The 64545-nt window shown below is 40.5% G+C and overlaps 2 protein-coding genes across 2 annotated transcripts in view; one reads left to right on the top strand and one right to left on the bottom strand.

The window, feature by feature from the left end:
* IL12B (interleukin 12B) overlaps window positions 1-6852 on the top strand; it is a 10032-nt gene extending 3180 nt beyond the window's left edge. Inside the window, exons 2-6 of the mRNA XM_007171442.2 lie at window positions 666-941; window positions 1518-1635; window positions 3253-3470; window positions 4931-5088; window positions 6721-6852. Of these exons, the coding sequence (XP_007171504.2) occupies window positions 666-941; window positions 1518-1635; window positions 3253-3470; window positions 4931-5088; window positions 6721-6852 (902 nt within the window). The remainder of the gene's footprint in view (window positions 1-665; window positions 942-1517; window positions 1636-3252; window positions 3471-4930; window positions 5089-6720) is intronic.
* A 37129-nt stretch (window positions 6853-43981) lies between these two features.
* UBLCP1 (ubiquitin like domain containing CTD phosphatase 1) lies at window positions 43982-64050 on the bottom strand. The gene is made up of 11 exons (XM_007171443.2): window positions 63810-64050; window positions 60558-60755; window positions 59299-59390; window positions 58807-58892; window positions 58610-58725; window positions 57502-57600; window positions 55169-55206; window positions 54507-54605; window positions 51857-51973; window positions 46630-46757; window positions 43982-45083 (listed from the first exon to the last, which is right to left on the bottom strand). Exons 2-11 carry the CDS (start codon window positions 60709-60711, stop codon window positions 45056-45058), a joined length of 957 nt encoding a protein of 318 aa, XP_007171505.1. The 5' UTR covers window positions 60712-60755; window positions 63810-64050; the 3' UTR covers window positions 43982-45055.
* Window positions 64051-64545: the final 495 nt, after the last annotated feature.

Genomic DNA, 64545 nt, shown 5'->3' with positions numbered 1-64545 from the left:
ATCTCCATTGGTGAGTTTCACGCAGTCGGAAATAAATCCTTCAATCCCCGTGGAAAATTGGAAGGCAGTTTCTCATGCAGTTGTCTGAACTTTGGTGTGTGAATAACAATAACAACCAATGCTGAGTGACAGGTTCTGTGCTAAGTGTTTTACACGCTTTTTTCATTTAATTCTCACAGCCAAACCTACAAGGCAGATACTATTATTATTGTCATTTTACAGACAAGGAAACTGAGGCTCATGGTAATTAAGTACCTTTCTCCAAATTCCCCAGCCAGCTATTGGGGACAGGATCTCAGTCCTGGTCAGTCTTTCTCAACACTTATTCTCTATGAATGTGAACTGTGCTGGGAGTTTCTTACATCCACCAGGCCTTCGGGAAAGAATATTGTGCTGTTCGCATTTTTCAGTATATCAAGGTTTTCCTCATCTGCCAGCTAATTAGAGGTTAATTATTCACGGCAGCCTGGCAGTTAACAGGTCGATGGCAGCTATTAAACTCTTTGCTTCCCTCTTCTACAACCTTGAACTCAAGTGGTGCCCAAAAACCTGAGATCATCTTAGCAAGCATTTGCTGTTATGAGCAAGGTTGTGCTGCTTTAGCCATCCATATACCAGATGATCCAAAAAACACTGTCTGATTCTCCAATCCCTGTGCTCTCCAGTTTATGTTGTAGAATTGGATTGGTATCCTGACTCCCCTGGAGAAATGGTGGTCCTCACCTGCGATACCCCTGAAGAAAACGGCATCACCTGGACCTCAGACCAGAGCAATGAGGTCTTGGGTTCTGGCAAAACCTTGACCATCCAAGTCAAAGAGTTTGGAGATGCTGGGCAGTACACCTGTCACAAAGGAGGCAAGGTTCTGAGCCATTCGCTCCTCCTGCTTCACAAAAAGGAAGATGGAATTTGGTCCACTGATATCTTAAAGGACCAGAAAGGTAATTCCATTCCCTTGGGTAGCATCAATTTTCTCTTTTGTTCCATAAGAGATAAAAAAATTAAAAATTTAAAAGGCAAGACATGATTAGTATAGTTAATGAAGTAATACCAAGTCCCTTACTGAAACCACCCAAAACCTACATTTTCCTTTGTTTTTCCTTTGCCGGACACTTTGGGTTATCAGCCATCAAAATCTCCTATTGAGAGAGTTTCATGGGAAGTCTAGATGCTTTTCCTGAGATTCTTTTTAAATAACAGTGATATTATTGGATGGCTAATGGGAGTTAGTTAATGTGCATAGTGCGTAACTCAGCACTGGGCTGATAGCCTTGAAAAATATTAATACCTCCTTGCGATATGTTGGGTGTGTGGCACACAGAATCAGCATCCTATTGGGACATTCCCAGTCCTCGCTGACTGTCTGCTTGGGGAACAGCAGATTTTCCAAGGAAATAAATGAAAGATCTTCACTCTTGTACCATTTGTTGGCCTGTGATTCATCGCAATAAAAATCTTTGCAATTTTAAAAGAAAGAAAACCCCTAAATATTGAATTCTTGTTCTTTTCAAATCCAGAACCCAAAAATAAGAGCTTTCTAAAATGTGAGGCAAAGAATTATTCCGGACATTTCACCTGCTGGTGGCTGACAGCAATCAGTACTGATTTGAAATTCAGTGTCAAAAGCAGCACAGGGTAAGTGAAACCACTCGGGTTTCTCAGCACTTTGCTAAAACTTTCTCATTAAGAAAATAAGGGCAACCTAGCAATGGCCTATCAGTTAATGATAAGGGAGAAAATAAAGCCAATCCTATATTTTTAACCCCCCATCCACACACACACACCCTTGCCTAAATTAGGGAAAGAACATGGAGATTTAAGCTAATTGCCTGAACAAATGTATGCATTAGAACAGGATATTATTGGGGCCTGGGAAGAGCCTCTGCTGTATTTGAACCCACTCATCCAAATTGTCTGGCGATGCCTCATTAAGGCTCATAGCACCACGGCAGGGGTGGGTGGTGGTGATAAAAGGGGAAATTGAAGCTGTGAAGGACTTGTCGAAATTGCACCTCGAGTTGAAAATAGAAACAAGAGCTCTAGGGCATCGATCTTGCAAGCCCTGAGGCTGACTCCAAAACTCTGTGAGGCCTCTAGAAATTTTCCCAGGGCCACTTCAATTCCTTTCTCTTCTGCTGACACCACCAATCTGAAGTTCACTGTTTGTCCTATGCAGTTGGGCTTACCCCGAGAAACCAATTCCCTTGGTACAGAACCTACATTAACACTCTGTGTGACTTCCTTCCCTCTCATCAAAGTTCCCAAACAGTGTAGGATAACAGAGTAAACCCTAGGTGATCATCCTGACCTGGCCACTATTTAACTGAGTAAATTAACCTTTGGGGACTTACTATTCCATCTTTAAAATGAAAATGCTTGCTAAAGAAATGCTTATACAAGTGCACAGAGACAGATGCAAGAGTTCATTGTGGTGTTCTTGGTGATCAGCAGGGCAAATGTTAAGTAAAGTGTAGTACATTATACCCCAGCTTAATGTGCAGTCCTCAAAATGAATAACCCAATCCATGTGGTCTGTCATGGAGCACTCCCCATAATATGTTCAGAAGGGGGAAAGATGGTTGCAGAATTATGTATACCAAATTTTATATATAATATATATATATATAATTTGATATTATTTCATAAAAATAAAATCTATGTGTGTATATATAAATATGTGTGTATGCATATATATTGATACATGTGGATATATGCTTGCTTTGAATATTCACAGAATAATGTCTGGAGAGATATAACAAGCCAGGAATAGTATTTATATCTAGGGAGTGACATTAGGGTTAAAAAGGGGATTAGGGTTAAAAGAGGCATACACATTTCATTTATACACCATCTTTATCTTTTTAATTTTTTAAAATTGGTATGTATTGATTTTGTCGTTAAAATCCAGAAAATGAGTTAAAAATTTTAATAAGGAGATTTAACCAGGAGCTTTGGATCTAAAAGTTTTCAGATTCATTTAGGCCAGAGGCAAACATTTGTATTGGGTTGGCCAAAAAGTTCATTAGGGTTTTTCCGTAAGATCTTATGGAAAAACCTGAACGAACTTTTAGGCCAACCCAATTATTACCTCTCAAAGCAAAGCTTGTTCTCATGGGGAGGGCAGCTTCTTATCCCCTTGAGAGAAATCAAACCAGTTGGAGAAATTGTGTCCTCAGACAGCTGTCTGGTTACAACAGCTAGGGATGCACCTGCAATCATGTGACACAGGATAATATCTGTCTTTGATTTCAGCTCCTCTGAGCCCCGAGAGGTGACGTGTGGAGCAGCGACGCTCTCAGCAGAGAGGGTCAGAGTGGACCACAGGGAGTATAAGAAGTACACAGTGGAGTGTCAGGAGGGCAGCGCCTGCCCAGCCGCCGAAGAGAGCCTGCCCATTGAGGTCGTGGTGGAAGCTGTTCACAAGCTCAAGTATGAAAACTACACCAGCAGCTTCTTCATCAGGGACATCAGTGAGTTTGCTTGATTATATGTGCTTAATAAGGATAGATGCCGTTCATCATGTTACAATGCCCCATGCACTGGGGTTAGGGGTTTATATGCATTATCTCTTTTATTCTGTACCCTGCCCCGAAAAATAATTATAATGTAGATACAATTGTCTGCATTTTAAGGAAGTGGAAATTAAGTCCTAGCTAGGTTAAACAACTTGCCCCAGATCTCACACGTAGCAATTCAGACCTGGATCTGCCCCTCTAGAAAAAGCAGGCTCTTGGCTACACTTCTATTCTGCTGCTCAGGCACCTTCCATGCTGAATTCAAGAGCAGCCCCTCAAGCATAACATTCATATGCAGAACCAGAGCTTCCCCTACTAACTGCAATTATTCCCAACCAATCTTTCTCTAGCATTTGAAAAAGAGACTTCTTTATTGGAATATAAACCCCTCCAAAATGGATGTCTGTTTTTTTCAGTTGGAAGATGGAGATTTTTGCCATTTGTCATTTCCTTTACCATTTATCCAATGTACATGCATCATGAAATAAAAAGTGATAGAATCACAGAACCTGCTCAAGCATTTGTGGGGAGATTGCCTTTGGTGGAAAGGAGAGGGTGGGGTCTTGTTCACATAGGGTACCAGGGAAGGTCTCTATGAGGAGGTGGCATTTAGCTGAGTCCTAAAGGAAAGAAAATGCCATTGTGTTGAGAAGAGGAAAGAATATTTGTGGAGCATCTGCTAGGAGCCTTGGTCTTTGTGTGGAGAGGTGCTAGATCCAGAGAGCCCAAGCCCATTCCATGGACTCTCTCCCCTCCCCTTCCCCTCCTAGAAAAAGGTACACTACTTGAGGACAGAGTCTTTCTGACACTCACTGTTGTGCTTTCCATGCACTGTCCAGTGGCTGGCACATAATGGGGGCTTTTTATTGAATGAATGAGTGACCGAGCACAGAGACAATTTGGCTGTAACTGCCTCAGGACAGGTCAGTGTCAGATTCCACGAAAGGGCTAAAGAAAGAGCACTAAGTGGAAAATCTCTCATCTGGTCCCCAGCAAGAGGCTCAGCCCAATTCTGAGTCTGGTGCAGAGGGGGATTGATTACAGAGAGGGTGGTCCTTCACTGCAGGCCCAGACGTAAGCATCTTGTTGTCCCTAAGAACTTTCCTCTGAGCACCACACAGAGGTGGTTCCACCACCAGGGCCCCTGTGACTGCACAGGGATGAGAAGGATTCTGAGCCTCTCTCAGGTTCAGCCCTAGAGGAGGCAGCAGTTGGTGAGGGCTGCCTCGTACAGGCACCAGCGTGAACGCCAGCCACAGGGGTGCCTCACATCTGCCAACCAGGCGCTCAGAGAAGTTAAGTAACTATGATATGGACTCAGAGCTGGTCAAAGGCGAAAGTGAGACCAGAAGCCAGAACTACCTTACACCAAAGCTCCATTAGCAAAATAAAGGATGTTTCTCTCTCTTCCACAGTCAAACCAGACCCACCCAAGAACCTGCAGCTGAAGCCATTAAAGAATTCCCGGCATGTGGAGGTCAGCTGGGAGTACCCTGACACCTGGAGCACCCCACATTCCTACTTCTCCCTGACATTTTGTGTTCAGGTCCAGGGCAAGAACAAGAGAGAAAGGGTAAGATGTGATTCAGGTGCCGTCTATTCTGTAGTCAGGTTTATGTAGGCCCACATCAAGGAGATTAATGATGATAATAACAGCGAATGTTTATTTGGCACTTTCTATGTGCCTGAAACTGTGCTAAGGGTTTTCCTTGCATATCTCACTTAATTCTCACAGTAACCCTAGAAAGGCAGGCAGTGTTACTCGTACCACTTCACTAGTGAAGATTTTGAAGCTCAGAGAAGTTAAGTGACTTGCCCAAGGTCACCCAGCTAGAAAGTGGCAGAACCAGGACACAAAAGCCATGCACCTAACACCCTACTGCCACCAGTATGGTTGATCATTATCTTGCTCTCAGAATTGGTCCTGGGCTTCCCTGGTGGCGCAGTTGAGAATCTGCCTGCCAATGCAGGGGACACGGGTTTGAGCCCTGGTCTGGGAAGATCCCACATGCCGCGGAGCAACGAGGCCCATGAGCCACAATTACTGAGCCTGCGCGTCTGGAGCCTGTGCTCCGCAACAAGAGAGGCCGCGATAGTGAGAGGCCCGCGAACCATGATGAAGAGTGGCCCCTGCTTGCCACAACCAGAGAAAGCCCTCACACAGAAACGAAGACCCAACACAGCCAAAAATAAATAAATAAAATTTAAAAAAAAAGAATTGGTCCTGATATAGGAAATCTGGGCTCTACGAGCCTAAAAATGTTTCAAATTGATGAATATAAGGGGTGATAGAACATTCATGCTATATCTCATCCAAAATAGATAATTGCCGGCTGTTCCACATATTGTGAAATTATCTTATTGAACAGAATGTTGGCTAAGACAATGGCTTTCAAACTTTCTTGCCTGAGCATCATAATCCCAAGGTCCTAGAGGCCCTCTTATAGAGCCTGAGACTCCTTGGACGCCAGTTTTAGAAATCACTAAACAAAGGCCTTATTCGGCATAGTGTTTAGCACGTGGTAGAAATTCAGTGATTCAGGTACTCCCTGAGAATTTTTTTGTGGAAGGGAAGGGCTATTCTGGAGTAGATTTTACCTAAAAATTATTTAAAATCTTGATATGTACTTCCCAATATAAGATCTATATTATTAATAGGTAGTATTTATAGAGCACTTTCTACATGGTTAAATACCTTGCTACTTTAACTCTGTGAGGGAGTGAGTATTATTATCCCTCTCTTACAAGTGAGGAACTGAGAAACAGAGAGTCTAAGATATTCTCCTGTGGCCACATAGCTAATAAATAGCAATGCCTGGGCTTGAACACAGATTTTATTCTGATAAAAGGATCAGGATATGGAATTTCAGAATATCCAGGGGACAGCTAGAGCAAATCTGTCTCAGTCCCACCATTGACCTGCGGTGAGTGCACATGGGGCCTTCATGCAAGGCAACTGTGCTAGAAAGATGAAAACTGGACCTAACAATTTCTCCCTCAGGGCTTTGGGCTTATAAAGTAGAAAAGCCGCATCTGTGTTGAGAGCTTCCGTCAGCAGGTGGCACAAGTTCTACACACACCCCTATGAATTGCGAGTGTGGTGCCCTGAGACCAAGGTGTGGCTGTTTTGGGAGACTGTACTTTGCCAAAATATGCCCAGTCCACCTTGTGATTGCATTGCCAAAAATTTCCCTCTCCTTTGCAGAAAGATAAACTCTTCATGGACAAAACCTCAGCCAAGGTCACGTGCCACAAAGATGCCAACGTCCGCGTGCAAGCCCGGGACCGCTACTACAGCTCATCCTGGAGCGAATGGGCATCTGTATCCTGCAGTTAGGTGAGCAAGCCTGCAAAGCCCAGCCCAGACCTGCACACTCAGTGTACCCAGGTGCAGGACAATGGTGGGGGCTGTGTGGGACAGGAAAGAGGGGGTGGGATGCCCAACACGCAGTCACCAGAGGCAGAAACATACATTTGTTCATTAACAGATACTGATTGATGCCCATAGTATTCCAAGCACTATGCTGGGCACAGGGACACTGCAGTAAAGAAAGCAGGCACAGGTCCTGCCCTTCCAGAAGGGTAGGCAGTGGGAGAGAGAAGTAGCCAAGAGTCAGAGCACAGGTGTCCTACAAGCTGTTTCCAGGAATTAGAATCTTATCTGGAGACCACTGGGGGCCACTGAAGGGCTTTAAGCAAGGAAATGACAGGATCAGATATTCTTTTAAGAAAACTCTCGAGACTTCCCTGGCGGTCCAGCAGTTAAGTCTCCGTGCTCCCAATGCAGGGGGTACGGGTTCGATCCCTGGTTGGGGAACTAAGATCCCACAGGCCTCAAGGCACGGCCAAAAAAAAACAACGAAAAGAAAAGAAAACTCTCAAGACAGCCTCTGGTAAGCATGGTATCAGCAAAATCCTAGGCCACATAAGAAAGGGCTGGACCCTTCTGACGAGGAACCCCAAATCCAACTGCCCCAGATAATGTGTTGTGTGAAATAAGAAGGGTTTGCTACTGAATTTCAAATCCACATAGACACTCGCCATTCTTTTTCAGGTTCTAATCTCAGGATGAAACTTTGGAAGAAAAGTGGAAGACATTATGCTAAATTTTTAAAAGATGCAATGGAACAGGACCCTCCCCCTAAAGATATTTTCTACCAATTTGCTTTTTTTTTTTTTTAGGATTATAAAGATGTCTTTGCTGTATTTTTATATTGAAATGTTAAATGCCCATCGAAACAATCAGCTAATTTATTTATACAGTTTCCAGCTAGCAGGTCAAGCTGACTTTTATGTTATTTACATATTTAAGTAATTTATGTATTTATTAATTTATTACTGTTATTTAACATTTGTGTGCCAAGATATATGTTTCATATACTCATGACCTGATTTATAAGGAATGGGCCCTATTATGCAAAATGTGAGTTTATGTGTTATTTATACTGACAACTTTTCAATCGAGGCTGCAAGTGCATCAGTTTTATGGCAACCAGTAAGAACACAGTGTTCTGATGCCAGCGCCATAATATATTTGTGATGGATTAGAACACAAGAGATAGTTAAATAGACATGGAGACACAAACTCTTTGAGGAGGTCCTGGAGAGCAGATATTAGTTCCCGTGTCCATGAAGACTTCCTTGAAGTAGTGGTGATAATTCAGAGCTGTTTGCACCTCTAAGCAAGTTTAGTCTTTGGATGCCTGAAATTAGAAAGAGCTAAAAATGATGATTGGAATTGAAATTCAGCTTCAGCCTTCCTGGCAGCCCCCTTCTATCTGTAAGACGAAGGAGAATGACATGGAGATATCGTAAGTGTCTGGAAAGTAAAAAGATCTTATGATTCAAGAGAGAAGACAAGCGTAGTTATGGCTAAGGACAAAATTGTCAGAATTGCCGGTTGTTCCTTAATAGGCACACAAAGAAGCAGACAGATGCGGAGAAAACAGCCATGAATCTCTTACTTGTCAACATGAGGGAACATGACAAGCAGATATGACTAGAAAGTGCCGAGCCATTAAAATGCTACTTTTAAGTAATGAATGTGCTTTCTGTAAAATGATTCCATTTATTTTCTGTTTACTTATTTATTTTTATATTCTGATGGTGAACTAATAAAAATATAACTCTTCTTTGCAATAATATTTTGGGCTTTCTCAGTTGACTGGGTATCCTGTTCCCACGCTTACCAGGGCTGTGTTATTTTTCCCTTACCATTGAAGGATTGCCCCACCGTGAAGCAATTTCATTTCTGGTTTTGCACAATGGGCCCTTTCCCTTTATAGGAAAGTCAGTGTCTTGCCAAGCTCAGGAAATGTCCCTGTGATCTGACCACGGAGGACTCTGCAAGGGCACTAAACTGCATTATGCCCCTTCAGGGGTTGGATACTCTTGCTTCTGTCACCTTCTAAGCTGGAATCAACTCTACTGGTTTCCAAAACATCATGAAACAAATTTCTCACCTGGTAGAGCCATGGGCAGCCCATCCTATAGGTCCAGCTCCAGTGTTCATGGAGGGTTTGCCATCTGTCTGGCCAACTGCTAGGCCCTGGGGTTGAGGAGTTCCAAAACACCTTGGGTTTGCCACCCCGAAAAAGTGCCCACTCGTGGCAAAGCCTATAAGACTGGGATGAAAAGTTAACTTCAATACCACTAAATGTGAAAATATTCAGTGTATATGGTGCCCTGGGGTAAGAATGAAGAAGGATCAGTAATAACCTGGAGTCACCCAGGAAGACTCGATAGAGAAGGGGAGGTGCCCACTTTGGGCTCAAAGGATGGCCAGGGCCTGCCAGTTCCTCGGAACTGGCAGGCCCTGGCCACGGAAAGAACAAGTGGTGGGATCAGAGAGAATGGTGTCCATTCTCTGCTATCTTCAAAAGCCAAGTGCACACATCTGGCTTCCTTGCAATGGCAAGGTAATTATAATAGGGATGTTTGTTTACATTCCTTATTTTAAGTGTCACCTGGACCCCTTATTGCACTCTACTCCTGGCCTGGAGGTATAGTGTAAAGTTTCTATCATCCTAATCCAACATTCGAAACATAACATCTTGTGTTAATAAACCCACACTTGATAGCACGTGGTTGGTTAATAACAACTATGCATTCTTCTAAGGGCCTTTCATCTAGAGATACCAAAACACTTACTGGGCACTTAATGAACAAAACTAACCAAGAAAAACATAATCACATTTCATAAGCACAGAGACCTGGGGACATTTCCCAAAACTTCCGGCAAGCCTGGGGCACCGCTCAGGTGTCCTGGCTCCACCAAGGCCCAGTGCTTTCCTAACACAGCCTCTTAGCAGTTGATTAATTTCAGTTACATGTAAGCAATGGAGAGTTTTTCTCTTTGAAAAATATTCTCCAGGACAGTCCTTTCTATTGGGAAACTAGCCACTACAAATGCATCAAATGTCCTAGCAAAAGAGCTCAGGACGGGGCACCGGGAGCCTGGGCCCTGGGCCTACCCAGCCCTGCTATGTGACCATGTAACCTTCGGCAGGGCACTGGACACCATCAGTTCTCCCAACTGCCTTCTCCCCTGATGTCCCTCCTCAGCTCAAAGGTTGGGAAGCTAAGTAATCACTTTTCCAGTTGCTCTTGCTGCCCAGCAAGGTCATGAGACCCAGTTCTGGCTCATGAGATATAAGAAAATTCTTCTGGGGGTTTTCCTGTTAAAAGACAGAGCTATGGCTTACATCTCCCTTCCCCTCCTTCTTCCTCTCTTCAGCAGATGAAATTTAAGAAGTCTCAGAAGATGCCTTGCACCCAGGATAGAAGCCATCATGCTAAGACAGGAAAGATAAAAAGACTCTGGGACCCTAGTGATATCATCAAGGAACTGAACCAACCCCTGTAAGTACCTACCCCAGACGTCTTGTTGTGTTAGAAAAGCAGACTCATATTTGTGGTTTTTTAATTGTGGTAAAATACACATAACATAAAATTTACCATTTTAACCATTTTTAGGTGTAGAGCTCAGTGATATTAACTACAGCCACATTGTTGTACAACCATCACTACCATCCATCTCCAGAACTTACTCTTCTTCCCAGACTCTGTACCCATTAAACAACAACTCTCTGTTTTTAAAATAGAAAATGAATAAACTGAAAATTGAATAAAGACATTCTCCTAAACATTCAGATCCTCATCTATGAGAGGCTGTAGGCCAAGTCAGAAAAAGGAGCCAGGCCAGCACAGGAAGGAACTGACATCAGAAAATCTGGTTCTGCCCCTTACAGCTGGCACGACCCTGGGGAAGGCCTGGAGTACTTGATTTCCAATGATGCCAGGTTGGGTCCTGGTGATACCCTACCTGCCTGCAGAGAGGTAGCCACGGTCAGGAAGCCTGCTGCAAGGGCAGCCTGAGTGTCAGGAGGATTCACATGTCTTGGTGTGTGTGTGTTGGGGGGTGGTCTGGGCAAGTAGCTCCCATAGGACAGACACCTTTGCTGTTCCTTCATTCACTCCACAAACATTGTTTATCACTCTGCCCCTGGCACCATCCTCTACTTTCTGGATACAGGGGTGAAAAAGACCTTGCCCTCACATGGTTTCCAAAGGCTTAAGCTTTAAATTCTAAGCACTGGAGGTCACTTCCTGAGGGTTAAGAGCACTATGAAATGAGATCACCGGTTTAATGGGATTGGCACGATTCCTGGTCCACAGTAAGTACCCAGAAAATGGTAGCTATTTCCACTGACTAGCTCTGTGATTTTGAGCAACCCAAGCCCCAGTTTCCTCATGTGTAAAATGGGATAATAACATTTCCTATCTCACAGGGTAGTTGTGAGGATTAAATGGAATAACACTTAGAAAATGCTTAGAAAAATACCTGATCCAGGGCTTCCCTGGTGGCGCAGTGGTTAAGAATCCGCCTGCCAATGCAGGCGACACAGGTTCCAGCCCTGGTCCTGGAAGATCCCACATGCCGTGGAGCAACTAAGCCCGCAAGCCACAACTACTGAAGCCCGCGCGCCTAGAGCCCGTGCTCCGCAACAAGAGAAGCCACGAAAAAGAGAAGCTTGCACACCGCAAGGAAGAGTAGCCCCTGCTCGCTGCAACAAGAGAGAGCCTGAGCACAGCAACGAAGACCCTACAGAGCCAAAAATAAAAACAAATTAATTAATTAACTTTTAAAAAATACCTGATCCATAGAAGTACTCAATAAAAGCTTGGTGTTAATATTCTTACCATACTACTTATCGCCTGAAAGAAGCATAACTCTAGACCCTGTGCTTTTGGGGGCTGGGGAGATGAAGGAGTCATTGTTAGGAGGCCCCGATGTCTCTAAGAACTAGGTTGGGAAGGAGGCAGTATTAATCAGCCAATGGGGAAGAAAGAGACAGCTCAGTCCCTTGAGAGTAAAACACCTCTGCAGTGTAGAATCCCTTTCTTATAAATAAAATTGCCCAAGATGCAATGAACCCAGTTCTTGCCTTCAGGGATTGTACAGTCTAGAGAGAGAGAAAAAGGGGACAAACATGGTAGAATATATTAAAATATAGCCTGGCTGGCATAAGAGCACGTGCACCCTAAATATTTCTTTTTATAAAGGTTTCCAGCTCCTAGGAAGAGGCAGTTATTCCCTTTCACCTTCCTGGATGCAATAATTTGGCGTAAACCTACCAATTCACCTTACCTATAAATCAGATCTTAATCATCTCTTTCCATTTCATTTCAGTACGGCCCCTCTACCAGGACAGAATCTGTGAGCAAAATGTATTTGGACAAGATTACTCCAGAGGCTCATATTATACCAAGGAAATGAATTCCCTCTCTCAAGCTCATAAAATGCAAAAATAAAATCAGCATTCGGGCCAAAGGGGGAGAAGACCAGGTACGCATACTGAAAAGCCTCCTTCTGCAGGAAGCAGAATTGATTCGCATTTTCTTCCACGCAGGCCTGGGTCCCGGGGCCTGCGGTCGTGCTCATGCTCTCACCTGGTGGGTGCCCGTGCAGGATGGGCCGCAGGGCTCTACAGCTGCTCGCTAATCTCCCATCTCCTTTCCTGAGGAGCACAAACCGGCTCTCCCCTGCCCTTCACTCCAGCCCACCTGGCGTCTTCCCTGGCTGCTTGCTAACCTGAGCAACGGGGGCTCCAGGGAACTGAGCATTCTGCCCATGGCCCTGGAGTTTGAGGGAGAGGGAAAGTCAGGGGGACAAATCTTAGACAAACCACAGTGTCCAGTCAGCTCTGTCCTTCCCACACCCACCACCCAACACTCAAACAGGTGGGATGGAGTTAAGATGGCAGCAGGCAGTGCCTGGACATAGGGCAGAGTGGGGGGGGCGGTGTGCATCTGGCCCTGGGCTCAAATCCCCACACCCTACTGACCAGTGATGTGCCCCTAGGCAATTCCTTAATCTCTTCCTGCCTCAGTTTCCTCACCTCTAAAACAAGTATGCTGGCAGTGCCATCACCTCCCAGGGATGCTGTGAGGGCTACCCGAGACCAGGCTCGGAGCACCCAGCACCCAGCAAGTATACAACAAATGTTAGTTGCAGTTGCTGTTTTTCTAAAGTCAGGCCAAAAATAAGCAGTCCTAATGCCACCTCATCTTCCCTCCCCATGGAAATGAGGGCAGGTTTGGGACATGTACACAAGCCTTCCCATTCTAACTCATAAATCTATGTCCTCCCCCCCACCAGTCCTCTCCTGGGTACACTGCCAGTACACAGCAGTGACATTGCCCCCAAATTACAGCACCCAGAGCAACACTGCATTTCAACAAACCATTGCATGGGTTTCCACTCAACCTTGTGGAACATTCTCCAGCAGTGGCTTGCCCTTTTCTCTGAAATCCCTCTTTTTTGCACTTTTGGGGTCCTTAGAGGCTAACCAGACCAGTGGTTCCCTAACTTGTTTGAGCCAGGATCCCTTTGTTCAAACGGAAATCTTAAATGAATTTCCAACATACAAGGGGACTGGGGAGGATGGGTACCAAAGGGGCTTTAATTGTGTCTGCAATGTTCTAATTCCTTACAGGAAGGATATATTAGTAGATTTCCTGCATAATTAAAAATTAATTTTTTTATAAAGTCCTACATGTAAAGCAAACAAAAGCAGAACTGCTCTGACTGAAGCTTCCTACCCACTCCGTCCCACCTCCCTATCCACCATTGAGAGCCCTGGGGTGCCACCTCAACATCCCTAAACTCTGCAGGACACAGTTTGAGAACCTCTAGTTTTATAGGTGAGGAAACTGAAGGCCAGAGAAGGTTGCTGCCTTACCCAAGCACTCAAAGCCTGATTAATGCCAGAGCTCACGCTTGAATTTGGGTCTCCTGACTCCCATTTTGGCAGTTCCTGTTATATTAAGTTATAATTTCCAGAAGAATGGTATTAAAATGACCAGCCTATTGCCAGAGAAGGGCTGCACATTAAAACCTGGGTGCTCCACAAGCACTTTAGTACTAATCAGTTTCTCAAAATAGTCACTGCGCTCCTTGGAACATGGTGTCCAGGACCCAAAGAGGATCCTCTGCTTCACTCCTTGGGAGAGTGGAAGACAAACGGCAAGGGCGTGCACCCTATCAGAAAAGAAAAGTCAGAATTTAGGCTGCCACAGTACTGCTACTAGCCTAGAGCACCTTACTGCTAATAAGAAAAAACGTGTCCTTTCCCCTGGGCAGGCACGGCCCCATGCCAGGATGCTGGCTTACGAAGTGGAGAACAGGCTAGATTTCAGCCCTTATTTGCCCCCTAGACCAGGGACCCTTGTGCAGGACACAGCCTGCCCAACCATACATGGCAGCCCTTGTCATAGTGAGAGTGCTTGGAGTAGAGGAAATTGAAGGAGAGGGAGAGCTTTCACTCATTCATTCATTCAGCCAATAATTGCTAGGTGTTTACTGTGCCAGGTACATAGGTGCAGGAGAGAGTACATGAGCAAGGTGGGCAGGTCGACTAAAAAGTGGCTTGAGCAATAACGAACAATTAGGGCAACCTAAGAAAAAGCCTGGAGGTAAGTTGTGGTGGGACGTAACTCAGTAATTCAATGGTGTCATCAAGAACTCAGACTCCTCTCAACTCTCTTCTCCACTAGCTCCAGTGTGCTGGCTTTTGTCCTCACGTGTGCCCCTCGAGATGGCTTCTGCAGCCCCCAACATCATGTCCTCATAGCACCATGCCTGAAGATCAGAAAGGCCATTCTCCTCTAAGTTTTTTTTTTAATCAGAGAAGACATCTTTCCCAGAGTCCTCCGGCAGATGTGCCCATGCCCTACCTACAAGAGAGGCTGGGAAAGCAAAAACCTGGCATTTTCACCCTCTAAAGTGAGAGGCAGGCTCTGATAGCAGGAAAGTAGCTGAGAGTAGGAAATACTTTTTGGTGAGGCAACCAGCAGTGCCTGCCACTGGAGCAAAAGGGAGGGACACAGAACCTAGATTTGAAGGTGGGCATCTGTGATAGGCAAAATAATGCCCCCCCCCAAAGATGTCCATGCCCTAGTTCTTAGCACCTGTGGCTATGATGAGATTATCCCAAATTATCCAGGTGGAACAAGTGTAATCACATGAGCCCTTGAAAGTCAAAAAGATGGCACTAGAGGGAGAAGTCACAGACTTTTGAAGAATGAGAAGGGTTTGACCTGCCATTGCTGGCTTAAATATGGAGGGGCCACATTTCCAGGAAAGGGGAACCTCACTCCTACAACCACAAGGAACTAAATTCTGCCAAAAACCTGAATGAGTTTGGAAGCAGATTGTTCCCCAGAGCTTCCACAAAGGAATGCAGCCCTGCCTTGTGAGACACTAAGCAGAGAACCCAGCCAAAACTACCTAGACCTGTGACCTTCAGATCTGCAAGATAATAAATGGGTATTACTGCAAGCAGCTAAATATAGGCCATTTGTTGCAGCAGCAATAGAAACTAAAACAAGATTCCAAAGTACCCAGGCTGTGGCTTTAAGTATTAAGAGGAATTGCCAGGTGAAGTGACTAATATGAGCACAAGTCTGGAAGAGGGAAAGACATGTTTGGAAACCCGCAGAAAACTCATTTTAGCTGAAGCAAAGTAGGGGAGGAGGAGAAGGAAAGGAAAAAGATGAAAAATAAGGATAGGGAGATAAGTAGGAACTAAATTAAGTGGGTCCTCAAATATCAAGCTTGGGCTTCATCACGATGACAACAGAAAGTCATTGAAGGGTTTTAGGCAGAGAAGTGATGGGGTCAGATTTCTGTTTTTACCAGTTCACTCAAGTTGGTACATGGAGAACAGATTGGGAGGTGGCAAGAGAGAAGCCAAGAGGACCAGGTAAAGGTCACAGTAGTGGTCCGGGTGAGAGACTGTGACAGTTTGGACTGGGAAAATGCTGGTAAGGGATGGAGATGAGAGGACTACTTTGAAAGAAATGATGGAGAGAAATGACAGGGCCTATGGGTTGGACATGAGTGCTAAGAGAGAGAAGAATCAAGGATGCAAGAATGAAGCCCGTTCATTCATTCGCTCATCAGGTCGTTATTAGTACCTTCCACAGTACATGGTCCAAGACTGAGCTAGACACAGAATGTTGCCTCAGAATAAACAAACAGTCCTTACTTACTGTTTCTGAGAGGTTTCTGACTTGATCAATTTGGTCACTGGTGGTACCATTCACTGAGAGGGGAGGAGGAGGATTGAGTGGGGAAGGAACAAAGATGAGGGAATAAAGATGATGAGTTCCACTTTACATCTGTGGACATATATATGGGACAACCAATTGGAGCATCCAATAAACTTTGGTTATATGGATCTGGAGCCTGTAAGTGAAATTTGGACTGGAGATAGGGAGCTGGGGATCACCAGCATATAATACAAGAAAATTAGCTTCAGTCGTTCAGAAAACAATGCCTATGAGGAGATGGGTTACGAATTGGGAAACGGGGATTTGCTTTCAAAAGCTTTCACCTCCACCTTTTTTGCCTTGGGACCAACCCTGAATGAGAGACTAACTGAAAGCTAGGACTATCTTCTTCGTCAATTTATACCGGCTGAGCCCGGCACCAAGAAGCCCAGGGGTGCTCAACAAAGGTTAATTGAATGAAGGAATGACTCAAGAAGGCAAACAAATGAAACCCAGTGGGCAATTCTCAGATTCTTTGCTCTAAAATAGAGGAAATGTTTGCTCTCCACTTTTTTTTAAGTAGCTCCACTGCCCCAGAGTGCAGTCTCCCATGTATCTGAATGACTGAGTTTAATCCCAAATATTTGCTTAAATTAGTTGCTCACTTTCAAAATGGAATATCTCCTTAATGACTAACACTCCTTTCTTGGGAGAACTCAGACATAGGAAGTTCAGTGTTTCCAAGGAGGCAGACATTTGATTCCACCAGGCTGGGGTGGTTGTGGAGGAATGGGTGGTAAGGAAACAGGGTAGGGTACCCACGTGTGCACTTGACTATTTTTCATCTCTGGAATTTATATATGATGTATAGAGAGAAATTAATCAAAGGTAACCATTTCACATCTCATAAGAAATCTTTGTCATTGGAATCCAGAAGTGTGTGCAGTGGATAGGAACATGCTGGTGTCAGACTATAGAGGTTTTAACCCACCCCGCCATTTGCTAGCTGTGTGACCCAGGGCAAGTTACTTACCCACTCTATGCATCAATCCTCTCAGCTATAAATTGGAAGCAGTAATAACACCTTCTGCAAAGGGATGGGGTGAAGATGAAATGAGATAATGCATGTGAAGAGCTCAACGTTCTAAGTTCTCAAGAAATGCTAACTAGTGTATTAGTTTGTTAGGGCTGATGTAACAAAGTACCACAAACCAGGTGGCTTAAACAACAGAAATTTACTGCCTCACAGTTCTAGAGGCTCGAAGTCCAAGATGAAGCTGTCGGCAAGATTGATTTCTTCTGGGGGCTGCAAGGGAGAATCTGTTCCATGCCTCTCTCCTAGCTTTTGGTGGTTTGCTGGCAATCTTTGGCGTTCCTTGACTTCTGCTACATCACCCCAATCTCTGCCTTAATCTCCACATGGTGTTCTCCCTGTGTGCCTGCCTGTGTCCAAATTTCCCCTTTTTGTAAGGACATATTGGATTAGGGGGACACCCGTCTCCAGTATGACCTCACCTTAATTACATCTGCAGTGACCCTATCTCTAAATAAGGTGACATTCCTGAGAGTATTAGAACTTCAACCTGTGAATTGGAGTGGGGGACAAAATGCAACCCATAACAGATAGTATTACTACTGTTAACATTATTACTATGCTCAGTTCAGATTACCAAGTAAATATACCTATCTTTTTTTTGAGTTTTTATTTTGAATTCATTTCATAGAAAAAAACTGCAAAAATAGTATAAGAGTTGCCTTATAACTATGACCCAGCTTCTCCAAATGTTAGCATCATCCATAATCTTAGTACAAGTATTTAAACCAGGAAATTAACGTTGATTCAAGACTATTAACTAGGAAGATGGCGGAAGAGTAAGACGCGGAGATCACCTTCCTTCCCACAGATACAGTAGAAATACATCTACACGTGGAACTGCTCCTACAGAACACCCACTAAACGCTGGCAGAAAACGTCCGACCTCCAAAAAGGCAAGAAACTCCCCCCGTACTTGGGTAGGGCAAAAGAAAAAAGAAATAACAGAGACAAAAGAATAGGGACGGCACCTGCACCAGTGGGAGGGAGCTGTGAAGGAGGAAAGGTTTCCACGCACTAGGAAGCCCCTTCGCGGGCGGAGACTGCGGGTGGTGGAGGGGGGAAGCTTTGGAGCCACGGAGGAGAGCGCAGCCACAGGGGTGCGGAGGGCAAAGCGGAGAGGTTCCCGCACAGAGGCTCGGCGCCGAGCAGCACTCACCAGCCCGAGAGGCTTGTCTGCTCAGCCGCCGGGGCGGGCGGGGCTGGGAGCTGAGGCTCGGGCTTCGGTCGGATCGCAGGGAGAGGACTGGGGCTGGCGGCGTGAACACAGCCTGAAGGGGTTAGCGCACCACAGCTAGCCGGGAGGGAGTCCGGGGAAAAAGTCTGCAGCTGCCGAAGAGGCAAGAGACTTTTTCTTGCCTCTTTGTTTCCTGGTGCGCGAGGAGAGGGGATTCAGAGCACCCCTAAACGAACTTCAGAGACTGGCGAGCCGCAGCTATCAGCGCGGACCCCACAGCAACAGGGGCGCAGAGGGAAAAACGGAGAGATTCCCGCACAGAGGCTCGGCGCCGAGTAGCACTCAGCAGCCCGAGAGGCTTGTCTGCTCACCCGCCGGGGCGGGCGGGGCTGGGAGCTGAGGCTCGGCTTCGGTTGGATCGCAGGGAGAGGACTGGGGCTGGCAGCGTGAACACAGCCTGAAGGGGTTGGCGCACCACAGCTAGCCGGGAGAGAGACCGGGAAAAGGTCTGCAGCTGCCGAAGAGGCAAGAGACTTTTTCTTGCCTCTTAGTTTCGCTGCGCGCAAGGAGAGGGGATTCAGAGCGCCGCCTAAACGAACTCCAGAGAAGGGTGCGAGCCGCGGCGATCAGCGCGGACCCCAGAGACGGGCGTGAGACGCTGGGGCTGCTGCTGCCGCCTCCAAAAAGCCTGTGTGTGAGCACAGGTCACTCTCCACACCGCCCCTCCCGGTGGCCTGTGCAGCCCGCCACTGCTAGGGCCCCGGGATCCGGGGACAACATCCCCGGGAGAACGCACTGCGCGCCTCAGGCTGGTGCAACGTCACGCCGGCCTCGGCCGCCGCAGGCTCGCCCCGCCTCCTCTGTACCCCTCCCTCCCCGCGGCCTGGGTGAGCCAGAGCCCCCGAAGCAGCTGCTCCTTTAACCCCGTCCTGTCTGGGCGGGGAACAGACGCCCTCAGGCGACCTACACGCAGAGGAGGGTCCAAATCCAAAGCTGAACCCCAGGAGCTGTGCGAACAGGGAAGAGAAGGGGAAATCTCTCCCAGCAGCCTCAGAAGCAGCGGATTAAAACTCCACAAACAACTTGATGTGCCTGCATCTGTTGAACACCTGAATAGACAACGAATCATCCCAAATTCAGGAGGTGGACTTTGGGAGCAGGAGATATTAATTTTTCCCCTTTTCCTTTTTTTTTTTTTTGTGAGTGTATATGTATATGCTTCTGGGTGAGATTTTGTCTGTATAGCTTTGCTTTACAATAGCTTTATTTTACTTCACTATATTATAGCCTCTTTCTTTCTTTCTTTCTATTTTTTCTCCCTTTTACTCTGAGCTGTGTGGACGAAAGGCTCTTGGTGCTCCAGCCAGGCATCAGGGCCGTGCCTCTGAGGTGGGAGAGCCAACTTCAGAACACTGGTCCACAAGAGACCTCCCAGCTCCACGTAATACCAAACGGCAAAAATCTCCCAGAGATCTCCATCTCAACATCAAGACCCAGCTTCACCCAACGACCAGCAAGCTACAGTGCTGGACACCCTATGCCAAACAACTAGCTAGACAGGAACACAACCCCATCCATTAGCAGAGAGGCTGCCTAAAATCATAATAAGGCCACAAACTCCCCAAAATACACCACCAGACGTGGACGTGCCCACCAGAAAGACAAGATCTAGCCTCAGCCACCAGAACTCAGGCACTAGTTCCCTCCACCAGGAAGCCTACACAACCCACTGAACCAACCTTAGCCACTGGGGACAGATACCAAAAACAACGGGAACTACGAACCTGCAGCCTGTGAAAAGGAGACCCCAAACACAGTAAGATAGGCAAAATGAGACGACAGAAAAACACACAGCAGATGAAGGAGCAGGCTCAAAACACACTGGACTTAACAAATGAAGAGGAAATAGGTAGTCTACCTGAAAAAGAATTCAGAATAATGATAGTAAGGATGATCCAAAATCTTGGAAATAGAATAGACAAAATGCAAGAAACATTTAACAAGGATGTAGAAGAACTAAAGAAGAACCAAGCAATGATGAAGAACACAATAAATGAAATTAAAAATACTCTAGATGGGATCAATAGTAGAATAACTGAGGCAGAAGAAAGGATAAGTGACCTGGAAGATAAAATGGTGGAAATAACTACTACAGAGCAGGATAAAGAAAAAAGAATGAAAAGAAGTGAGGACAGTCTCAGGGACCTCTGGGACAACATTAAACGCTCCAACATTCGAATTATAGGGGTACCAGAAGAAGAAGAGAAAAAGAAAGGGACTGAGAAAATTTTTGAAGAGATTATAGTTGAAAACTTCCCTAATATGGGAAAGGAAATAGTTAATCAAGTCCTGGAAGCACAGAGAGTCCCATACAGGATAAACCCAAGGAGGAACACGCCAAGACACATATTAATCAAACTGTCAAAAATTAAATATAAGGAAAACATATTAAAGGCAGCAAGGGAAAAAAAACAAATAACACACAAGGGAATCCCCATAAGGTTAACATCTGATCTCTCAGCAGAAACTCTGCAAGCCAGAAGGGAGTGGCAGGATATACTTAAAGTGATGAAGGAGAAAAACCTACAACCAAGATTACTCTACCCAGCAAGGATCTCATTCAGATTCGATGGAGAAATTAAAACCTTTACAGACAAGCAAAAGCTGAGAGAGTTCAGCACCACCAAACCAGCTTTACAACAAATGCTAAAGGAACTTCTCTAGGCAAGAAACACAAGAGAAGGAAAACACCTACAATAACAAACCCAATACATTTAAGAAAATGGGAATAGGAACATACATATCGATAATTACCTTGAATGTAAATGGATTAAATGCTCCCACCAAAAGACACAGGCTGGCTGAATGGATACAAAAACAAGACCCATATATATGCTGTCTACAAGAGACCCACTTCAGACCTAGGGACACATACAGACTGAAAGTGAGGGGATGGAAAAAGATATTCCATGCAAATGGAAAGCAAAAGAAAGCTGGAGTAGCAATTCTCATATCAGACAAAATAGACTTTAAAATAAAGACTATTACAAGAGACAAAGAAGGACACTATATAATGATCAAGGGATCGATCCAAGAGGAAGGTATAACAATTGTAAATATTTATGCACCCAACATAGGAGCACCTCAATACATAAGGCAAATACTAACAGCCATAAAAGGGGAAATTGACAGCAACACAATCATAGTAGGGGACTTTAACACCCCACTTTCACCAATGGACAGATCATCCAAAATGAAAATAAATAAGGAAACACAAGCTTTAAATGATACATTAAACAATATGGACTTAATTGATATTTATAGGACATTCCACCCAAAAACAACAGGATACACATTTTTCTCAAGTGCTCATGGAACATTCTCCAGGATAGATCATATCTTGGGTCACAAATCAAGCCTTGGTAAATTTAAGAAAATTGAAATCGTATCAAGTATCTTTTCCGACCACAACGCTATGAGACTAGATATCAATTACAGGAAAAGATCTGTAAAAAATACAAACACATGGAGGCTACACAATACATTACTTAATAACGAAGTGATTACTGAAGAAATCAAAGGGGAAATCAAAAAATACCTAGAAACAAATGACAACGGAGACACGACGACCCAAAACCTATGGGATGCAGCAAAAGCAGTGCTAAGAGGGAAGTTTATAGCAATACAAGCCTACCTCAAGAAACAGGAAACATCTCGAATAAACAACCTAACCTTGCACCTAAAGCAATTAGAGAAAGAAGAACAAAAAAACCCCAAAGCCAGCAGAAGGAAAGAAATTATAAAGATCAGGTCAGAAATAAATGAAAAAGAAATGAAGGAAACAATAGCAAAAATCAATGAAACTAAAAGCTGGTTCTTTGAGAAGATAAACAAAATTGATAAACCATTAGCCAGACTCATCAAGAGAAAAAGGGAGAAGACTCAGATCAATAGAATTAGAAATGAAAAAGGAGAAGTAACCACTGACACTGCAGAAATACAAACGATCATGAGAGATTACTACAAGCAACTATATGCCAATAAAATGGACAACCTGGAAGAAATGGACAGATTCTTAGAAATGCACAAACTGCCGAGACTGAACCAGGAAGAAATAGAAAATATGAACAGACCAATCACAAGCACTGAAATTGAAACTGTGATTAAAAACCTTCCAACAAACAAAAGCCCAGGACCAGATGGCTTCACAGGCGAATTCTATCAAACATTTAGAGAAGAGCTAACACCTATCCTTCTCAAACTCTTCCAAAATATTGCAGAGGGAGGAACACTCCCCAACTCATTCTACGAGGCCACCATCACCCTGATACCAAAACCAGACAAAGATGTCACAAAGAAAGAAAACTACAGGCCAATATCACTGATGAACATAGATGCAAAAATCCTCAACAAAATACTAGCAAACAGAATCCAACAGCACATTAAAAGGATCATACACCATGATCAAGTGGGGTTCATCCCAGGAATGCAAGGATTCTTCAATATACGCAAATCAATCAATGTGATACACCATATTAACAAATTGAAGGAGAAAAACCATATGATCATCTCAATAGATGCAGAGAAAGCTTTTGACAAAATTCAACACCCATTTATGATAAAAGCCCTGCAGAAAGTAGGCATAGAGGGAACTTTCCTCAACATAATAAAGGCCATATATGACAAACCCACAGCCAACATTGTCCTCAATGGTGAAAAACTGAAACCATTTCCACTAAGATCAGGAACAAGACAAGGTTGCCCACTCTCACCACTATTATTCAACATAGTTTTGGAAGTGTTAGCCACAGCAATCAGAGAAGACAAAGAAATAAAAGGAATCCAAATCGGAAAAGAAGAAGTAAAGCTGTCACTATTTGCAGATGACATGATACTATACATAGAGAATCCTAAAGATGCTACCAGAAAACTCCTAGAGCTAATCAATGAATTTGGTAAAGTAGCAGGATACAAAATTAATGCACAGAAATCTCTTGCATTTCTATACACTAATGACGAAAAATCTGAAAGTGAAATTAAGAAAACACTCCCATTTACCATTGCAACAAAAAGAATAAAATATCTAGGAATAAACCTACCTAAGGAGACAAAAGACCTGTATGCAGAAAATTATAAGACACTGATGAAAGAAATTAAAGATGATACAAATAGATGGAGAGATATACCATGTTCCTGGATTGGAAGAATCAACATTGTGAAAATGACTCTACTACCCAAAGCAATCTACAGATTCAATGCAATCCCTATCAAACTACCACTGGCATTTTTCACAGAACTAGAACAAAAAATTTCACAATTTGTATGGAAACACAAAAGACCCCGAAGAGCCAAAGCAATCTTGAGAATGAAAAATGGAGCTGGGGGAGTCAGGCTCCCTGACTTCAGACTATATTACAAAGCTTCAGTAATCAAGACAGTTTGGTATTGGCACAAAAACAGAAATATAGATCAATGGAACAGGATAGAAAGCCCAGAGATAAACCCACACACATATGGTCAACTTATCTTTGATAAAGGAGGCAAGCATATACAGTGGAGAAAAGACAGCCTCTTCAATAAGTGGTGCTGGGAAAATTGGACAGGAACATGTAAAAGTATGAAACTAGAACACTCCCTGACACCATGCACAAAAATAAACTCAAAATGGATTAAAGACCTAAGTGTAAGGGCAGACACTATCAAACTCTTAGAGGAAAACATAGGCAGAACACTCTATGACATACATCACAGCAAGATTCTTTTTGACCCAGCTCCCAGAGAAATGGAAATAAGAACACAAATAAACAAATGGGACCTAATGAAACTTAAAAGCTTTTGCACAGCAAAGGAAACCATAAACAAGACCAAAAGACAACCCTCAGAATGGGAGAAAATATTTGCAAATGAAGCAACTGACAAAGGATTAATCTCCAAGATTTACAAGCAGCTCATGCAGCTCAATAACAAAAAAACGAACAACCCAATCCAAAAATGGGCAGAAGATCTAAATAGACATTTCTCCAAAGAAGATATACAGATGGCCTACAGACACATGAAAGAATGCTCAACATCATTAATCATTAGAGAAATGCAAATCAAAACTACAATGAGATATCATCTCACACCGGTCAGAATGGCCATCATCAAAAAATCTAGAAACAATAAATGCTGGAGAGGGTGTGGAGGAAAGGGAACACTCTTGCACTGTTGGTGGGAATGTAAATTGATACAGCCACTATGGAGAACAGTATGGAGGTTCCTTAAAAAACTACAAATAGAACTACCATATGACCCAGCAATCCCACTACTGGGCATATACCCTGAGAAAACCATAGGTCAAAAAGAGTCATGTACCAAAATGTTCATTGCAGCTCTATTTACAATAGCCAGGACATGGAAGCAACCTAAATGTCCATCGACAGATGAATGGATGAAGAAGATGTGGCACATATATACAATGGAATATTACTCAGCCATAAAGAGAAATGAAATGGAGGTATTTGTAATGAGGTGGATGGAGTTAGAGTCTGTCATACAGAGTGAAGTAAGTCAGAAAGAGAAAAACAAATACAGTATGCTAACACATATATATGGAATCTAAGGGAAAAAAAAAAAAAAAGGCCATGAAGAACCTAGTGGCAAGACGGGAATAAAGACACAGACCTACTAGAGAATGGACTTGAGGATATGGGGAGGGGGTGGGGTGAGATGTGACAGGGTAAGAGAGTGTCATGGACATATATACACTACCAAATGTAAAATAGATAACTAGTGGGAAGCAGCCGCATAGCACAGGGAGATCAGCTCGGTGCTTTGTGGCCGCCTAGGGGGGTGGGATGGGGAGGGTGGGAGGGGGGGAGATGCAAGAGGGAAGAGAGATGGGAACGTATTGTATATGTGTAGCTGATTCACTTTGTTGTAGAGCGGAAGCTAACACACTATTGTGGGGCAATTATACTTCAATAAAGATGTTTGAAAAAAAAAAAAAGACTATTAACTAATCCATAGATGTTATTCAAATTTTGCTAATTGTCCCACCGATGTCCTTTTTCTGGCCCAGGATCTAAACCAGGATCCAACATGGCATGTAATTTCAAGTCCCCATCATCACCTCAAATCCAAATTCCTTGGTCTTCCTTAATCATTCATTATCAGTACATTTTTGAAGAGCAGCTATCAGTTATTTTGTAAAATGTCCCTCAGTTTGGGCTTGCCTGATATTTCCTCATGATTAAATGTGGATTCTTGGACTTCCCTGGCAGTCCAGTGGTTAAGACTCCACGCTTCCAATGCAGGGGGCATGGGTTCAATCCCTGCTTGGGGAACTAAGCTCCCACATGTTGTGGGGCATGGCCAAAAAAAAAAAAAATGTGGATTCTGCATTTTTGCCAAGGATCCCACACAGTGATATTGTGCCTTCTCAGTGAATCACATCAGGTGGTCCTCAGAGTTGATGTACCGGATCCTCAGGACTAGTGATGTTAACTTCAATCACCTGGTGTAGGTGGTATCTCCCATGCTTCTCCACTGTGAAGGTTCTGTTTTTCCCTTGAGAATTAATATAGCTATCTTGTGGAGAGATACTTTGAGGCTGTGTTAATATCCTCTTTCTCATAACACTAATTTTAACATACAGTGATGACATCTGCCTGCAACAATAGTTTTGCCTAATGGTGATTTTCTATTTCCATCATTCTTTATACATTAATTTGAATTCTACCATAAAGAAGGCTTTCCCTTCTTCCTATATTCTTTGTAATAAATTTGAGGTTATCAGAGGCCATTGAGTTAACTTCCCAGGATCCTTAGAATCTGATTCTTGGGTCTACCCATTTCTGAGGTATTCACTTGCGTGCCTGCATAAAGAAAAAAAATCTCCTTTATTTTGCATTTCAACCTCATGATTTCAGTTCCCATTAATAAAATCTTTGAAGGAAGAGTGTGCTAAATGCCTTGTCGGGTGAAGAGGATGTTTAAATTATTCAAGAGAACTGCTTTTATACAATTTGGATATACCCATTTACACATAAAAATTAATGCTAATTAGATATAATTTTCATCTATTCATTAAAAGAAATCCCAAAGCATTCCAGAAATCCTTAGTTAGCCTAATGTCATTCTAGGTACTTGAAAACAAAATTGCTTTTCTTAAAAAAAGAAAAATCATGACTTTGTCTTTTATGAAAACATTTATTAGCACCAATGGTGGGGCCTGCTGGCTCCTCTTTCCAAGTACCCACCTCCTTTCCTTCTCCTAATCAATCAGGCATTCATTCAACAACCACACACTGAGAACCTACTGTGTGCCAGCCTCTTCTCTAAGTGCTGGGACTAAAGTGGTGAATAAAAAGACCTGAACCCCTGCCCTACAGAGCTTTCAGTTTCATGGGGGAGATAAACTACAAACAAAATAACAAATCCTGTAAGTGGTAGCTGCTTCAAAGAAACATAAAGCCGAGAGGGAAGAGAGAATAACAGGGGCAAGGGAACCTCTATTCAGATGGTGTCAACGAACAAGATGACCTCTCAGATGAGGTAGAGGAGGTTAAGACTTGACAGAGACTGAAAGAAGTGAGGGAGAAGCCCGGGGTTGGGGGATGGAGAACATTGTAGGAAAAGGAGCAGCAAGTGCCCCAGGTCTCAGTTCTGTCTTAGGAGCCATGATTGGGCTGCATTTGCTAGTGGAAGTGGTTGTTGTGTGTCCATCCCCAAACTGGTCCATTTTTGCTATATGTAAAACAGTCTTCTTCTGCTAAGTCTTAAGCTTTTTGTGCCTTCCAATTTACCCCCCACTTAATTTTTTTAACATGTAGTTTTGAGTATCTTTCCTCATCTGGAAGAATACTTTATATAACTAGATAGATAGATATTAATATATACAGATACACACACACATAGAGAGAGGTCCTTTTTTTGTTGATTGACAACCGACAGCTCTTAAGCCTTGCCTCTCCCTCTTACCTCTGCCCCACACGCACATCTGGGCAAGCTGGTAAGAGAGCCTGAGTGCTCCCTCCTTTGGTACAACATCGGAACCAAATTTTGAGTGAAGGTTCACAGAGTGCACGCGCACACATGCGCACACACAGCCCTGAACTGATCAATATTACAGGCACTGACCACACGTGGCTACTGAGCACTTGGAATGTGGTGAGATGTACTATACATGCAAAATACGCACTAGGCTTCAAATATGGTATGAAAGAATGTAAAATATCCCATTAATAATTTTAATGGTGATCATCTGTTGATATGATATTTTGTATATATTAAGTTAAAGTACTATTTAAATTCATTTCACCTGTTTCTTTTAACCTTTTTTAATGTGGTACTAGAAATTTTAAGATTACAAGCACAGCTCATATTTGTAGTTCATCTTCTCTTTTTGTTGGACAGCACTAATATATACTAAAGTGATAACAGTGGGTATATCTTTTTTTTAAAAATATCCTTCTTTCAACTTCTCTGTATTTTTCGAACATGTATTTAAAAATTAAAAGACACTTTCATGCAGTTGTTATCAGTGGAGTTAGTGGGGGCCGCTTAGAGGCTTGGAGGAGGAGTGATTGCCCTGCTCAAAAAGTCCAGAAAGTAAAAATATTTTCCAATCAGCCATAATCCAAAACTGAAGTCCATCCTCTGTCCACACAAGCTCTGTGAGGGACAGGCAGCCTCTCTGTAAGCTTTGGAGGACGTGACTTTCTAATGGTGATTCTAGAGTCTGCAAATGCATTGATGTGCCCTGGCCTATAAGCCCTGGGTCCTTAGAGGCAGAACCTGCTAGCGCTAATGCGCTGCTGTCATAGGAAATGTGAGGCATGGCTGTCCCACTTCCCTGTGCGCATCCCTGGCGTGGCCATTTGTGCTTGATCCAGTCCATGGTCAACTCCATACAAGCCTTCAGTATTCAGATCCTTGTTCACAAACCATGAGGACCAAGCTTGGGATGCTGTCTAGGCACAGACCATCCTGCTTTGCAAGGTAATGTTTTGGAACAAACTGTGCAGACTTAATCATGCAAAAATGTTATTGTATTGAAGAGGTCAGAATTCAAAACATGCTTGCCTGGCCCAGCAACTGAATATATTGCTACCAACTCTCACCCCAGCCACTTGTACTTAGACAGGCTGCTCTTTCTACCAGAAGAATGGATAATAAGAGAAGATGGAGCAGGGGAAAAAAGTGTAACCAAGCAGGACCCTATGGGGCCTTCCCCCATATCCTCTGCTTTAGCTCTTCTGTGAAGTACCTAGATAACAGTATCTAATGCACATTTGAAATCGCTAGGTGGCATTTAGGGGGCTCAAAGAAGCTCCGGTCCTTTATGTCTCAGTGCAGAAAGAATTCAGTGAGAGGCAAAGTGATAGATAAGAAGTGATTTATTAGAATAGGACGCTTTTGGGCTCTCCTGGTGATGCAGTGGTTAAGAATCCGCCTGCCAATGCAGGGGACACGGGTTCAAGCCCCGGTCCGGGAAGATCCCACATGCCGTGGAACAACTAAGCCCGTGTGCCACAACTACTAAGCCTGAGCTCTAGAGCCCGTGAGCCACAACTACTGAGCCCACACACCACAACTACTGAAGCCCACATGCCTAGAGCCCATGCTCTGCAACAAGAGAAGCCACTGCAATGAGAAGCCTGCGCACCGCAACGAAGAGTAGCCCCCGCTTGCCACAACTAGAGAAAGCCTGCACGCAGCAAAGAAGACCCAACTCAGCCAAAAACATAAATAAATAGAATAGGACACCTTTTACAAGTGGGAGGGTGAGAGGGTGCCGTGCCCTGAGAACTTAGTGGGCTACAGTTTTATAATCAAAGGAAAAGTAGGGAGAAGGCCACCTTCTTCCTAATTCTTGAGTAGATGTCACGCTTCCATCATCAGCTCCTCCTCCACGTCAGGCAGGGGAGTTTTCTTTTCCTTACGTGGTCAAGCTGGGACTGTCATGGCACAATTGAAATAAGCAAAAAGGCAACAACATACGTTAAAAATGGCAAGTCATCTCAGGTTTTGTATACTGTCACCTTTTCCTTATATTTTTTTCTGGTGTGCGCAGAGGAGCATGTCCTAGGAATCGTTAACTTACTAGCTCACTGGGCAGGATGTGGGTCTCATGCCACCATTGTTTTATTCTTTTGGGGCATGTCTCATGCTTCTGTTGCTAAGCAAGACTGCTTGGTTTTGTGGTTAAGCTTTTTTCAGTAATCATTAATTTACAGGGGTCTCCCATACTTTTTTCTTTAATTACAATCCCTTAGTGGGATTAACTATTTAATCACCTACTTTTTCCCTTTACTCCGTCCCTATCATATTCACTGAGTTGTTTTACAGATGTTAAAACCCCACCAAATGAAAGAAATTAACTACTTGATGACCATGAACACGTAGCCCCCAGACCTACTGGAGCCTAAGGATTGATAATGTTAACCCCTGTGACACCACCCTGTTACCTCACCATCAACCAGTCAGAGAATTGTGTACAAGCTGATCGCATACCCTGGGACACCCCTCCTTCACCCTGCCTTTAAAAATGCTTTGCTGAAACCCATTGAGGAGTTTAGATCACTAGCTGCCCTGGACTCCTTGCTTGGCACCCTGCAATAACCACAGCACTTTCCTTCACACAACCTGGTGTCAGTAGATTGGCTTTACTGAGCAAGCAAGCGGACCTAAATTTGGTTCAGTAATAAAACAAAATGGATTTAACTGGATCATGACATGAAAACTGCAAATGTTGTATCACTTTTCAGAAAAATTCACTACCTGCCTTCAAATGCTTTTGCTTTGTATATTTTCTGTACATACATAAATTCTGAAAATTAAATCTGAGTAATTTCAATTTTGTAAATTTTGAAACTGAAACCGAGCAGGACCCTGTGGGACCCTCCCAGGTACAAATCCTTTCTGTGTCCTCCATTTCTCGTTTGTAGGAAATAGGCTTCATTCAGCCTCCTAGACTTTCCCTTAGTTCCAAAAAGCAGATTCAAACAGTTGCTAATCGGGAAAGTGAGGGAATGCAGAAACAAAGGAGGTGCAATCAAGAAACAGTAATGCAGCTGTTAAAGCAGGGTCCTGGTTCCTCCTCAAGGGATATACATAAGAATATCTTTAAATTCTTCTGCAGGAACTAAGGCCTCCACCCTGGTGGAAGATGGTAACTATACATGCTGAGACTCCAGACTGGTTGAAACCAGAAAGCTGATGATTGACAATCCTGGAACACCCCCTATTACCTCACCAGCAACCAATCAGAACACAGTTACACACCCTCCAGCCCTCACCCCAAATTTTGCCTATAAAATCTTCTCCCTGAGGGCTTCCCTGGTGGTGCAGTGGTTAAGAGTCCGCCTGCCAATGCAGGGGACACGGGTTCGAGCCCTGGTCCGGGAAGATCCCACATGCCGTGGAGTGGCTGGGCCCGTGCGCCACAACTACTGAGCCTGTGCTCTGGAGCCCGTGAGCCGCAACTACTGAGACCATGTGCCACAACTACGGAAGCCCGTGTGCCTGGAGTGTGTGCTCCGCAACAACAGAGGCCACTGCAATGAGAGGCCCGTGCACCGCAACGAAGAGTAGCCCCTGCTCGCCGCAACTAGAGAAAGCCCGCGCGCAGCAACAAAGACCCAACGCAGCCAATAAGTAAATAAATAAATAAATAAATTCTTTAAAAAAAAAAAATCTTCTCCCTGAAAACCATTGGGGAGTTCGGGTTTTTTGAGTGTGAGCCACTGGTTCTCCTTGCTTTGCCCTGCAATAAACCTTTTGTAACAGGGAAGAGCAAATTCTGACTCCGTGTTGGTTCTGTTTCTTTTACTTTAACCTTTGCTTTTCGTTGCTTTTTATTATAATCACTGTCTATAGCCATAAGCATACATAATGGCCTGCCACAGGGAACCCTGCCCCTCTGCCTGACTGTTAAACTAAAAGGCCTTTGTTCAGCTCACAGAGAGACATTCTGACCCTGCCCACCTGTGAATGGCTGCAGAAAAGAAGAAATTAATACATCCCCTCCCCAATGAGGGCCAAGTGAGGAGATATTTTGCAAGATAAATGGCCTTCTTACTTTACTTCCTCACCTCCTCCCCCTCTCTGTTCTATAAAAGAAACGGGCATCCAGACCCCAATAAGATGGTTTTTTGGGTACACTAGTCTACCATCTTCTCGGTCTGCCAGCTTTCTGAATAAAGTCGCTATGCCTTGCCTCAACACCTCGTCTCCGGATTTATTGGTCTGTCGTGTGGTGACCAGAGTGAACTTGGACTCAGTAACACTTTCTCTGCCCCAAACTCTGGCATTTCAGTTTGTTTGGCCTCACTGTGTGTCAGGCACACAAACTAGTGTTCGGTAATAAAACTTCATTGGTAAGAGAAATACTGAGTACTGGCCCCCAAAAGGCTAATATATACCAATAAGGAATTTGTGAGTTTACATTCAGCCCTAGATCTACAAAAAAGAAAACATTTCACTTTTAAATAATGAAAAAGTTATACAAATACATAGAAACAAACTCTCATATTAGGCTTCACTTTTCTAACTCTATAAACTGAAGCTACTACAATTTAAATATCAAGGTTTTTTTTTTAACAGCTATAAGGACTATAATTTATACACTATGTAACTGACCACTTAAAGCATACAATTCAATGGCTTTTAGCATATTCACAGAGTTATGCATCCATCACCATAATCAATTTTAGAATATTTCCAATACTCCAGAAAGAAACCCAGCACCGCTTAGCCATCAGCCCCAATCCCATTTCTCTCCTCCCCTGGCAGCCCTAGGCAACTACTAATCTACTTTCTGCCTCTGTGGGTTTGCTTATTCTATTTCATATAAATGGAATTATATGATAAGCAGTTTTTGTGACTTCCTTCTTTTCCTTAGCATAATGTTTTCAAGGCTCAAACATGTTATAGCATGTATCAGTATGGATTCTTTTTATTGCATTGCACTGATATGTCACATTATGTTTATCTATTCATCAGCTGATGGACATTTGGGTTGTTTCCACTTTTTGGCTATTTATGAGTAATGCTGCTATGAATATTCATGTACCTAATTTTAAACTTAAGTAATTCTTGCTTTAGGGCTTGGATGCATCCAAGGAAAGTGAGTATAAAACAAAATTTGCTTTATCAGTGATTGCCACTCATAAATCATCTTTTCCCAAGGAAAACATTCCCTAACAGCCTGATTTGAAGGCATCAAGAAAGTCCCTCTGAAAACTGTTTGATCCTTTAACAGATTCAAATACACACATATTTATTGCATGGCTACCGGAAGCAACATACCGTTTATGATGGATTGATAAATTTGAAATATTAAACATCCCCCCCACCACCACCCCGGTATTTCTTTGCACTTCTTGCTCTTCTCCCTCATTCAGCCATTCATTGCCTTGGGGAATGGATATCTCAGAGAAGAGCAGAGAACAAAGTAATTGGCTTTGGGCTTTTGAATCTCAAAAGCCATGCAACAAACTTGGGAACATAGGTGATGAATTAGATCAAAGCTTCCTCCCAAGAAGATTAGGTTCTTTGGAATTGAGGAAGAGGGAGTGTATGAGGAAAAATGAGCCCAGGAGGGGAACATGGAGAACTCCATGAAGGTTCTTGAGATCAGAGAGCAAAGTGAATGCATGCCTCAGGTAGTGCCCACTAGGGGTACCATGATCTCAGAGAAGAAATGTCCATGTGGTGTGCCTAGGCAGAGAGAACCTAGACAGCCTCCCAGAGTCTTCCCTTGGCTCAGCTTCCTCTTCTGTGAAGGGAGAAGGCTGACATTATGAAGTCTGCTGAGAGTGGCTCTGGGGTAGCACAGGGTTTTAGCTTCACAAAGTGATTCAAGGCTGAGGAAACGCAGGAATTCTGTGCATTCAGCAGAAATACGGAGCATAACAAGGAACATCCCTGGACCTGACTTGGAACAAGGGTTGAGGTAGCAATGACCCATGTGGACCAGTGACCAAGGTCCAGAGTAGATTTCAGAGACTTTAGCAGATACCAGTGTGGCTAAGTGACAACCAAAGACCAGACCCCTCCCCATCTTAATCCCATGCCCCAGGAATGTTGTCAAAATCCTTATTCCCTGGGTCACAAGATTTTATCCCTTTTCTGGAGATGGCCTATCTGTTTTCACTGGCCCCTCCAAATCTGGCTACCTTCCTGTCCTTGCATCTGACCTCACCTTGAGAGGGGAAGGAAGGGAGAAGGGTGCAACCATTAAAAGAACGACAGAGCTATTAAGAAAAACAGGATACAACAAAAACTGGTTAGAACCAACTAGGCCCAAGACGGCAGAAGATGTGACTTCCAGTAGACTTTGAGCCTCATTATATTCTCATTGTAATACATTAGCATGCTAAATGACACACCCACCAGAGTCATGACAGTTCTGAGGCTGACCATAAAAGGCCAAAAAGTGGGCAGTGGCCCAATTCCTGGAAATCCCTACCCCTTCCCTCAAATAATTAGGATATTCCTCTCTCTCGTTAGCATATGAAATTAACCAGCTCATAAAAACTAACAACCCCATATCCCAGGGCTGCTCTCGCTTTCTGAGACAGACCACATTCTGCCTATGGAATGTGTATCTCTCTAAATAAACTTACTTCCACTTTGCTTTGGCGTGCTCTTGAATTCTTTCCTGGGCAAAGCCAAGGACCCTCACATGGCACCCATTCTAGGGACTCACCCAAGACAAGGGACATGACCATTCTCTCGCTCCCCCTTGTCCTGCAACGTACTCACCCTCCTCCCTACTATATTAGGTCCTCCTATAACACACACCCCATACTTGGAATTATTTGTTTAATGCCTGTAATCTTTCATTGACTATGAGGACCATGAGGGAAGGTAGCATATCTGTCTTATTTACTCAGCACTTAGCACAATGTCCGATATGATACATAATAAGCTGTCAATTAATGGTTGAATAACTTTTTCCTACAGGAACACACAAATGTACAGAATATACATAGAAGGCTGTTGATTGCAGCACTGTTGGTAATAATATAGATTCAAATTAAATGTCCATCAATAGGGAAGGAGTTAAGTAAATTAGAGTAATTAGACTTCCTCTGTAATATGGAATAATTTGCCTAAGCAAAAATAATCAGAAAGAAAAAAAAAACCTTAAAGTTTATTTTAAAGTCAAGTTAGATATTATTCCTGAATTTTGTACTGCCTTAGATAATCAATGCCATCACCATCCTCCCCATATCACATAGACAACTGACTTGACGCTCTCCTTTGAAAAACACAAGTTCAAAACTTGAAATTCTGTATACTCTCATGAGTTCTTACAACGGTCCCCATGATTGAGGAAGATTGTAAGCATTTGTCAGGATAGCCATTGGTTATCACCAGTGATTGTCACCATCATCATCACTGACATTTACTGAATGCTTACTATGTGTCAGGCACCCATGCAAAAACTTGCTATATGTTATCTTATTTTGAATCTACATAACCACCCTTATTTTTATACCAACTTTACAGATTAGGCTCAGGGACTGTGGCAGAGAGACCATAAAATAACTCAATGATTCTACCTCCTGGTGTTCACACATTTGTGTAATCTCCTCCCCTGAGTGTGGGAGGGACCTGTCACTTGGCTCTAACAGAACATGGCAAATGTGGTGGGGTGTCACTGCCGTGATTACCTCATGTCACATAAGACAAATCTGTTTTAGCAGGCTGCACTCAGAGACTCTCCCTGCAGGTTTGATGAGGTAAGCAGCCATATGGGAGAAGCTCATGTGGCAAAGAATTTCGGGAAGCCTCTAGAACCTGAGGGCAGTTGACAAGCACCAAAAAGTGGGGGACTTCAGTCATATATTCAGTCATACAGCCTCAAGGAAATGAATTCTGACAACAACCTGAATGAATTTGGAAGCAGATTCTTCCCCAGTACAGCTTCCAAATAAAATCCAGCCTGTCAGATACCTTGTGGCAGCTTCGTGAGACACCGAACAGAGAGGATTCAACTAAGCCACGCTCAGGCTCCTAACATCATGAGGGACTAAACGTGTGTGGTTTTAAGCCACTAAGTTTACAGTAATTTGTTATGCAGCAATAGGAAATAAATACAGAGAGGTTACGTTTCTTACCTTAGACCCCACATAAGTTGTGGGACTGGATATCCTACCTGGGTCTGTCGACTCCCCTGTTCGTCAGGGCCAAGCCCTGCCCCGCTGCATCTACGTGGTGCTTTCAAGATTGTTTCAGATCCAAGAATGGGGATCATCAGAAAATCTACAAACAACAAATGCTAGAGAGGGTGTGGAGAAAAGGGAACCCTCTTGCACTGTTGGTGGGAATGTAAATTGATACAGCCACTATGGAGAACAGTATGGAGGTTCCTGAGAAAACTAAACATAGAACTACCATACATACGACCCATAAACCCCACAACTGGGCATATACCCTGAGAAAACCATAATTCAAAAAGAGTCATGTACCATAATGTTAATTGCAGCTCTATTTACAATAGCCAGGACATGGAAGCAACCTAAGTGTCCAGTGACAGATGAATGGATAAAGAAGATGTAGCACATATATACAATGGAATATTACTCAGCCATAAAAAGAAACGAAATTGAGTTATTTGTAGTAAGGTGGATAGACCTAGAGTCTGTCATACAGAGTGAAGTAAGTAAGAAAGAGAAAAATAAATACCATATGCTAACACATATATATGGAATTAAAAAAAAAAAAGGTTCTGAAGAACCTAGGGGCAGGACAGGAATAAAGACGCAGACGAAGAGAATGGACTTGAGGACACGGGGAGGGGGAAGGGTAAGCTGGGATGAAGTGATAGAGTGGCATGGACATATATACACTACCAAATGTAAAATAGATAGCTAGTGGGAAGTAGCCGCATAGCACAGGGAGATCAGCTCAGTGCTTTGTGACCACCTAGAGGGGTGGGATAGGGAGGGCGGGAGGGAGACGCCAGAGGGAGGGGATATGGGGATATATGTATACGTATAGCTGATTCACTTTGTTATACAGCAGAAACTAACACAACATTGTAAAGCAATTATACTCCAATAAAGATGTTAAAAAAAGTTGTATCACCTTTGGACATCATCTAGAAGTCATTCTTCTTCACCATTTGAATAAAGGTCACCTTTGTCTTCCATGAGAAAAAAAAAATGTAATCTTTAAAAAAAATAAATAAATAAAATATATAACCAACAAGGGGGAAAAAAAAGTTGTTTCAGATCCAAGCCTGCACTCCAAAACATGACTCAGCTGAGTTCCTCTAATCACTCAGACCAAAGGACCTTCCTTGTCTTGGATCACCTAGCAGACCTCACTACCTTCTCATGCAGGCTACAGCTGCGTGATGGAGCAATGATAATACGGGCCCATCTTGGGCCCTGTTTGATAAGTGTCAGTGATTAGTAGCCCTGGAAGGACTTCCTAGAGATGTGGGCTCCCATGCACATTCCCTTGGCCCCACAGTGGGGCTGGATGTGGGGATGCTTAGTTACTCAGTGAACTGGACGGCAGCAGGCATATTGTAGCACTTTGCTTTTGATGATTTGCTGCTCAGTGGCATTAGTATGATACCTATCAGTGTCCTGTTAATCAGAACAATCATCTAGTCTTGAGCTCCCAGAATTCCCTAAGAATATCAACTTATGAGAAAGGATTCTGGCATTTAGATATGGTACTGTGCACTTCTATTATTGTCTGGTGAAAGCATTTGTAAACTACATGAATCAGTTTACTACTACACTAAACAATGTACCTAAGAAACAAATGAAACTCTCTCTCGTATATCATGAGCCATAAAACTATAGCAGTTCAACCATCCAACATCACATCAGTAACTAGGACTTACAAATTTCTTCTTTACAATAAGCTTTCATGAAAATATTTTCCTTATATCAATATATCCTCCTATAAAGGTAGATGGAAAAAATCAATATGCAGGGATGCAAAAAGAAAAGGGAAATAATACATATCTTGTATTGTCATGAGTCTCGTTACAGCTGGAAGCATTTAAAGAAGCAAATGTTTAAAATAATGACATTATGTAAGTGCATAGTTTATGGCTTGTTTACACATTCATTAGTTTAACTCACATTTGTCATATATCCACCAAGTTCAGATGCCTACTATGTACCTGGAAAGAATTCAAAAGAAAAAGAAATATGGTCTCTGCTTCCAGAGGCTTTCTAACTATATGGATCTGAAAATAACCACATGGGCTAATTCAAGCACAGAGAGCCACTGAGGCATATCTTGCCATTCTTGTACATGTATTTCACCAGTACACATGAACATAGAGAAAAGCTTGGAAGTACATCACAGTGTTAATCGTGGCTGTTTAGGTGGTGAGATTTTATGTAATCTTTAAAAATTATATTTATTTCCTAAATAAAACAGCCCTTAAAAATAAAAATAATCATGCATAGCTATTAAAGATCTTTTAAACTACTAGGTCTAGGGAATTCCCTGGTGGTCCAGTGGTTAGGACTCAGCGCTTTCACTGCCGTGGCCCGGGTTCAATCCCTGGTCCGGGAACTAAGATCCAACAAGCCTCGAGGCCAAAAAAAAAAAAAACATTAACCACTAGGTCTAACGTTAACTAAACAAATCCTCCAAAATAATGATGCATATCCATTCCTCTCTGAGCAAAGAACCATTTAAGGGAAAAGAAAGAATATTAACAGTCTCATATTCTTTTTAAAAAAAAAAATGTCTTGGGAATTCCCTGGAGGTCCAGTGGTTAGGACTTCACACTCTCACTGCCAAGGGAGAAAAAAACAAAAAAAAAAAGACCAAAAAAATGTCTTTTAAAGTTGAGTGATATATACAATAGTGCTTAAGTGTTCCTTCATTAATCCCCTCAGTAGAGGGAAATAAGTTCTGGCTTATTTTCTCTGTTTTTGCTTTGACTAAAACTTCAAAAACATTATAGAAGTGCATGTTCTGAAAGATCTGATCGTAACGCAACACCTCTGAATCAGTTTGCAGGAGATGAGCCCCCAGAAGGCTGGAGGAAGGGGTTCCAGGGATTGGGAGTTAAGGAAATATCTGGCAGAAGTCAGCCACAGATTTAGGGCACACACTGTAACTCCATTAGATACTGGGAAGAAGTGGCAGTATATTGAGCACGAAAGCAAAATACTCTGTAAATGATTTTCTTGGCTGCCTGTGTATGAAATGGCTAGAAGGGGATGTTCTCGCTGCGACTCCCCAGAGAAACAGAAGGGGCCTCTGATCTATCTTGCTGAGCACTCTCCCGACACTGTCACAGGCCACTCACACTCATGCTGGACACTCCATCCTGGGTCCACTTCTGGACAGCACAGAGGGCTTTTTCACTGTGGGTGGCGGGTGAAGTGAGAAAGGCTCTTTATATGTTGACTTTGATATGTGAGTTCTCTATTCTTCAAATGAAATCTCTTAGCAAGTGGTGAAGCCCAGAGGGCTGAGTTTGCTATATGTTACCTCATTTTGAATCCACATAACCACCCTGTGAAATAGGTTATTTTTATACCAACTTTACAGATTAGGCTCAGGGACTGTGGCAGAGAGACCATAAAATAACTCAATGATTCTACCTCCTGGTGTTCACACATTTGTGTAATCTCCTCCCCTGAGTGTGGGAGGGTCCTGTCACTTGACTCTAACAGAACATGGCAAACGTGGTGGGGTGTCACTGCCGTGATTACCTCATGTCCCATAAGACAAGTCTGTTTCAGCAGGCTGGACTCAGAGACTCTCCCTGCAAGTGTGGTGAGATCAGCAGCCTCATCAAACCTGCGAGGAGACACACAGTCCATGCACTGCTGCGTGCTCCACAGGGCGGTAGGGATCACGGCTAACATCATCTTCATCACTGGAAACCTGGTTCCTGGCATAGGGCCCAGCACAATACAGGGGCTCAATAGGTAGTTGGGAAGTGAGGCAATGAAGGAGTGAAAAAATGCCAACTTTCCTTCGGTCACTTTGAAAATCTCTCACCTGGGTAACATCAGTAGCCTCCTGATCTTGTCCTTTATACTTTCACCCCTGTATAATCCATTCTCCACACAAGAGCCAGGATGATCTTTTAAACAACAAATCAGGTTCTAAAATTAGATCGTGGTGATTGTTGCACAACTCCATAAATGTTAGAAACCACTGAATTGCACATTGAATTCAAATGGGTGAATCTTAAGAGTATGTAAATTATATCTGATTGTTTAAAAATTGTCATTCCCTTAAAACCTTTCACTTGTTCCCATTTCACTTAGAATAGTCACTCAGAATTCACCAGGTTACTTACAATGACCTACAGAATCCTACCTATCCCATGGGCTCTGCCTCCCTCTCCATTCTCAGCTCTCATTACCGCTTGCCTTCCACTAGTCCCTGAATCTGCCCATCTTTTTCCTGCCTTAAGGTCTCACACTTGCTCTTAGCTTTGTCCAATACTCTTCTTCATCATATTCTGAGTGATGCCTCTTACCGTTCAGGTTGTCCCACGTTAGCCCATGCTATTGTCAATCACCACTCTACAACTCCACCACCCCACACACTTTCTATCATATTACTATTTATAGCACTTCTTACTCTTTGAAAAAAAATTTTTTAATTGTTTTCCATACTGGAATATACACTCTTTGAGGGTAGAGAATCTTGGTGCTTACCTCTGAAGAACATGTCTGAAACATACAGTAGGTACTAACAAATACAAGTTAAACGTTGATTGCCTGGTTCCTGCATAGACAGTTTATTCTGCCAAGACTGTCGGGGAAAAAACTAGTATCTACCTTAGTGTATCTTTCTAAGAAAAAAAGATGTTTTAGAAAATTCATTGCTTTGGAACGATTTGTTATTTTTTACATGGCATGGCAAAATTAGCAAGCTTCTAATTTCAGTGAACAGATTAAAATAATGTTCAGTGAACAGATTAAAATAATGTTAATATTCCACTATACAAGATGTATTATAACACTGTGAAATTTTCAAACATATACACCCCTATGGGGGGGTGGGGTGGCAGCAGATCTTCCATCCAGACCATTATTAAGTGGCATTTGCAGACTTAAAAGCATTTGGATATTTACAAAAACATCTAGATCATAAGAAGAGTTTCCTCATTCTACTTTCCTTGATTGTTTAGAACTCTTAGAAAGCCAAGGTAATATTTGTAAAAAATATACTTAAGAAAAGTTTTCCTTTTAATACTACACTCCTGTTAATTATAATTTCAATGATATAGTTCAATCATAGCCACATGCTCTGAACTACTTTTAATAACATCTAATTCACACAAGCCTTTGCTGCTTCAAAGTGCTTACACACTGTCTCATTTGACCTTTGCAACAGCCTATGGGTTATATCATTAGCACTTTTGTGAAGAAGGAAAAGTTCAAAGAGTTAGAGACACTTACCCAAGGTACCACCACTCGTAAGGAGGGATTCTCCCCAAGTGTTTTTCTGACAAATCACTTGCCCTTTCTTCTTAAGGCCTCATCTGGGAAATCATCACTGTTCTCCTTACAAATTATACAACAAGAAGTGATAGCAATCTAAAGTACTCCAGGTAATTAAGAACTGGGAATAGTAAATAATGCAACTATGAACACTGGGGTGCACGTATCTTTTCGAAGCAACCTAAGTGTCCATCAACAGATGAATGGGTAAAGATGGAATATACAATGAATGATGAATGGATATACAATGCAGTACTACTCAGTCATTAAAAAGAAGGAAATTTTGCCATTTGCAACGACATGGATGGGCTTGGAGGGCATTATGCTAAGTGAAACAAGTCAGACAGAAAAACACAAATAGTTTATGATATCACATACGTGTAAGCTAAGAAATACAACAAATTAGTAAATATAACAACCAAAAAAGCAGACTCAGAGATACAGAGAACAAACTAGTGGTTACCAGTAGGGAGAGGGAAGTGGGGAGGGCAATATAAGCGTAGGGGAGTAAGAGTTACAAACAATTAGGTATAAAATAAGCTACAAGGATATATTATACAACACAGGGAATACAGCCAATATTTCATAACTATAAATGGGGTATAACCTTTAAAAATTGTGAATCACTATATTGTATACCTGTAACTCATAAAATATTGTACAGCAACTCTACTTCAAATTAAAAAAAAAATCTCAAAGGCATTATAATGAAAGAAAAGAAAGAACTGTAAATAGAATTAAGTGATTGGCATTCAATCAAAAATTACTTCATTTTGATAATCTATATATTCCTGAAAAGTCATCAATTTGGCCTTTAGCATCACAAATTATACACAATCTAATATGTTTGTTGTGGCAATATTGACTTATGGAAATATCTTTGTTTTTGGTATTTTTAAAGACTGGTTTCCCATAGTTTATATCAATACAAACTATAGGTTCAACTTTTAAAGCTTTTCAGAAGGAAATCAGTGTTTTAATAAGTAACACTGTGTATCAGGAAATATCCTTATACTAGCATTTAAGAAGTGCCTGCCTACATCCAGAGTTTTAAAAAATCATTAGCGTGGGAGGTTTTTAAGATTTTACATTCTACATGGAACCTCGCTGACATTAAATGATTGACACCCTTTTCTAAATCTATGGGATGCCTGATACTGACTTCTGTTTCAATTGTTAAAATGCATTAGTTTCTCAGAAGTCTTTGATAAATCTATCCAACTAATCTTCAAGGATTTCTCCTTAAGCTCTATATACTTAGCATTCCCACACAGATCCACACAGTTTTTCCAAAGCAATTCTAAAAACCAGTATATCGGGCTTCCCTGGGGGCGCAGTGGTTAAGAATCCACCTGCCAATGCAGGGGACACGGGTTTGAGCCCTGGTCCGGGAAGATCCCACATGCCACGGAGCAACTAAGCCCGTGCACCACAACTACTGAAGCCCGTGCGCCTAGAGCCCATGTTCCGCAACAAGAGAAGCCACCACAATGAGAAGCCTGCGCACCACAAGGAAGAGTAGCCCCCGCTCTCCGCAACTAGAGAAAGCCTGAGCGCAGCAACGAAGACCCAACACAGCCAAAAATAAAATTAAAACCAGCATATCCTTACATAAATATCTAAGCACTTAATCTCTAGAGACACCACTTGGGCTGCTATTCCAGCTAATAAGATTAATAATTTTTTTTTTTTTTTAGTTTTATTTATTTGGGGCTGCATTGGGTCTTTGTTGCTACACGCGGCTTTCTCTAGTTGCAGTGAGCAGGGGCTACTCTTTGTTGCGGTGCGTGGGCTTCTAACTGCGGTGGCTTCTCTTGTTGTGGAGCACGGGCTCTAGGTGCATGGGCTTCAGTAGTTGTGGCACACGGGCTCAGTAGTTGAGGCGCACGGGCTTATTTGCTCCGTGGCCTGTGGGATCTTCCCGGACCAGGGCTCAAACCCGTGTCCCCTGCATTGGCAGGCAGATTCTTAACCACTGTGCCACCAGGGAAGCCCAGATTAATAAATTTTGATGTATCAATACTTTAGGGAAAACTAACAATTTGTTCCTCGAGAGAGTTGTTTATTGCTTGGGATGAGAAAAATCCTCAACCAGTTTATTCACTATTCACATATTTTATTACTATTCTTGGCAACTAACTGTCATTTAAAAACCAAGAAATACCCTACATAATTTGCATTTTCCCATGTGTTGTTGTTTTGCATACCCTTCTTTACCAACCCCTATTACCACACAGCTCTACCTCCTCCCCGCAAAAGACAACCATTTTCCTTTCTATGAATGAAGATCATGTTGCAGTTCCTTACTGTAATGACCTGCTTATCTATTCTTTACCTTTAAAACTGAGTAAGTCCTACAGGTATCATTAATCCAATAACTTGATTTTCATAAAGGACCTGAGGGGCTACCAGGTCTCAAACTGCCTTCTAAATCAAAGATTTAATGATGTTCTGCAGTTTTTAGATTAAATATACTTTATTAGGCACTAATTGTTTGAAAGTCTGGAACATGTATATCATAAAACTAATTTGCTGTTTCACTAGAACATAAATCTGAATTAAGTCATCTCCTGGTTCTGCTGTGTACGCCACATACATAGAAATACAGAGATAGATCTGTTCAATAAATTATGAGACGCACAAGACACACTAAAACTCTCACATTCTATGAATGTATTAACCACACAAGCACATGTGATTTCAATAAGCTGACAATGACAATGTTCTCCCAGGACTGCTTAATTTAGCATATCAGCTAATAAACTTTGGTTTGGGCACCACCTAATGGCAGAAAATATTTTTTTTTTAGAACCTACTTTGCTTTGCTTCCTGAGGCTTGCTAATTTTTGTAGTTCAGTTTATACTGATTTAGAAAATGTTTGCTCTTCATCAACCTATATAAATAGTTTTAAGTGTTCAGTTTTTTTAAAAAGATAAAGCCTTACCTTGGAATAATAAACTACTTTTCACACTGGGAAAATGTGCCAATTAAATGCTTTAAAAAATTGTATTCGATCCTTAAATATTTAAATTGAGCCTCATAATTAAGACGTTTTCATTGAATCATCTTAATTAGGGGTTCCCAAACTTTTAAACCATACACATTTAATTTTTTTCAAGAGATGCCTGCCCGAACCTAGTGTTTGTTTCATGATTCAACAAAGAGGCAAAATATTTGGGATAATATAGAGCAGATAACTGATATTTTAAGAAAAGGAATTTATTATTTACACCACTGAAATAGTCCCCCGTAAGAACAATACATACCATGTTTATTTGAAAGAATCAGATTCCTTTCAAATAGAACTGTATAAAGCAATACTGTCAACACAAAACAGTGATCACATTACATATCTGCAGGCATAAGCATTGCAAATAAATTTTTTTTTTAATCTTATGGCTAGATATTTTCACTGCAACACAGTGTTTTGCACTTAGAGAAGACAGAGCTGGAACAGAACAAAAACTTTTTGTTCATGCTTTTTAGGACTGAACCAGTGATACGTCCCATTTTAAAATGTACTGCCTTTAACTTCTTTTAGGACAACGGTTTTAGGCAGGAGTGCTTCTACTTGGCCACCACAAAGAAACACACTCTTGTTCCTTAGTTTCATTCCTCAATCTCATGTTTTCTATTTGTCACACTATGACATATCTGTATCAGAGCAGACGTTTTCCAGTTTTACTCAAAGAACACTGACACACATACACACCAAACTGAGACAGCTCAGAATTTAGAGATGTAAGTAGTGGAGTAATAAGAGAAATTGTGTTTATGACAAAGGAATAAGAAAAACTCTCGGTGGTTTTAAGCATACTAAACTAGGTTCCTTACTAAAAACTTTTCTTTTTTTGGTTTTAAAAACAGTAGTTTCAAGGTGGGTTTGGGCTTAGACAACAACACAGTGAGACAAAAACACAGGACATACTTATTTCCAAAGTCACAAAATGACATTGTTAAGCATACATTTTTGTCCACTTTTTGTGTGTGTGGGGGGAATAAAATTTAGTACTCTATGCTGGAGAAAATATTTTTCAAGAGTTACAGTATATTCATACAGGGGGAAAAAGGTGGTTTTTTTTTTTTTTTTTTGGCGTATTGCTATGATCTTCAAAAAATATAAAATTAAATTTACAAAAAACTGGAAGACCAAGTATAAGCAGTCTGATATTTGCTGCAGTGTCCAGCACTATCATAATGATCTTTAGCATAAAAGCAAAAAGAAGTTCATGGATCTCAAGTATCTTCAATAACTGCCAGTATAGCTTGTAACTACTGTCCTTGCTTCTTTGAGAGATACCTGCAAGAAATAAAATAAGATGTCTAAGCTGTATCACATTAAATTTAAGTTAACAATCTAACTCTCCTACCCAAAGAAAGTTGTTTATTTTAATAACAAAACTTTTCAAGATAAGTAATAACTGTTAATAATCGCTAACACGTGTTGTTTATGTGCCAAGCACTGTTCTAAGTACATGCATTAATTCATTTAGTACTCACAACAGTTCTATGAGTGTTCAGTGAGAACTTATTTCTATTTTACAGTCACAAAGAGGTTAAGCAATTTGCCCAAGTTCATACAGCAAGAAAGTGGCAGAGTTCAGATTGAAAACAAGGCTCTGGAGGCTACATGCTATCACTCCACACTGCCTTACTTCCAAATGTGAAAGCAATATATTAACTAGTATTATAATTTCCCCCCAAAACTCAAAGTCCATTTGAAGATCTTCTTGCATAAAGGTAGTGAGCCAAAGCTGCTAAAGAACTTTGATCAAGAGTGTAAAGATGCAAAGATGTTAATTCACCAAGCAAATTTTTCTTCATATTATTTTATAGGAGTCTACCAGTAAATTAAAATGTTTACATCTCTATTTCTCACATTTATGAATTACTATACTCAGAGCTATGGGGGTGGGGAAAGAGTTCTTAAAATCAGGAGACCTGGACAAGTTTTGATGGTAAAACTTGCTCACACTGTGGCATTTACTATCTCTATGACTTAGTTACACCATCTACAGGAAATGTGGATAAAAATGCCAGCCTTACCCTCCTAATAGGATTATGAGACTCTAATAAGAAGTATATAAATAAGTATTATGTAGGTATATAAGTACATAAGTATATGAGTGATCTGAAAAGCCAAAAGTGTAATTTGAAAAGCCAAAGTGTTATATTACATGAAGTTTCTTTTGTTGCTGTATTGGTGAAGTCAGCTCTTCAAAGATCTACTTCCAAAAAAGTACTTGCAGTACCTAATAATCCTGTTCACTTCTCCAGAGGTTTTTCCTGCCTCAAAATCTTGACGTTTATATGCAGCCCATATGTAGATTTGTACTTATGTTTGTGCTCAGAAAAAAGACTAGAAGACTAGACACCAAGCTGGTAACAGTGGTTATCTTTCATAATCACAAGTAATTATTTCCCTAAAGGAATAAATTTTCTAATTTTTCTGATACACAGAGGTTACTTGTAATTTTTAACAGAAAACTTTTTAGTATATCTTATTTTATCCTGACATTATTTTACAGTATGAGAACAGATTCATAAAAGAGTAACCCATTTAATGTCACAAAATAATTAACAGGTAGCATCACAAACATGTACTAGTCTCTCAAATCCTCTCTACTAGAGAAGTATTAAAGATCTTAAGAGATGTGGGTTTATGGACAAGTTAGAGGTTAAGAGAAAGGGAAAAATCTTCCAGGGGAGATGTCACTGGATTAGAAAATAGCTTTAGAATTCACCCATTTTAAACAAAAAATAAGAGTTATGTGTATACCAGAGCTGCCAGACAATTTTTTCATTCATTAATATAAAGAAGAAATGAATAAGCAATTAGCACTTACCTTTCCCAATATTTGTGATTTAGGTCCAAAAAGTCATCTAACTTTGCTATTTCCTTGAGGTACTGGGTTAATTTTAAAAGTTCTTTGTCTTTATCTCGATTTAGGTGTGCTTTCATAAAAGGTCTTATCTATTAGAAAACAAACATTATCCAACACTTCACATTGTAGTAAGAAAACTAGTACAAATCTACACTATTCTATCTCTTAAATTACAGTTGAGATTAAAATATTACCAAGGCTGTCAATACTAAGAATTACTTTTACATTATCTCACTGACAGTCATGGTATGTTTATAGTAGAAGTTCTTCCACTTAATTTACCTTCTGTTATCTCTTCAGTCTGAACCTCACAACACCAGCTATCTTATAGCACTTGAACCTTATGTGGCTTCTCTACTTTGCAAAACTGCTTAGACTTTTCCCCCTTCTATCAATCCAGTTGCTTCTTACTAATTAAATAATCTCATTCACGTCACTTTATTCATAAAAAGGTACCCAATACAAGCTTGATCTACAGGGGAGTGAGATAAATTTTAACACTGATGATTTTCACATCAGTATTTTCTATGAAATTTTTATATAGCTAAAATATTACACATTTGTATAACCTATTTTCACTCACATTTTATAAGCATTTTTATCAGTAAAGTCTCCATTAAAATATTTTTAATTACATGAGTTTTCCCATAAAAATCAGCCATATTTTCTAAATTTTTAAGTTCAATATATTTTATGATAAAAAATATTCATTTCAAAAGCAAAGAAGTCAGGATGGTGGACAGGGTTGAAGACTATAATTAGTAAGGGATTTTACATCTTGACTTGAATGGTAGTTACATATGTTCTTTATAAAACAATTTGTTAAACTGCACATTTTATGCACTTTTCTTTATGTTACACTTCCAATAAAGAGTTCTACTTTTTTAAAGACACCAGCTCATCTATACAGCACTCAAGACAGCATTTCAAAAACTTTTAACTAATTTTAGATGAAATAATGTATCTGGGATTTGCTTCAAAATGCATGTAAGGTATAGAGCAAACATCCATGAATTAACAAGTTGTTTAAACAGGATAATGCATACATGGGGGTTAGTTTATACAATTCAATGTAGTTCTTTTTATGTTTGAACTTTTCCATTATAAAAAAAATATCTTTTAAAAATCACACATACTCCTGTAAGGACTGAATAAATCATTTTAGTAAAGCATTAATATATCCTTATTGTGATTGGGAGAAAATGCAAACCAGTCAATTTTACATAGTGACATTTAAAAACAGATGACATTTAATCATTGTCACCTGTTGAGAACAATGAGCCCATAGGAGTCGTTACCATATCTATCAAGGGTAGAGGTTTTAAATATTTTTTAATATACTTCTCTGTCATTGGAAAAACACACCACCAGCTTGAAACAGTAAGAAGAAAATTTTCCCATATGTTCCAGGTTCTATTCACATCAGAACAGTTTAGGGCCAGGGACCTCCACAGCTGTTAGTCAGCTGGGCTCTGGCTGAAGGGCACCAATAAGAGCTTTCAGAGTCTGCACAGAAGCAAACTCTTGTAGGAGATCCTAATTCCAAACAGGCAGCGCGGGCAGTGCTGCTTCACAGCAGCAGCAGTGACTGCAGGAGATCAAGAAAATTCTCTGCAGGGACCTGCTTAAGCCCTACAGTTAGGCGTAAATAGGCATGATATCCGAATGTAGTGAAATGAGTTTCAGCATAATCCTGGGCAATACTGTAATGTTTTAAAGTACTCCCTCATTTAAAAAGATTGTAAAGGCAACATATTGACTTCTAAACTATTAATATACAATGTACCAAAGTGATTCCAAGTATAGAAGCAGGAAGGGATTGAGACTGAAAGAGAAAGTACAGAGTCAGTGGCTGGTAAGTAAGATTTTCAACCCAAGGTCCTGCTAAGTTACTTTTACTTTCTAAACATTTGGTCTTAAGCACTGTTAAGTAACAAAACTAAAATACCCCAAAAATTCTGGATCTAAAAGTTAAACTAGTTAAGTGGAAAAAATTCACCTAACTGACTTCAACTGTTTTAGTATAATCACTGTTCCATTCTTCAAGAATGATCAAAGTGATCACTAGAAGGGCAGGCAACATATATTACCACCGCTGCACATATCAAAAAACATTTTTAGGAAATTAAGAATGTTTAGATTATCCGCATTCTCTTAAATCACCATTTCCTTATATAAATAATAAAAGTGAAGTTCAGAGTAACTACTGATTAATCCATGACCAAAATTCAAGTTCCTTTAGTTCAGTACTATATTCATAATTGACAAAGCCTCCTATGTTATATATTTCAAACCTTAAGATTAGCAAGCTTATATTAGAAGTTAACTATTTTAAAAATAAGCAGTCTTTAAGATATCTGTGAAATCTCTGAGATTTCTACCAGAAACACTATGGAACTGTGATAACAAAACAGAATTTAGAATATTTCACAATTTCAAAACCACTTCTATGTCAACGTGGGCAGATCATTAATTACTACCTTCTTAAAAGAGGCTTTCAAAAGGAGACATGCGAGAGATTACCTGTAGAATGCTTAAAAATACCTCTCCTGAATTAGAATTTTTGGAGGCAGAAACTTACATATTTTTAGGAATTCCTTCAATGATTCTACTGAGTACTCTGCTAAAAAACAAACAAACAACTTGCTCTAAAGTAACATAAAGAACTAGAAGTTTATATCATCATCTCTCTGCATCCAGAGATGAGGAGGGCCCAAACGTTGGCTGGGAAAATAATGTTTCTTCTAAAAACACACATGAAACTAATATATATATTTTTTAAGTTAAAGCTCTTCTCAAAAACCATTCCCTGTCTCACTTATATGTAGAATCTACAACAAAAACAAAAACAAAACACATACATAAAGCCAAGTTCATACACACAGAGAACAGAAAGAACATACTGGTGGTTGCCAGAGATGGGTGGGTGGGAGAAATGGGTAAAGGGAGTCAAAAGGTACATACCTCCAGTTATAAAATAAATAAGTCATGGGGATGTAAGGTATAGCACAGCAACTATAGTTAACAATACCATACTGCATATTTGAAAGTTGCTAAGAGAGCAGATCTTAAATGTTTTCATCAGAAGAAAACATTCTGTAACTATGTATGGTGACAGATGTTAGTTAACTAGACTTATTGTGGTGATCATTTCACAATATAAACAAATATCAAATCATAAATTATGTTGTATACCTGAAACTAATATTATGCCTCAGTTAAAAAAAATTTAATCATTCCTTAAATACCATGACTTTACCTCCTTTCCAGTACAGACACCATTAGTTTCATACAAAATTTGGCTTAGATCAATTGAATCTTTCTTCAAGACTGAAGAACGTACTTTTGTACCTTATACCTCATAAACTACACACAGGAAAAGCACTTCTCCTAAAGCCTCAAACAGAAATCATTTTTAAAGGACAGCATAACCACCAGTCTACACCAAGTACTTTTCTTCCAAGTCAACAGCTTTTATATTTGTGGCAATTCACTACCTAGATTAATATTCAGTCCCTAAACTATCCTCATTGTACACTAAAGACCACATCAACAGTCTGTATGGAGAGCTTCAAAAATCTACCTTCTTCAAGTTTTTCTCTCTTGTCTTTTAAAGTCATCAAGAATTCAGCTGGTGGGGACTTCCCTGGTGGCAGAGTGGTTAAGAATCTACCTGCCAGTGCAGGGGACACAGGTTCAAGCCCTGGTCCGGGAAGATCCCACATGCCGCGGAGCAACTAGGCCCGTGCGCCACAACTACTGAGCCTGTGCTCTTGAGCCTGCGAGCCACAACTACTGAGCCCACATGCCACAACTACTGACGCCCACGCACCTAGAGCCCGTGCTCTGCAACAAGAGAAGCCACCGCGATGAGAAGCCTGCGCACCGCAACAAAGAGTAGCCCCCGCTCACTGCAACTAGAGAAAGCCCGCGCTCAGCAACGAAGACCCAACGCAGCCAAAATAATTAAAAAAAAAAAAAAAAACATTAAAAAAAAGAATTCAGCTGGTGGAAAAGTTCAGGACTGAGATTAAAAGTATCTTAGTGTCAGGACTTACACTTCAAATGGAGACTCCATTTGCATTGTACCATAATACAGAGCTATCTTTTCCATTTTCATATTGTATTTATACATAGGCAATCACAGGTACCAGAAATTTTAAGTTTCAAATTTCTCTCTTACCAATTTTATGCTGCTACCAGGGTTAAATATCACTATGATGCCTATATAAGATTGCATGTGAGTTAATGCTAAGATCATCACTGGCCTAGAAACCAAGTTACTTGGGTTCTAACTCAAATTCTACCATTAACCAGTTACATACATGACCTTGGGCAAGTCATGAACTTTCTGATCCTCAGATTGTTTCTATAAAAGATGACTGAGGTTCCTTCTAGCTCCAGCATTTCATAATTCTAAGCTCTCCACTTAGACTATATGAATTTTCAAAAACCTTTTATTAGTTTCAGTTTAAAAAGGAAAAATACCCTTATTGCCAGCTTTCCAGCTAACTAGAACATCAGAAATTCAAGATTTGTATCCCTAACAGAATGTCTGATGCTTTCACTTTTGATGCTAAAAGTCAATGTCAGTAAGCTCATGTTGCTCCACAGAGCTAACTGAAAATAAAACATCTGGATGGGGGCTTCCCTGGTGGCACAGTGGTTAAGAATCTGCCTGCCAATGCAGGGTACACGGGTTCGAGCCCTGGTCCGGGAAGATCCCGCATGCCACGGAGCAACAAAGCCCATGCGCCACAACTACTAAGCCTGCGCTCTAGAGCCCACGAGCCACAACTACGGAGCCCACATGTCACAACTACTGAAGCCTGTGCGCCTAGAGCCGGTGCTCCACAACAAGAGAAGCCCCCGCGTGCCACAACTAGAGAAAGCCCACACGCAGCAACAAACACCCAACACAGCCAAAAATAAATAAATAAAATAAATTTTTGTAAAAAAAAAAACATTAGAAAAACAAAACAAAACAAACCATCTGGATGAGTTGGTTAACTAAGGAGATACCAAGCAAAAAAAGAGAATGCTCAATTTTATATGAATTTTTCTAAACACTTAAGCTTTTCTTGCCAGGATAATACACTACTTCCAAAAATTTATAAAATTCAATAGTGCTAACGTTCTACTACATAATCCAGCATATGTGAGAACAGCAAGTAAAATTATGTCTTACCTTTAGTCCATTCTGTGGGTTCATTAGAAAATTTCTTCCTATGTCATCAAACATGATGGTGTTTTTTTTGCTGTAAAACTCCGAAAACTTTCCCCATATAACACCAAGAGGCTTTACCTTAGAATAAAAGTTTAGATTTAACTCAAATTTCATCAATAGTTCATCCTTTCTTAAAAGCAGAAATACTGCAAAATGCCCTGCAGAACTATGCCAGAGCGTTCCTTTACCATGAGACAGTGATGGCTGGCTGTGTGAACAGAACAGAACCAAGATGCAACACACTGTAAGGGACAATATATCTCTCAATGTCAACTTCTGAAAGGTCTGTTCATGTCTAATGGAACTAAGCCCATTATAAGACTTCCTATAATTTCAATATGAAGATTTGGGATCAAAAAAAGTATTTAATTTTAAAAAAAATCTAGTATTTGTTTAGATGTCTGCTGAGCATTCACATGTCCCCTCAGGGCTTGAGGTTTCACATGGGGTCTGTTTTCAAAACTAGAAAACCTTAATGACAATGTACCTCGTTCTTTTATTACAATATTTATATATTTTGTAAAGGAAAAATGGACTTTCTCCTTAGTTCAGTGGTATAGGTGCACAATTTCTAGGGCATCTGATTATTTAACTTCAAAACACTGTAATTTGTAAATTCTTGCTTTTATTTCTGAATTCTTAAAATGAGCCTTCAAAAAGGTAATTCCTCAGTTATTCATATTTATTGATACCTGCATAAATTCTCTGTAAGATCACACAAGAAATAATAGTGATTGCTTGAAGGAAAGTTAAGTGGCTGGAGGGTCCAGGAGGGAGGAATACTTTTCACTATACACTTTATTTGTGAATCATGTGAATATATTTTACACACTCATAAAAATATTTTAAATACATTAACTTTTAGAAGAAAAAGTACTTTTTGCTGAAGGCAGTAGTCTCATTGATGGTAATGTGAGATTATATGATGATAATAATAATTATATGAGATTAAATGGTAGTAAATAAATGGTGACAAGGGTTGTCATTAATTTTAAAATGTTTTTTCTCCTCTATAATTTCTTTTAATATGGAGAAAACCTTTTATTTTCCTTAGTGTCCTCATTACTGCAAAAAATGTTATTCAAATATTTTAATTTCACTAAAATTTTATTTGCTCTATTTGTCTGCACTATTTGTTTACTACTGAAACAAACCCCCCAAATACTTGAAGCCAAATATATAGAAACTGACACAATAAACCAGATTCTTGGTTTTCTTAGCCAACATAAAGCCTCAAAAAATATAAGAGCTTTATGACACCAAGGGTTAGAAATCCTACATCTTCTTAAATAGTGCTGTCATTTTGCAATTAGGGCAAGCACCATATGTTCTCCAAAACATGAGCTACCTTGTTTTCAATTAGAGAAGTAATATTGCTGACTGTAGAAAAAAATCTGAAAACACAAAAAAGCACAAAGGAAAATATTTAATTACCTATAATCCAGTTAGTACCAAAGAATGCAACTAGATATTCTGATATATTTCTCCAGTCTTTCTGATAAACAGCAGCAACCTCAAAGAGTTCACAGATCTTTTGTTAAGCTAAGGGAACCCCTGAACCAAACAACGGTTAAAAACTATTTTCTAACAGTTTGCAAATACTGCTAAAATACTTCTTTCACTTTAATAATGTATCATGAAAAATTTCTGAAGTACTAAATACTGCATCAAATAATTAGCTGCATTCCATTAAATGGATGAACAAAAATGTGTACAACCAAGTCACTACTGCTGTAGGAATTTGTTATTGAGGATTTCTTTTTATTCCTTTAATTTTTCATTATTATAAACACTCCTGTTTAACACTTCCCAAACTTCTTTTTACTGTTTAGACTTTGTACATGTACCACTTTAGTAGGTAATAAATTATATTTTTCCTTGATGTACGCAGTATTTCCTTTATTGAAAACTCCACACACACATAAACAATTCTATTTATAACTTTTATGACTTTGACAATTTTAATACTGTCTTCCCTAAGCATTCCTAGTTTGCTAAGTTCTCCCCAATTCCTATTAGTCTGTGTTTCCAAAAGGTATGGACCATGTCTCCTCATCTCTTTATTCCCAACAGTGCGCATTACAGGGCCTTGCAGATCATAGAAGTTCATAATATGACTAGTTACTTGACAAGTAAACAAAGTGCAGAACCTTAATCTTTTTAGCCCAACTCTTTCCTGATGGTTCTTATTGCTTTCTCTAGGGCTTCACGTACATCACCCCAAAGTACATGCATCATGATATATCTGCTTTTATTTATCAGTTTCATAGAGGGCAGGGCAAGTGTGTCCTGGTCTGTTTCTAGTATCTTCCTTGACAACATTCAGTATTTTTTCACACCTACTCTGTCTTTAGCAACACTGTGCTGTTATCATCATAGGACAATTAACCATGACCTTTCTTGACAGTCCTTCCTCAAGATCCTTAACTTTGTCACTAAAATTCAAATCTGTTAACCTGAAATACATCTTCCTATGTCAAAACTCAACTGATATTTTATTATCCACTCAGATGTATTTCTAAACTCTGTGTAGTTTATTCCATCAATATAAATATAAAAGTACACCAGAAAACAAGCAAGTCTTTCAATAAAAAGTAAAATGACTTCTTACATCTATTAATCCTCTCCTTGGAGTATGCACTGTTATCATAGCAGCACTGTCCAACATGAAGGTTATCTTGTAATTTGCATTTGTACTCACTCCCAGCTCCTATAAATACAAATATTCATGTGGTTAAAATACAATAATGTGGAAAATTCCAGGCTTTATGAAAAGTCCAGCTATAATTTCCCATAATGCCAACTTTCTACCCCCCTGGCTACCACACCTTGCTCAACAACTAGCAAGCATTTTAGTTTCACGAAGCGAAATCGATAAATGGTAGTCCAAAGAACCCTAGTCTATTTAGCTCCAAAATGAGGGGCCCTTTTCAATGTACTACCAGAAACAGGTTACTTCCCAATTTAATATTTTAGAAGAGCATCACTCCTTTAAGTATCACATACCACAGAAAAGAAGGAAAAGAAAGTATTAGCGTAAAATGGGAGAAAGAGGAGAGGAAGCTTTGCTGTACTTTTTCTTGAAAAAGACATAGGTAATCAATGCAAACCACCATTAAGCAGACTTTAAACACACCTCTAACTCCTGATACTGGCATTTGTTTTGCTATTAAATGCCCTCCAATGACAATGAAATTAATTCAATTCGGAACTTTCTAAAAAGACAAATGCAGTTTCAAAACGTTCTTAAATGGATTGTTTTCTAACACTTACTTTCATTTTAGCTTCAATCCACTTCATATTTGTTGCAGCTAAAACATGAGGAATGATAACACAATATGTATGAAAAGCTTGAATTTCATTAAAAAAATCTTTCTTCTGTATAAATCAGTTAAGTTTTCTAAGCAAGACTAAAAGTTCAAATACATCACAAATAATCCCTAGCATATTTATGGTAATTTCCTTTTAACTATTTATAAAAATAAACTTATTTTGGTATGTCTTCAAGACAATAACATTGAAACAACTTTTATCTAAAAGATAAGGTAACCAATGCTCAAAAGAACTCTGAACCTAGGAAATTCATAAATCAAGACCTAACCACCCTTTTAAAAACAGCCCTAATACTGTTCTCTATTAGTTCTAAACTTGAATTTAGGGTGCCTGGATCTCCATTTTCTTCTGCGTTCCTACTGCCAGGCAACACACAGGTATATATGTCAACATAAGCAGATTAATGTTATGTGTCAAAAGTTTATGCTGAAGACTGCTAGGCTGAAGACTGTCAAAAAATGCTAATGAAAATTAGCATTTTGCCAGGCTCAGCAAACTTAGTGCTCATTGAGTCCAGCAGCTTTTAACAAGAAGTCTGAGGCAACTAAATTCACAAACCCTATCTATGTTACGTGCCTGCTCATTGTCAGACACCAACCACTTCTGAGATCACTGATAAAAATTCAAACTTCAGTTTTATGTGCCCTACTCATCTCAAGTTATTGGACTAAACTATATAGGTATTACAAAGTAAAATGTTTAAAAATGGAAAAAGGAGTTCAATTATTTAAAGTGTGTATATGAGTGTGTGTATATTATTTAAGGGCAAAGAGGTAGCTGAGTCCTCAAAATAAAAATCTTTAGCACACATACAAGAACCAAAATCACCTTACATGCAAAACTGGTCAGTTGAACTAAAATTTTAGAGATTGATGTATCTACAATGACAACAATCAGGCGATAGGGAAAAACAATTTTTTTAATTCAGAATATACTTTAGGACTATAATCCCCAGATGAAAAACAGAAAGATTTACAGCTAATAAAAAGAGTTTCTAATTATTAAGAAACTATTACATGTCAGACATGTTACTAGTTGCTATACCAATATTTTATTCTTACAACTACCCTGTAATATAGATTTATTTATCTTCATTTCTCAGATGAGGAAGCTAAGGCTCAGAGCAATTAACTGACCTGTCTAGTGTCACAAAGTGAGGTCAGAGCCAGGATTAAAACCCTATTCTATTTAGCTCCAAAATGAGGTGCTCTTTTCAACGTACTACCATGAAATTCATTTTTTTAAAAAAATTTATTTTAAACATGATTGTAAAAAGTTCTCAAAGTCCCTAAGTCTACTCTAACATTTAGAGGATAAACATTTTTCTCAAATGTCATCTCAGATGTCAGAGTTGCTGAACAAAAAACTGCTTCCCAGAAAGCTTTCTTCTCTGTATCTTAAAAACCAGAAAATTACGTATTTAACTACGTATTGAATTGTAATGGCTATGCACTCATAGTAACACTAAACTATTGAGATACTCTGATTATAAAAGAAAATACAAAGGAAATTTACAAACTGCAGAACAACTATGTGGCCTCTCATCAAAAACCTAGTACGATTACCATCTTTAGGGATTTTATTTAATTCACAATTAGGATAGCTCTTTTCTGCTTATGACATTGCCAAGAGGTAACTTTAAATGTCTGTGGGAAGATGAGATGTAAATCAATACACTCCCCTTCCCTTTTCAGAAAGTCGTGCCACAAAAAGATTGTCACCTGAACTAAACAGTGTGCTCAGTAATGTAGTAAATTTACTTTTTGGAGCAAACTCACTGTTACCACAGACCTGTAAGTTCCTGGAATGGCAGACCACAAGCTGAGTAACATTGCTTTAGCCCATTTATTGATTTTCCTTGAGTAAATTCATATTGCCTTTATTTCTGAACTACATCACTGTAAAATTTTTTTTAATACTTATCTTTCTCCAAGTGTTTTGAGACTAGAGTGACGAAGAAAGGAGAAAGCAACAATATACTAAAGCATCAAAGATTCTATAGCAAAGATCAGAAAGAAAAGATCCTAATCAAGGTGGGGTCTTGTGAAAATAAGGCCATTTTTTTTTCCACACCATAATCTACTCTCTTCCTATATTTAATTATTTCAGTGGTATTTGGCAAATACACATAAGTTTATATTGTGATGCAAGAAAGTCAAACATGCTTCATCAGAAATTTGCAAAATATAAAATTTAAGTCACATTTTATAAAGCAGAGTAATATAAGGAACAACCTTATTTTCATGGAAATCTGAACAAGAAATATAGCTTACACCAAATAACAATGTCATAATCCTCATATGCAGATGTTAGGAATTCATGAAGATATGGCCGCATTAATTCTACCCCAGTCTCTGCACAAGACCTATGGTCTAAAAGAAAATCAGTTAGAGATGATGATTCGTTTATTATCATGGACAAGTACCTAATATCAATTAAACTTCTGAAATGTAACAGAAACACTCAAATACAAACTACTTCAGACTAACTTACATCAGCTGACAAAGGGATGTCTTCAAAGCACACAATTCAATATTCTTGCAATCCAATTTTAATTGATCAATTCTGTTCAATTTGCAAAGACCGATACCCAGAATTCAGGTTTATATAATAAACAGTAAATTTTTTTCTCATCTAATCTCTAAAACGTAGATGTTATTTTAGGATATGAAAAACTAGGGCCACATATACTCACTTTTTAGCCATTTACCTACCAAATATAATCATATTTCACCAAAATAACAGGTTTGATTAACTTAATAATCAAATTTTTAAAAAAATTTACGCTAACTTATGACATGTACTTAAAGTTAAGGATTAGAGGTAAATAAATTCATTCTAATATCAGGAGTTAACTAATCATTTCTGGCAATATTAGAGGATGAAAGAACAAATTTCTTTTTTTGTTGACATGAAATTTTAAATTCAAGAATCTGCCTTGAACATAATTAAATAGAAAACCAGGAATAAAATATCAAAAATGATTTTTAAATAATCATAAAATGTTAAGTGTTAATCAATAGGGAATCACTTGATTAAATTATCACACATCCATAAACTAGAAAAGCGCCTGACCAAAAAATACATATATTTAACTCACAATGAATGTTAAATGACTGCGATGTTCAATATATCATTAAGTAAGCATAAAAAGGACATACATACAAACACCCTGGAAGATGCACATAAAAATATGAGTAGTCATCTTTGGATCTTGGGATTACAGATGACTTCTTTTTTCCCTTACAATAAAATGATTTACTTTTAAAATAAAAAGAAAAGCTTTCAAATATTTCATATTGCAAGGGAAAAACAAAGAAATAAAAGGGGAAAATGCCATTGTGGATAACAGAAGATGGAGCACAGTTTTAGCTGACTTACCAAATAATGTATAATCAACATCTAGTACCAAAAGTTTTTTCCCTTCCCTGGGAGGATTCAAAATTTCCACTTTGTACTCTTTTACTCTGCGGGAAATTTTCAGTAGGTTTTCCTCCCTAACGAAAAATAAAATCAGATGAAATATTCACTTTTTCTCAAATTACAACCAATTTCCTTTGATGATGAAAAGCACTCACCTATTTTCTACTTCAACTACTTCATCTTCAATATCAAAGTCGTTAATAACATCATCATTGTCAGGAGGTGGACCTAAGACATCTTCCTATTAAGATGAAAAATAGTTTTGTTTGACCATATTATCATTAACATAACAAATACATTCATAGCATAAAAAACAAATAAGAGGTACAATTTGAGTCCAAGAGTCTTGCAAGCACACACTACAGGAAAACGTCCACATTTTATATTTTGTTATATATGTTCACTGGGCAGATTTACCATGTTAAATTTGACCATTAGCACTACTACTACACTTACAGCTAGCTATACACTAACAAATTTCCCAGTATTTGCTTTCTGCTGAGTTAATAACACATTCATTGTGCAGCTTTTACTTTTCATTGACTGCTAAACTGACAATTTTACCACAATTAAAACTATGATACAACAGTGTGATATAAACCATAATATCTTCAAAGGGACAAATGGTAACAAAAGTAAACATTTACCAAGCTCTCCTCACGAGTTCCCATCATCATGATTTTAGTATTTGGTTTCAGTTTGAGAGCTCCAAGCTTAACATCATTTTCTGCAGGTTTGCCTACAATACAAGCAAATGACTGTTTTCTCACTAAAGTTCAGGTGCTCGTTTCACTATCCCATTATACAAAACCCTAACATTAAAAGGTTTGGTACAGATTCCACGGCAAGTTTTTTTCCTTAAATTAACAAACTGTTACTGCTGAATTAGTAATTTCTAACACACTAAGAAGTAGTAATTAACACAAGGTTGGAATTTTTCCCAAACTCTTAGAGGAACACCTTTAATTCAACTAACTAAACAAAATAAATTCATGTTTTATTCTGCTGTTCAAGATGAAGATGACTGTTTTCCAGACAGTCCTGAAAATTGAGTGCCTGAGATTACTGTACATTTACTGCTACTCAGAACTCACCGTTCAATGATAAGACAAACACCTTGAAAGTGCCTTTTAACTGAATGTGAACACTGCCTATAATTTTCAAATCATTATTACTTTCGAAACAGAAAAGATAATTTGGGGAGAGTAAAAGGCCCAAGCTGTAATGAAAAGGCTATGCTAAAAGACACATACTAGAAATTACACTGGGGACTTCCCTGGTGGTCCAGTGGTAAAGAATTCGCCTTACAAAGCAGGGGACGCAGGTTCGATCCCTGGTCAGGGAAATAAGATCCCACATGCCACGGGGCAACTAAGCCCGCGCGCCACAACGACTGAGCTTGTGTGCCTCAACTAGAGCCCGCATGCTACAAACTACAGAGCCCATGCACTCTGGAGCCTGCGTGCCACAACTAAAGAAAACCCGTACACCAAAACTAGAAAGAAGCCCACACGCCACAAAGAAAGATCCCGCATGCCTCAACGAAGATCCCGAGTGCCGCAATTAAGACCCGACCCCGACACAGCCAAAAAAAAAAAAAAATTAAATAAATAATATATAAGTCTTTAAAAAAAAAGAAAGAAATTACACTGTTTACCTGGGACTTCCATGTCACAGGTTTAACAAGCAAACATCAACTGTCAGAGGAAATCAAAAGTAATCTTAATAGTGGTGGTATTTTCAGGTATCCTTAAATATTCTTACTTGTACCATCAAAAAAATTTTAGGGATATCCCTATCAAAGAAATCTCCAAGAGGAAAGACTTATTAAAGTGAACAGATAATAGCTATTATAAAGATTCATAAATATATCAATGCAATAAATTTGAAGAAGGGAGAAAATTACCTTTAACTTTGAGTCCAAGTAACTTCTGGCGTTCTGGTAGCACTCCCGTAAGGGTCTTGAGAAACTGTTTGAGATCTAGCACAGTATCATCTTCTGAAAGTGTGGTCACTGAATATTCCTGTCCACCCCATTTTACAATGATAGGAAGAGCCATCCTTGAAACATACGATGAGGCAGCTTTTGTTCAGAAAAAGATACCTAGAAAGAAAGGCATATACAATTTAAAATAGATATATCAAAGATGTATGTAAACTTGTAACTTTAAGTTTTATAAACTGTGTCATTTGAGTCCTATTTTACAACTTGATGGTAGAGAAACAGGATTTTCTACTTACAGAAATGTTATCAGAATGCCAAAAGTTATCAGGAGTCAAAGTTAAAATTCTCCCACCCTCTCAATTTTTGGCTTAAAGTTACAACTTCCTAATATTCTATCAGATTCTCCCTGTTCAAGTGGAAAGCTGCAATAAATGAGCTAACTATTCCTCCCTCTCTGATCAGGTTTATGCTACTGGCAAGTTCCTCCATGATGGACCGTCCATGTTCATTTACCATTTGCAAGGTAGGACAGTGAGTTGTTAAGAGCATAAACTCTAGAGACAGATTACCTGGGTTCAGACCTCAGCTCTCCCACTTATTAGCTATTTAACCTTGGAAAGCTAACTGACTCTTAGTGCCTAGGTTTCCTCCTCTGTAAAATAGGGATGCTAATACTACCTACTTCTCAGGGTTCTTAAGAGGAATAAATTAATTTTTGTAAGTCACATACTACCTGGCACATAGTAAGCTCTAAACAAGTAAGTACTGGTTACATAAATTGTTTTAAAAACTAGAACTGAAGTGTTCCAGGCACTGCGCTAAATAAATAGTAAGTGGCCATTATTTGTTTCATATTTAATACACTGGACAGTTTTTACTCAATCTCCTTTAACAAGGTTGTTTGATAAGAACTGTCCCTCTTTTACAATTAAGGAAATAGGAGTTCAGAGAGGTTATGTAATCTGCTCATGGGCACACAGCTGATAACAGAACAAGTCTTCTGACTAAATCTCATGTTTCTTCCCTTACACAACTGTCTCTCTTGAATTGCATCTACAGGAGTTAAGGCACCAAAGATCAGTAAATACAAAACCTACAGGCACAGATGTAAGTACACAAAGATTATATAGCAGCTGCCACTCATCAACAATAGCATGTAGGTCTCCTCCCCCCATAAAGCTTTCTACCAGTTTTCATAGGTTTGTTCCCCCAACAGGTCAGAGAACTAAATTTTCTAATCTCAAAGTAGTGGTATTTCCAAATGCTGTCATATATTTAATACAACATTTGACTTCACTCTTCAAGTATTACAACCAACTGCAAGAAAGAAGGCAAATTATAAATCTTAACATGCAAACGTAATTTGGAAATTTAAGGTGTCTTCAACATGCCCATTAGAAAAGAGCACCGTAAATTCACTTACATTTATTCTATGTTTACAACCTGCTCTACTAAAACTTTAAAGAAGATGTGTTACTTTAGGGCAGTGTATTCTATTTGGAGAGAACTTGCTCTAACAAACGTTTTAATCCTCAATAAAAAGCCAAATGGCCCTTTTGAGTCAAATTGAAATATCATTTAAATATTATTTTTCTGTGAGAAGTGGAAATAAAACTGAAAATTTACAAGAGCTAGGAATGCAAGTAGCACTAATACAGCATATTGTGTTGGGCAGAGCAGAACATGTGAAGTGAGATCACCTGAACTCTAGGTGAGCGTGGACAAGTCACTGCACCTCTAGACCAGTGTTCTCAAAGTGTGGTCCCCAGACCATCCAACAGCACTGACCCCGCTTGGTAACTTGGGAATGTAACTGGGTCTGGTGAGAAGAGACCTAGCAAATCTGTGTTTTAACAATCTCTGTCTTCCCCTCTCCCATCTCTGAGGCATGCTAAAGTTTGAGAGCCAGTGCTCTAGGCTCTTCAGTTTTCTCAGCCTTAAAAAAAAAATGTGCCAGATGGCATGGGCTCTATGTGCTTAGTAAAACAGTATACAAACGTCATCACCCATGCCACAAGTGGGATCTCCAAGTTGACAATTGCTCTAAAGGACCAAGTACAACAAAACAAACACCATAAAAAATTTTACCGCATAAAGTCCTTAAAACTGTTTTTCAAAGTTACTGAACCTCATTCCTTCAATATTCAGATCATTAACAACAATGGAGCAATGCAATGCAAATGCATGAGTCATTTTATGTTTTCACATTTAGCCTTCTTTCTTACACAATTTTAATGTTTTGTATCACTGCAGACCCTATCAGATTTATAAACTGAAAAATGATTTTAGGGGTAAATGTGGCAATCAAACCCGAAAAAGTAAGCAAGGAGCACACCTTTATGGTGAAACTACAGTCAAGAACGGCTGTTTGGGTAAATTCTTCTAACATACAGTGGTGACTTGCCTAGTCAAGGCAGGAATGTTTACTTGACAAGAATAGTGTTAATCCCTGCGATAACAGCCGTGACATCACTTTGTATACTATAAAAAGCAATACGAATGGTGGTGAAGATAGGAAAATGATAACATGCTCAACAACTTAATTGAATAATCTCATTTAATCTTCACAATCCTAAACTAACAACTACTGTCTTCATTATACAGACTAAAAAATTGAAAAAGAGGAAAAACAAATTGCCCGAGACCACACAACTAAAAAGTAGCAAAGGCAGTTAATTTGAAAGTAACAGCAGCAAAAGTTAACACCTTGGGAATTGAGGGGAGGGAGTTAAATTTAAACACGCCCAGTAAAGGGTAACTGTTGAAGTACCGTCAACTCCTCCTCGGGAGAGCAGGGCAGCAGCAACTGCGAGGGAGTGCAGAGAAGAGAGCTGTGGGAAGTGACTGGTATGAGACAGCACAGAAGGCAGGGAAAGACCCCAAAACCCGAGAGGGCCGGGATACGTTCAACAGGGAGGAGGGAGAGACGGACAAACCCCAGAAGAGGGAGGAATAAAGGTTTGGGTACGCAAAATACACTGAGGCGCCGGAAGCCCTCCACCTAGGCGACGAGGCTGGATGGGAGGGCGTCGGCCCCTGTGAAGAGCCGGCCGGGGCCGGAGGCCTGGGCCGCGAACCTGGGCAGCCGCGGGCGGGGCCCCCACGAGCAGCCACCAGCCCGCCCGCCCGGCCACAGTGGAGGCCGGGTCGCGAGGACAGCAAAGCTGCGTCCCCCAGCCCCACGGCGCGCCGTGGTGCCCCGCATCCCCTCACCTGGAGGGCGGCGGAACCGGCAGCGGTGAACGCAGAAACCGACCGCAGCGGAATCCAAGGCGACCGGAAGTGAGAGGCGGGGACCGGAACCGGCTAACGAACCGGAAGTTAGGGTTTGAAACGGAAGCGCGCCGGAGAGCGGAAGGTCGCTTCCCTTGTTTCTCTTCGGGCAGTGATGTTACATAGTCGTTGCCAGGGAGTTCCTCACCGCGAAGAGGGAACCAAGCCTTTCCGAGAATGTGACCGCTGTACGGATGCCTGCGAGTCCCGGATGGCTTCCGCCCCCCTCGCCCGTTCTGCGCATGCGTCCGCTGGCGGGCTTTGAGTTGGGCAGGCCCTGCGGGGGTAGGAAGTCTCTGGTATTGTTTCGCCAAACTCGGAGCTGGAGTTGGTGCGCTGGCTTCCCTAGGTGTGCTGAGATCTTCCTGGGACTCGGGCCTAAGACTTGTGTGGCTTTGTCATGTTCCGAATGAGGCCTGAAAGGTGATGTTTGAGGACTGAAAACTTGAGAACTCTACCTGGCACCAGGGGCCACCAACACTAGTAATTTCAGGAGTTCAGAATTCTACCCGTTTTACCCAATCGAAGAGGAAACTGAGGATCGTCAGGGAAGGGGCAAGCCCAAGTCAGAGAACCAAGGAAGCAAATCTCATGAGAGCTGCATCGAGATTACTGTAGTCTTGTATCGAATTAGTCTCCACCCGCCCATTCCCAGGTCCATTCCATCTTCCTGCAG

This window comes from Balaenoptera acutorostrata, chromosome 2, assembly GCF_949987535.1.
Source record: "Balaenoptera acutorostrata chromosome 2, mBalAcu1.1, whole genome shotgun sequence".
NCBI classification, from domain to species: domain Eukaryota; kingdom Metazoa; phylum Chordata; class Mammalia; order Artiodactyla; family Balaenopteridae; genus Balaenoptera; species Balaenoptera acutorostrata.
Note: the sequence above shows the minus strand (reverse complement) of the source record. Positions and strands in the feature narration are given on the sequence as shown.

Coding starts and splice junctions, on each gene's coding strand:
- UBLCP1 (XM_007171443.2), bottom strand. CDS start 60,711: ATGGCTCTTCCTATCATTGTAAAATGGGGTGGACAGGAATATTCAGTG. Junction 59,391..60,557: donor ACTTGGACTCAAAGTTAAAG/GTAATTTTCTCC, acceptor CTTGTATTGTAG/GCAAACCTGCAGAAAATGAT. Junction 58,893..59,298: donor GAACTCGTGAGGAGAGCTTG/GTAAATGTTTAC, acceptor TCATCTTAATAG/GAAGATGTCTTAGGTCCACC.